The sequence below is a fragment of the Nicotiana tabacum genome, chromosome 6, assembly GCF_000715075.1.
Source record: "Nicotiana tabacum cultivar K326 chromosome 6, ASM71507v2, whole genome shotgun sequence".
NCBI lineage: Eukaryota > Viridiplantae > Streptophyta > Magnoliopsida > Solanales > Solanaceae > Nicotiana > Nicotiana tabacum.
Window position 1 is genome coordinate 188,748,075 of NC_134085.1, and position 60,552 is coordinate 188,808,626.

Below are 60,552 nucleotides of genomic sequence, written 5' to 3' on the forward strand. Positions count from 1 at the left end.
AACTATTTGTTGCTTTACCATCATTCTCCAAAGTATTTTATTTTCGTCTCCTGATTATCAGTAACCCGAATTTCTTTTTAGCTTTGACCAAAGACTCAGATTTTTGGTTAAACAAATTGGTTCTGTTACCGGGAATCTGATAATCTTTTCTTTTAAGCTATATCTTGTCCATTGTCGTCACCATGTCAAACAACAACACCGACAATAATAGTAATAACACATTGGGAAACCATGAGAATCAAATACATCAAAATCAAAATGACGTGGTTCCCTCCCCTCCAGATTCACCACGTCAATCTCGTGAAGGCACTCATGTTACTGAATCCCGTGCTGATCAACAAGAACAATCTGAACACTTTGAAGGAGTTACAACTGAAGCTTTACAAAAGCTAATTGATGCACAGGTCGGCAAAGCTCTTCAGGCACTTGTTAGTCGATTGCTTGTTGCACCACCCACACAAACTCCTAATAATAATACATTGGAGAATTCCCGTTCTGGTCTTGATAATTCTGGAAACGGAGCAACCCCCAGTGAACCACAGGAAGGGGGACCAGGTAATTCAAATAATTCATATTTGCAAAATTTAGTACTAACCTTGCAGAAACAGATTAAGGAACAAAATGAGCGTATTGAGCAAATCCCTGGAGTTCCGCCTGTAATAAAAGGAGTAGACATGGACAAATACTCACAACAACCATGGAAGCCAAGTGTTGCTCCCCTTCCGATTCCGAAAAAGTTCAAAATGCCTGACATCCCAAAATATGATGGTACTACAGACCCACGTGACCACGTGACTGCATTTACAACAGGCGTGAAAGGTAACGACTTGACCAAACAAGAAATTGAATCAGTACTGGTCAAGAAATTTGGAGAAACACTCACCAAGGGTGCATTAACCTAGTATTCTCTTTTATCTGAAAATTCTATTAATTCTTTTGCTGAGCTTGCAGATTCTTTTATTAAAGCACATTCGGGAGCACAAAAGGTTGAGAAAAGAATGGAAGATATTTTTAAAATCAAACAAGGGGATTCGGAGTTGCTTAGAAATTTTGTTGATAGATTCCAGCATGAAAGAATGACTCTACCTCGTGTGCCTGGCAATTGGGATGCAATAGCCTTTGCAAGTAATTTAAATGGCAAAAGTTCTGAAGCCACGAGACAACTCAAAGAAAGTCTTTGAGAATTTCCTGCAACCACTTGGAATGATGTTTACAATAGGTATAGTACGAAGCTGCGAATTGAAGAAGATACCGTACCTAAGTTTCATCATGAAGAAAGGGGTGGTCCCCGAAGATCAGAAACCGAAAAAAGATCAGGTAAAAACAGGTACGATCCATATATGGGACCTGCAAGAAAAGACCCACGGTCGAAACAAGATAGCCAGCAATATGATCAAAAATCAAGGAACAGGGACTCTGGTTCTTCTTCAAAGTTCAGGAATGATCGGAACAGACAAGAATCACGAAATGATGACAGAAGTTTAAAGGCACGATTCGGCGAATATAATTTTAATGTCTCTACCTCCGAGCTCGTAACTGTTTTAAGAAGCATGAGAGATAAGGTACGATGGCTAAAAGAGATGCGGTCAAATCCAAATAGACGCAATCCGGATCATTGGTGCGAATTCCACAATGATCACGAGCACAAAACTTCAGAATGTAGATTCTTGCAGAGTGAAGTGGATCATCTATTGAAGCAAGGGTACCTCACTGAGTTATTTAGCGAAAAAGGAAAACAAGCTTATATGAAAAACAAGCAAGAGCCACCACAACCTCCTTCACCCAAGAGGACAGTGAATGTCATAAGCGAGGGAGAAGATATTCACGGCATAACCTACATAGCCTCCAACAAGGTTTCTAAGGTACCAATTACACATGGGAAACGGGTGCGGCTGGTCCTAAAAAATGAAAGTATTTCGTTCAATGACGCAGATACCGAAGGAGTGACAACTCCACATAATGACGCACTGGTAATATCTTTACTTGTACATGATACTAATGTAAAACGAGTTTTGATTGATCTAGGGAGTTCTGTAAATATTATATTACTAAGGGTACTACGGGAAATGCAAGCTGAAGACAAAATGATACCCAAGGCGCACACCTTGTCAGGCTTCGACAATTCAAGTGTAGTAACAAAAGGAGAGGTAATTCTAACAACTTTTGTGACGGGTGTTGTTAAAGAAACTAAATTTCAGGTAGTTGATATTGAAATGGCCTACAATATGATCATGGGAAGACCATGAATACACGATATGGATGCTATCCCATCAACTCTACATCAGGTTATTAAATTCCCATCACCATGGGGAATTTGCCAAATTCGTGGGGATCAGCAGATGGCTAGAAGTGTCAACGCTGTAACAAGTACGAGCACCGTAAATAAAGAAAAATAGCAATTACAGGAAACAGTTGAAGGTAAAAAAGATCAAACTTCAGCTGAACAAGAAAAGACAGATTTGGACTCAAGGCCTGACACAATTCAGGAACCTGAAGAAAATGAAAGCATCAAAACGACAATTGAAGAGCTTGAGGCAGTGATGTTATTTGAGCAATGGCCTGAACGGAAGGTTTATGTCGGGGCCAATTTAAGCTTAAACATGCGAGGTATGATAATCGAATTTTTAAAAGCTAACTTAGACTGCTTTGCTTGGTCCCACGCTGATATGACAGGGATACCACCGGATGTGATGACTCACAAACTCAATGAGGACCCTTCTTTCACACCAATAAAGCAAAAGAAAAGAAAGCAAGGTGCTTTCAAGAACCAGGTGATTCAGGATGAGGTCCAAAAATTATTAAAAATCGGATCGATCCATGAGGTAAAGTATCCTAATTGGTTAGCTAACACGGTGGTCGTACCCAAGAAAAATGGTAAGTGGCGTGTTTGTGTGGATTATACCGATTTAAATAAAGCATGTCCAAAAGATTCCTTTCCCTTACCGCATATAGACCAACTAATTGATGCAACCGCAGGTCATGAACTTTTAAGTTTTTTAGATGCATACTCGGGATATAATCAAATTAAAATGGATCCTGGTGATGAAGAGAAAACTTCTTTCATCACAGACAAGGGGACTTACTGTTGTGAAGTAATGCCCTTTGGTCTCAAAAATGTTGGGGCAACCTATCAAAGGTTGGTCACCAAAATGTTCCAAGAACATTTAGGGAAAACAATGGAGGTATATATAGACGATATGCTCGTCAAAACCCAGCGATCTCATGATCATATTTGTCATCTATCTGTTATATTTGAAATTTTGCGGAAATTTAATATGAAACTCAACCCTGAAAAATGTGCATTTGGAGTTGCATCAGGTAAGTTTTTGGGTTTTCTTGTTTCTAACCGTGGTATTGAAGTGAATCCTTCTCAGATCAAAGCAATAGAATAAATCCCTGATATCCTTACTAATAAAAAGGAAGTACAAAGATTAACGGGAAGAATTGCAGCTTTGGGGAGATTTATTTCCAAATCCTCAGAAAGGTGTTTTAAGTTTTTCTCTGCACTCAAAAAGGAAGATCATTTTGAATGGAATGAAGATTGTCAACAAACCCTTAGAAATTTGAAAGCTTATATGTCAAAACCACCGTTGTTGGCAAAACCAAAGGTGGGGGAAAAACTTCTCATCTATCTGGCCGTATCTGAAGTCGCGGTGAGTGCTGTTTTAGTTCGCGAGGACCAAGGTAAACAATCTCCTATTTATTATGTAAGTAGGTCCTTATTGGAAGCTGAGACACGATACCCACAGCTAGAAAAATTAGCATTAGCTTTGATCATGGCATCTAGAAAATTAAGACCTTATTTTCAATGTCATCCCATTAATGTAGTTACTGCTTTTCCGCTTCGAAATATTTTGCATAAACACGAACTTTCAGGAAGATTAGCAAAATGGGCTATAAAACTAAGTGAATATGAAGTTGCTTATCAACCCAGGACCGCTATAAAATCTCAAGTACTAGCTGATTTCGTGGCTGATTTTAGTCAGGGGATGCATTTAGAAGCAGAAAAAGATTTACTAGTTTTTAATGGTGCAAACCTGGGGACTTGGGTTTTATTCACTGATGGTTCATCTAATGTAAAAGGGGCATGCCTAGGAATAGTCCTTGTACCACCTGCGGGTGAGACTATAAGACAGGCTATAAAATGTCATTCTATAACTAACAATGAAGCAGAGTATGAGGCTGTAATTGCAGGTTTTTAGAATTAGCGCGAGAACTCGGCATAACACAGATTATAATCAAGAGTGATTCTCAACTCGTGGTCAATCAAATGCTGGGGACTTATACAGCCAGAGAGACGCGAATGCAAGAGTACCTCACAAAGGTACGAGAGTTAATAAACCAATTCCAAACGTGGAAAGTAGTGCAGATCCCAAGAGATGAGAATGTAGAGGCGGATGCTTTAGCAAATCTCGCATCTGCAGCGGACGTAGCAAACGATACAAATGCTTCAGTCATACATTTATTTCATTCCGTTCTCGAATCTGATAAAAACGAGGTAAATTTAAATCATTTAACATGGGATTGGAGAAATGAAATTGTTGCCTTTTTACAGCACGGTACCGTGCCTAATGACAAAGGAAAGGCTCTCGCGCTTCGCAAAAAAGCTGCTCGATATTGTTTATATCAAAGGAAATCTTTATCGAAAGATGTTCGGTGGACCACTAGCAAGGTGTCTCGGACCCTCTCAAATAGAATATGTGATGAGAGAAGTGCACGAAGGACATTGTGGGATTCACGCAGGGGGACGGTCACTGGTAAGAACATTAATTTGCACATGATATTATTGGCCTAAGATGGAAGAAGAAACAACCAGTTTCGTGTCCAAATGTGATAAATGTCAAAGGTACAACAACAATATGCACAGACCAGCTGAGTTACTACATCCTGTTATAGCCTCGTGGCCCTTTATGAAATGGGGAATGGATATTGTAGGTCCACTTCCACAAGCAAAAGGTCAGGTAAAGTTTCTACTTGTACTTACAGATTATTTCACTAAATGGGTAGAAGCAGGGGCATTTAAACAGGTACGAGAGAAGGAAGTTAAAGACTTCATATGGCGAAATATAATATGCCGCTTTGGAGCACCAAAGGAGATCGTGTGTGACAATGGACCACAATTCATTGGAGCTCAAATCACAGAATTTCTTCGAAGTTGGCAGATCAAAAGGATAACGTCTACGCCATACCATCCAGTAGGTAATGGACAAGCAGAATCTACTAACAAAGTCATTATCAACAACTTGAAGAAGAGGTTACAGGATTCAAAAGGTAATTGGCCTGAGGTGTTACCTGGAGTATTATGGGCTTATCGTACAACGACCAAAACAAGCATTGGAGAAACACCATTTTCAATGGTTTATGGTGCGGAAGCCTTAATTCCAGTTGAAATAGGTGAGCCAAGCACACGATACGATCAGACAACGGAGGAATCTAATGATGAAGAGATGCGGGTCAACTTTGATTTACTTGAAGGAAGAAGAGAAGCTGCAGATGGCAGCACAAAAGCAAGTAATTGAACGATATTACAATAGGAAAGCACGCCTCAGATTTTTCAAAATTGGGGACTTCGTGCTTAAAAAGGTGTTCCAATCTGCAAAGGCTGCTAACTCAGGAAAGCTAAGTCCAACATGGGAAGGACCGTACAAAGTCCGTGACATTGCGGGAAAAGGAGCATACTAGTTGGAGACAATGGACGGCAAAGTTTTACCCTCACATTGGAATGTCGTCCACTTAAAAAGATATTACTTTTGAGAAAGTACCTACGGTCATGTATCACCATGTTAAAATTTCTCTTTTGGATTATTAATATTTTACTAACGATTTTAGATGCTAGGCAAAATACCATAACTCGTGCCAAATGATGAGTCACAACCTGCAAGGCAAAATGGAGTATTCTTAAATTCCTAGACCAGTGTTACAATTAATCTGATGGAAATACACACGAGTTAGGCAGTCTTCATCTATAATCGCACCTTCGAGTCCCGTATATCTTTCTGTTTCAGGAAAAAGGCCAAAGTAAAAGAAATAAACAGGTGCTCGAGGCTTCATATTTCACCGCTCAAACACTTGAGGGACTACAATATTGTACACAGATACGTGTAGAAATGCAGATACGAATATCAAATAAAAGTCGGCCACAAAGAGACAAGTGTTGAGTAAAAAGTTACGAAGTCTTCAGCATTCATGAGAATAACAGAGTCATCTCTCAAACCCTTCTTAATATATAAAGATATGGTCATGACTATGTACTGAAACAGGTTATGAAGAAAAACCTTGTTTATTCTATGTTATGTACAAATCTGTTACAAGAAAAACAGTTACGAGAAAGTTGTTGATGTATTGTAATACATGTAATAGTCAAACACTTGTTAAAGTTTATGAATAAAAACCTGCCAAAGTTGTTTCATACAAAACGTGTGTATTCCTATTTCTTTCATCGTATTATAACACCATTATGAAGTTGAGACGTCTTCTTCATTAAGTGTCGATAAAATAAAGGGCCATCTTTTATAAGCCTCATGTTGATAATCCATGAGAAGAATCATAAAGCATTTTAAAAGGATAAAAATGCTAAGCTATTCTATAAGTCCTAGATAAATGGGCAAGAATAAAATATACAGAAGTACCAACAAAAACTTCTTAATATAAAGGACCAAGTATGAACTTAGTCAGCAAAATATTTGTTTTTTAAAAATGCCCCATTATGATAATTGGGGACTTCATCAAAAGATCCCTTACAACAATTTCATTTTCAGCTAGTCACTGAAGGGTTTGGAACATCAGAAGTTTCACCCTCGGGAGCAGGAATTGCAACCCCAATTGCTGCAGTAGCCACTTCTTCATTTAAAAGCTCTTCCGTTCCAGGAGCTTCAAGTACAGGAGAAGGAGTATCAGTAGATTGTTGACTTTTCTCGATGGTATCTACGACTTTGTCCAGTTCAGACTACAAGTCAAAGCCTTCTTGAGCAGCTTCCGTCAAAGCATCACGGCGAGATTTTAGGAAAGCCCAACTCACCTCTATGTTGAAGTTCTCCTCCAGAAGTCCATATTCCTTTTCCCATATAGCAAGATCGTTTTTCAAGATTTGGTGCTCAGCTAAATGGGAATCAAGGGAAGCTTCAAGAGAGGCGTGAGAACTCTTCAAAGCATGAATCTCGTCAGAGGAGGACTGTAAGTCAGCTTGAGTTTGAGTCAAGCTTTGCATTAACTCTCATGCATACTCTTCTTTCTTAGCCAAAAGTGCCTTAAGCTCCCTAACTTCTTCACTAGCCTTTGATAATTGTTGTGACAAAGAGCATTCCAAAAGCTCTTTGTCTCTTTTAAATTGGCTTGAAGAAGCCTTGGCAGTTGCCAGTTCAGAAGTCAAACCACGGTTTTGCTGCTCCAGGAGGTTTTTATTTTCTTGCATCTATGGTCCCTTGAGCATTCTCAAACTGTTCTTTCCAATTGACTGCTTCAAGCTGGGCTCCCCTGGTTATTTCTTCGGCCTCGTGGACAGTTTTTTCAGACTCACGGGCTTTTCTTTTCATGAGGGAAATTCTTCCCATTAATTCCGTACCAATGAGGTTAGCCTACAGAGACAACTCATAGAAATGAGGGATTGAAGATAAAAAAAAACTTGTTGGTAAGAAGAGGAAAAATACCTTCAAAGTAGAATGAACTATGTCATTCATCAAAGTCAAGCAGCTATGGCTCTCCATCTTCTTCTTCTCAATATCTCCAATTAGGGGCTCGAGCCAAACATCGACTCTACCAGTCTTTCTCAAGAGGCTATGGTTGGCAGGAACTTCAAGAGTAACACTTCTCATAGTCATACTTCCACTGCTAGAATCCGTCTCTGTACGATGAACAGAGGGAAGAAGAGCAATGGAAGGAATGGAAGGAGAAGATGCAGAAACAGGAATGGAAGGAGAAGATGTAGAAATCAACGCAAGAATAGAAGCAGGTGCAGTAGAAACTACCAAGGGAACAGACATAGGAGCGGTAGAAACTGGCAAAAGAACGGAAGTCGTCAAAACTGGTAAAGAAATACTTACGGTTGACAGTGGAATGGAGGAAATAGGAACGAATAAGGAAAGAGGAGCTTCATCAAAAACAGGGCCAAGCTCGCCACTCTCGAAACCACTATAAAAAAGATGCTGAATTGACTCATTATTATCTCTTGGTTCGGTGTCCTCGTCAGAATGAATCAAAACAGGTTCGGTGGTTGAGGTTCGAGCAGGAGTGTCTTCAATTTCATCATCAATGATTATTCGCCTCCTGACCCTTGGCCTGGTAATTAGGGAGATACCCTCCTTTTCTTCAGAACTTTCTTTTATAGCTTTCCTTTTTGGCAGCAAGGCTCGAGCCTTATCCAAATCAAGAGCAACATTAACAGACATGCGAATGGCCATAGCTACTTCAGCCGTCATTCCTCTAACGCCAAATCCTGATTAAAGGAAGGATATACATGATCAAAATTAAGGAAAAAATGCTTAACATGTAAAAAAAACATATAAAAAAGGGGCATACCATGTGTTTTCACCTTCCAGCCATGTAAGGAAGAAATCGATTTTCAAGTTCTTTGCTCCCTAGAAGCAATCTTCAAAAGTGAGTCTACCCAACCACGAAAGTTGGGAATAGGTTCCACATCTCCCATGGTTGCTACAAAAAACCAAGAAGAGACGAGGTTAAAAACAAATTTCTTTTGAAATTCTCAAGAGTAGGTACGGTAAGTAAAAAGAAACCTACGTGCAAAATTTCACTTCTCAGGGAAGAGAATATTTGTTTCGCCAATCAAGCCCACCGTACGAACATCAACGTAACGGATGTACCATCCACGATCTTTGTCATCTTCAGGATTTACCAGAACTTTTTTGCTCCTTGCTGTTAAGGTAAAAACCCCATGGCGTATTAAGTTAGGGTGGTATAAATGAATGAGGTGAGAGAAGGTGAAATTGACATTGGCTTTGGAAGATAAGTATCTCAAACAAGCCACTGTTCTCCACACTAGGGGACCGATTTGGGCCAAAAAAATTGTAAAGAAACGGCAAAAATCAAGAATAATTGGGTCAATCAGAGGATTAAAACCTAAAGTGAAGGGGTAAGTATAAACAAAAGAATACCCACTTCTAAAGGAGGAAATTCTCTGATTTGGGGAAGGAATTGGCATTCGAAGACTATCTTTCTAGTTACAATCTCTTCTTATGGTGGGGATTGTAAGCTCGGTTACTTTGCTTTTGAAGAGACGTTTTGTCACTTTCAAAAGACAAATCGCTGGGAACTATCTCATCAACTAAGGGTTCTTGAGAAGAATCAAGAATTTCTCTACTTCTAGAAGAGGGGGCCTTTGGGATAGAACTCCTTGAAGAAGAACCAGAGGAGCCGTCTCGAGTAGATTCTAACTCTGTTTGAAGCCTACCTCCTCCGCCTCTTCTGTGTCTAACAGGGGCGTTGGGGAATTGGTCTAGAATCAGAACTTTTTTACGGTTAGGGTTTGAAGATGACATTGTTAGGAAAGATAAGTCGAAAGAAAGTAGAAATAAAGAAGAAAATGTTTGCTGAAGATTTGTGAAGAAGACAAAGGAAGAAAAAGTTATGTATATAATGGGAACCGTCAAACTTAGAAGTGTAATGATGGAAAGCCTATAATAAAGGCAACTATCACTTCGTGAATAGTGAGAATGAAGAAGTCTTGAAAAGGGGTGTAAATAGCAGAATCAATCAGAAAATGACACATGGGCAGAACATTAAATGGAAAAGACTACTGAGGCGTTAATACTGTCATAAGCATTAATTGTGGCGAAAATTCCTTTTTTTATGAAGATCTGCTTCCCAATTATTTAATTGATAAATAAATGAAAAGTGGGGGGACTATCTGTATTGGGAAAAAACTGAGTTTATATTAAAGATGACGTGGCATGACACATGGTTTGGTTAAATGGTCAAAGCGCAACAATTGACTAAGAGGCACGGATGGAGACAGCCACGGGAAGAGGAATTTAAATAGGCACGAGACGAAGTGCAGATACGAGTCTCGTACCAATTCAAGTCATTTACAGCCAACGAATTAGAAGGCATTAAAGACAAAGATCTGATGACAGAAAGGAGTCCAAATTCATTATTAAATACCTGATACGTTAGAAAATTGGTATTTAATAGGAATGATTGTATAACGGCTTATTCAATATCATTTATTACTCATAATTATATCATTAAAGCTGAGGCTTCATTCCTTTACCTAGAATTACCTATAAAAGGAAGAAGTATCATCATTTGTAAGGACACAGAGTACTATTGGGAACTTACTGAAATACAAAACTATTTGCTGCTTTACCATCATTCTCCAAAGTATTTTATTTTCGTCTCCTGATTATCAGTAACCCGAATTTCTTTTTAGCTTTGACCAAAGACTCAGATTTTTGGTTAAACAGTACCCAATTGCCGGATCAGGAATCTATAATCATTTAGCAAAGATGAGTGTTATATTATTTGTGTTTGTAATATAGTGATTACATGTTGGGCGTCCATCTGAATTTGCAATGGAGCTAGTTGATGTGCCACTGCTATTTGCAAACCACGTAGTAGTGCCAAGTTTGATTTCTATGACATTGGTCTGATGGTGACCCGCATAACCCATTACCCAATCACCTTTGTGGTTTCTGAAAACCCCCAAAGCCAGCTTGTGGTTGTGGGGGCTAAAAGCCCCATCTCTATTTAGGATGATAATTCCCGTCCAGGGGATTCCATTTTACATACATAGCTATTTCAAGACTTTTATGGTTGCAAATGTTAGTTAGGAAAAGATGTTCGTCGGTTAACTGGATAGTTGCGTTGGTTGAAGGCTGTAGAGTTGCATTTTCAAAACAATTTTTGTTACGCACATTCCATAGGTGCCATAATCTAAAAGGAATTAGCTGTTTCAATTGTATAAAATACCCTTTTGAAGAATGAGTTGTTTGAATGGCTGCCTAAGGAATTTAGTCATTCCATTAATATTAAAAGCAAAATCGACCTTTAATTATTGAATATAGTATTAAAGAAAATATTGAGATATAATAATCATAGCACTTCTCCCATTAGTTATCTACTAAATATTCAAAATTTCAAATCAACTTTTTTCCCGTTATATAGTTAGTTTTTGAGGAGAAGTTGATAGGTTTATGCATATGTTATATAGAAATTAATTTCGAGAATTATCACACGACGAGTTTTTGAAATAAAATATAAAAAATATTAATGGAAGAAGCTGACTTCTTTTATTATGTAGTTGCATTACAAAAAGAAAAAAGGTAAAAATATCCCGATTGTTACAAATTAAATAAAAATAAAAATTTCAGACATCTTCATATAAATTTAAATTCGTAACTCTTACATAATACTTTATTTTTGTAATCATACAACAACAATAATATACCCAATATTATCCTACATTGTGAGGTCTAAGAAGAATAGTGCGTACGTATATCTTACCCCTACTTTATTTTTGTAATCATCCGATATCTAAATGGTCAAATATGCTTACCTGTGTAATCGGATTCACACCGCGTAAGTCCAAGGGTAAAATCCTCCCTGCCGAGAGAAATACTTGATAAAGATAATAAATAGATTAGATTTTATTCCTAAAAAAAAAATAAGAAATCAATTCCTATAAAAGATGACAAATTTTCTCCCTTTGAGCTACTATCATTGTTTCTGGTCTAATATCATTTTGTTTCGGCGGGACGGGGCTCGAGTGTAACGGATTTAAAATCACTTCCTAAACCATTCTCCCGGAGGCGGAGAGAGGCACCTTTCCACCGGCGTCCGACGCTGCCGCTGTTCAATTTCCCTATCTTCTCAAGGTATAAAATCCTATCTCAGCACTATTTCATTCCTTTTGATTTTGACAGTTTTCTTAGTCGAGTTATCTCCTCTATTAACCCAAAAAAATAAGAATGTGGAATCTAGGGTTGTTTTTATATTTTAATTTTTCTACATGCTGTTGAAAAAAAGAAAATATTTTTTATTATCCTATTGTCCCCACCAGCTTGCACACACCTCAACTAATTTTACACTTATTGCGTAACTCTATCCGTCAAGGCTTAGACAAATAGAAAAAATCACGATCACAGTGAGAATTACCTAGTGTTTTTGCGTCCGCTGAGATTTGAACTTGATACCTCATGGTTCTCAATCCAATTGATTGACCATTAGGCTACATCCTTGGCTGAGAAAGAAAAGGAGTAATTTTGATCTTGATGTTTGTTTCTTTGGTTTGCTGTATGAAGTCGGAAAATCCATTGCATGTGTAACAGAAGAGCATAGCTCAAAACAAAATTGCAGCAAAAGAAAATTGTTAAGAAGCAAGACTGAATTCGTCTTATATCTTCCATCTGTTTAAGAAAGCTAAGGGTGCTTGTTATGAATTAGCTAACAACTAAGCGGCCAACGGTTAGTCTGTAGTTGTTACTTTTCTTGTGCACTATCTGAAACTGCCAATTTTAATAAAATTTTATGAGAAATTGTGCTTTTGCAACACTAATTGGTTATCGTATGTTGATCAGCATCAAGAAGTATACATATGATGGTTAATTTTCCAATTCAGCTATAGATTGAGATTGTTAGCCTGAGGGAAATGACAGGTTCACCTTAATTTTTCTGGATTTCTCAAGTCCACTCCGTATTAGCTTCCATTATTTCATGGCCTTGGTTTTTTTGTTTTACTTTTGAATAAGATAAGTTTTTTTAAAGTGTTTGTCTGCCCAGCTGGTGATGTAATACTGTATACTTAACTTATGTATTTTCTCAATGGGCTCGTCTTTTAATTAGTTTCTTCGAAAGTTGATGCATTAGTTGCCCCATAAATATATTCTTGGAAGACCATTATATAGTGATCGACTTGCTCTTATTACCTTCTTGTCTTTCTATAGAATTCAGTTTCCTGGACTTTCCTCCCCCTCCTTCCAATAGGAACTTGAACTATAAGTCAATGGCAGATCCTCCTTTTTTTTTTTGTGGCTTCTCTTTTCACCATCAAGAATTATGCGATTTACTGGGTTCGTTAAGCTTCCTTGGTTCCGAAGGGCCAGCCATAACATTGATAACTCTATTATTATTGATAATGGCATAACCACTGCAACTTTGTTGTGCGAACTTATTCCCCCACAGAACATTCTGAAGATTATTATAGGACATTTGTTGAAAACTTAATTGAACTGCTGTATCATTCATCTACTATTGAGCTGAATTTTTCTGATTGTGTGGTCTAATTCTTTTGTTGCAATTACACTTTTACAGCACACGTGAGATGGCAGGATTTCATAATCATCAGGGTTACCCTGCACAACATATTCCCATGGGTCCTATGCCTCCACCCATGCGTCATCCTGCCTTGTTAGAAAAAGAACTTGAAATGCAACATGTTGAAAATCGGAGACTGGCTGAAGATCGAATTGCTTTGCAACGTGAATTAGGTGCTGCTAGGGAGGAACTTCATCGCATGAATCTTATGATATCTGATATTCGAGTTCAGCATGAAATCCACTGTAGGGAACTTACTGAAAGGCGTTTGAAGCTGGAAGCAGATCTCCGAGCTCTAGAACCACTGAAAATTGAGGTTAAAAACCTCCGTTCGCAAGTTACAAAGCTTTGTACCATTAAGCAGGATCTCTCTAGTCAGGTAGAGACACTCACGAAGGACCTCGTCAGGATGCAAGGTGAAAACAAACAGATTCCTTCTTTAAGGGTTGAGATTGATGGACTGCGTCAGGAGCTTTTGTGTGCTAGGTATATGCTATTATTGTGTCCTGCTGCCTCTGGAAGTATGATTAACATACAATGTGGCTATCAGGAGGTAATATTAAGTTTGTCTTATGACTTTTAGGTTTGCTGCTGAGTATGAAAATAAGGCTAAAGTTGAACTGATGGATCAGATTCAGACAAATAAAGAAGGTATATTTTCAAAAAAATTCAATCGAAATCCTTTTTGTTTGTCTCATTGTTTAGGTTCTGTTTGGATTATCTATTTGTATAAGTGTTAAGTCTTTTAACAATTTTGGATTTTCTATTCCTCAAAATGATACTAAAACTCTTAAGTTCTTCACGGACTTCACCTCTTGACAATTTCCGCTTCGCGCCTCCTAATCCATTTTGCTGAGTGCAATCTTTGATGCTTCTATTGAAGGTCTTGAGAAACCATCCACAATCCAGCAAAGTGGTATAGTTCCATCTTGCGGGGGACTTGATGTAATTCAGCAGGTTCTATCTGCCTCAGCGAAGATAGCTGCATTTTGTTCTGAAATTTTACAACAGCTTGACTGTGGCTTAGTTCAATGCCAAGCCTTGTTTTTGGCACCTACTCGTGAACGTGCACAACAGATTGAGAATGTCATGCGAGCACTTGGCGACCCCCTTGGGGTAAAGGTCCATGCTTGTGTAGGTGGTAATAGCATCCAGGAGGATAAGCATATCCTATCAGCTGGAGTTCATCTCGTTGTTGGTACACCTGGGTGTGTATTTGACATGTTGCGGAGGAAAAACCAATCTCTGCTTCTTGATCACATTAGAATGTTTGTGCTAGATGAAGCTGATGAAATGCTTTCAAGGGGATTTAAAGACCAGGTAGTTCATCTTCTGCAATAGTATTTTACACTTTGATGACATATGCTTTCTGTTTAGGTCCGAGGGTGGCTGGGTATTTCCCAATTTCGGAGTATCTCTTTTGTTAATTCTCTTGAAATAACCAGTGTAGAAGATGTGAAATTAAACGATGTCAGCATGTGCTTTTCCTCCTTCCTTAATCATTCTTGGGATTAGAAATAGAGATTTCAATGGTATGCATAATGTTAGTGGCACAGGGTTTGGTTATCCTTTCTATTCAATTAGTTGCTAAAACTTTGCAGAAACGAGTTTAGTGCATTTTCTTGCTACTTCTCATGGAGTGGTATATACTATATACTGACTCAATCTTTCCCCTCCATTTCATTTTACCAGCACTTTGCAGATTCATAGTTTTGATTTTGTCTTCCATGTATCTTTATTGGCAGATTTATGACATTTTGCAGCTTTTACCTGCCAAAGTTCACGTAGTAGCATTTTATGCAACTATGCCAGCTGACGCCCTTGAAATCACGAGGAAGTTCATGAATAAGCCAGTGAAAGTGTTAGTCAAATTTGATGAACTGACTCTTGAGGGTATCAAACAATTTTATGTCAATGTTGTAAGGGAAGAACGAAAGCTTGATGCAATATATGATCTTTACGAGAGACTAAACATCACCAAAAGTGTTATTTTTGTTAACACCCGCCTAAAGGTCAATTGGCTAACAGATAAAATGCGAAGCCGTGGTCACACAGTCTCAGCCACTCATGGAAAAATGGACCAGAAAACTCGAGACATAATCATGCGTGAATTTTGCTCTGGTTCCTCTAGTATACTTATCACAACTGATTTGTCAGCTCGTGTTATTGATGTGCAACAGGTGTGTATTGTGATAAATTATGATCTTCCAACTCAACTAGAGAATTATCTCCGTCGTATTGGAAGAAGTGGAGAATTTGAAAGCAAAGGATATGCTATCAACTTTGTAACAGCAGATGAGGAAAAAATGTTATCTGATATTCAAAGGTTCTACAATGTGGTCATCGACGAACTTCCATCAAATGTTGCTGATTTCTAAAAAGCTTTTTAGGTTGTGATATAGGTAAGAATATAGCTCCTAGTATCCTTTTCCTTCCTTAAAGATAGCTCCTAGTATATTTTTCTGAGCGAACACGAACGAGGTGTTTGCATTTTTTTATGATGCAATTTTCTGGGAAGTCAGTGGTGACTACAAGTTTGCACATAGGAATCTCTCTCACCATTGTCACAACTTATTTGATATTGGCATTTTTGTTTTCCTTGTTGGGTACTAATGAAGCAATCATTAAAGGAAAGTACTATCTGCACTGTGTATATACCAAAAGAGTAGAATAAGTTATACTCCCTCCCGTTCATAATATGTGACCGATTTGCTTTTAGCACGCCCATTAACAAAATACTAAATTCTATGCAAAAATACCTACTATGACTAAACTACCCCTAATTAAACATTTAATGTGAGAAGAAAACTTTTTAGGGATATGTACATAGGGGTTATTTTGTAAAAATAAATTGAATTTTTTCTTGATTATATAACTGGACACTTATTTTAAACCAAAATAAAAAAGCAAATTGGTCACTTATTGTAAACCGAAGGGAGTAACACTTTTGAGACATCACAACCGAAATACGCTAAAAAGCTAAAGGCTTTAACGATGACCGAGTTGGTGGTACATGGGTCTTGGAGAATTGGTTGGGTGGGCGGCTATTGGGTTAATTCTTTAAGAAATTTCCGGATTGTTTGCGCTGTATGATCTTCTTTAAGGCATTCTTTAAATTTTGTGACCGTTAATCAACTTGGTTAAATATCGTCTTTAAACATAATTGAATGATTTTTTTCTGTTGGCAGACAAATTTTGACCGCTCCGAAGGAAAGAATTTACATAGTGACACGAAGAGGCCATTTGTGCAAATGCCTCCAAATCTAGTAAGGCAAGTTACATGCAACTTGCTCGTATAATTCTCCATTTTCTCGCATCCTTTAACATACCTTTCATGAAGTTTGATTAGTAACAAATACATTTTTTATAATTTCAAATATCACACAAATATCAATACTTTCATGTTATTGGAAGAAAATTATGTTAGTATTTACATATAAACAAATTTACATGTTGACTTCTCTTTCTCAAGAAATTACAATCAATAACCTTGAAAATGAACTGCATGAACCTATGGGATAAAAGTTAGGAATTTTTACCTAATATAGCAAATGTTAATACCTTATTTATTTTAAATAAATACCATTTTAAAAAATTATATTCTATAGATACCTTTTAATGTTTATAGCAAAATATCTAATTTTGGTTACCTCTTACCCCTAAGCCACTAAATACGCTATTCAGTTATGCTATTTTCTTTCTCTCTCTACTTTGATACATATCATTCTCTTTCCCCATTCCCTGAAAATTTGCCTGGTATACCTATACCGAAGATTTCTCCGATTCTATAAAATACAACATCACCTCTGAATTCTGACCATGACGGCATAATTGCGGGCAACATCGACCACTTCAGGAAGACCCATGCCTAGAATAATTTAGGTGTCTGCTGCCGCAAGAAGCTTAAAGAAGCAGAGTTTTATTATGGCAATAATTTGGTGAATCCAAACATGGTTGTCGGGAAGCTAAGGGCTGATCACGACAGTTGGATTGCTGTTCACCACTTTCGAGGCAAGCGAAACTATCAATTTTTTACTGTACAGGATGCGTGGGACAGTGAGATTCAGGGTTTATGCTTGACGGCGGACTCGCCGAAAATTAGGGTTTGTTCTTGAACAAAGATGACGGAATTTGGGGCTGAGCAACTTGATTTTCTGTTAATATATTTCAACGTATTTTCATCATATCACGCAGTATTTTCATGTATTTCATTGTATTCATTGTCTTTTTTTTCATTGTAATTCAATGTTTCTCGCTGTATTCCATGTATTTCATTGTAGGTATTTCATTGTAGTCACTGTCTTTTTTTTCATTGTATTTCAATGCATCCCGCTGTATTCTATGTATTTCATTGTATTCACTGTCTCGCTATATGCCATGAATGTACTCATATATATATTTTAATTAATATAATTTATGAATTCAGATGTATTATATAATTCTCTGAAGATTGCTATGTTTTTGGGGTATTTTCGGTTGAGAATCTTTTTTATACAAGGAAATACAAAACTTGTGTGTTATAATTGAGTTTGTTGAGTTATATTAGGAGTCTATTATGTTAATTGATTCACTTTCCGTTTAAAAATAGTGTAATCCCATGTTTCACGTCGTGAATACAGTCTAATGCAATAATCTGTCCAGCTGTAATCCCAAATTTCACGTCATAAATACAGTCGAATACAACAACTGATTAGCTGGACTTTCCTGATTCACGTCTATTTTTGTTATTGTATTCATGAATACAATAACTTAAATACATCTAATACATCTTATAAAAACAGAAAACGTATCTACAATCCGTAATATAACAAATGATATCTTTAAATAGCTAATTACCACTAAATGCTTTATGAAAATTTACCTAAAAGTTATTAAACATGAGGTTTTTGTCAAATGTTCAAGACGATGGTCATTCTTAAATCACACTCTCCTTTCCGTCAATAGGCCCAATAATTAAAATTATTTAATTTAACTTTCTCATAAATAAATTGTTCTTTCCTTATTTTTGCGGGATAGGACAAGGTAATTTACTTTTTTATTTCCCTTCAACTTTAGTTCTTAGGCATCGCCAAAAAGGCCCTAAAACTATTTTCTGCGACTTTGCAAGGCTGCGCATACAATTCTCGAGCGGCGGAGACAGAGACACCTCTATACCGGTTTGGACGAAAACATCTTTTTTATTTTTGTAAGCTCTAAAATTGAACCCCAGCTGTAATTATTCCATTTGATTTGGAAATCTTTTAAATTTTGGCACTGTTCACTTCAGGAATCTATTCAGATTATTATGAATGCAAATTTTAGGGTTTTCATGTTATACTTTTGTCCTTTTTATAACGTTGATTTGGACTATCAACGAGGAGTCTTGATCTTTATTTATTTATTTATTTTGAATTTTTTGTTGTTATATATACTGAGAATTAACGGATGAATCGTGATTGATGTAGTATTATGGGATTCGTGAGTAGTTTTTTGTTTTTTTTTCTCTTTTATTCAGTGTAAAGTTTATTTTTTGTGAATGTTCATGCTAGATTATATGTATTACCAGTGTATATGCACTTTATATAGTTTAAAGCACGTTGTTTACAGGCTAATTGACAGTATGTTATCTAACTAATTCTGTTATTTCGAGGCATTTTTATTCTGCAATTAATTAATGTTATTTTTATATGCTTTCCAAAATTAAATGCCTGACTTGTTTGTTTCTTGTGCAAACTGATTCCCTTATTAATGGAAAGGAATATTTGGGATCTTTTATCTATACGAGCATAGTTGCTAACTGCAGCTAGACAGCTTACTGCTGCATTTCAGTTTGCTAGTTGCTTTTAGCTCCCCATTTATTACTACTTACATTAGCCGACTATTTATTAACCCTCCTACACATGAATGCCGCCTTTTTTTGTCTTCCTGTATTGTCTAGATCTGTAACGTTCCTGATGACACACCTCTAAAGAAAAGAATCACAATAAGATTTGAGTGATTTTGTCTTAGATCTTTAATTTCTGTTGGATAACTAAGGATGCTTGTTAAGAATTTGCTCACATAGAAGCAGCCAACGATTTGTTGTCTAGTGTTAGTTGTGTTGTGCACTATCTGACTCTGCCAACTAAATAAACTATTATTTGTGTGTTACTGATGAGAATATTGTGCCTTGCGGCCGTAGCTTGTTTTCACCCCACATTGCTTAAGACTTGGTTGAATTGCCATATCATTACTTGTTTTTGAGCTGTTTGTTTCTTATTGTTGTGGTCTAATTCTTTTTGCTGTACTCACTCTTTTACAGCACTCTGTGAGATGGCAGGAAGGAATCGCATTCCTCGGGAAGCATTTGATAACCGCCGGGGCTATCCCGCAGAAGGACATATTACTCGGGGTCCTATGCCTCGGCCCATGCCTCATCCTGCTTTGTTAGAGGAAGAACTTGAAATACAACATGTTGAAATACGCAGACTTTTGGGTGAAAACCGGAGACTGGTTGAAGATCGAATTGCTCTTCAACGTGAATTGGGTGCTGCAAAAGAGGAACTTCATCGCATGAATCTTGCAATAGGAGATATTCAGGCGGAGCATGAAATGCGCTCTAGGGAACTGATCGAAAGGGGTTTGAAGCTGGAAGGTGATCTTAGAGCTACTGAACCTCTGAAAAATGAGGCTAAACAACTCCATACTGAAGTTCAGAGGCTTAATACTATTAAGCAGGATCTCTCTGGCCAGGTGCAGACCCTCACCAAAGACCTCGCCAAGCTACAAGCTGATAGCCAACAGATTCCCCTTTTAAGGGCTGAGATTGATGGTCTGCATCAGGAACTTTTACGCGCAAGGTATCTGCTCTTACTTTGTTTCTTTCTGTGTCTGGAGATATGATTAACACGGAATGCTGTTACTTCAAACACCTGCTTGGTGGCCATCAGGTGTTGAAACCCTTTTATTAATTTGATCGTGACTTATAGGTCTGCTACTGACTATGAAAAGAAGGCTAAAATTGAACTCATGGATCAGAGACAGGCAATGGAGACAAATTTAGTTTCAATGGCACGCGAAGTTGAGAAGCTACGTGCTGAACTTTTTAATTCTGATGGTAGAGCATGGGCTGCAGGTACGCTCTTAGTAGTTTACACTTTATTTTATAAAGCATGTGGGGGGCAGTTTACATGTTTTCTATTCTAGTGGTGGAGCTACTGTTTTAATTGCTTCTCCAATGCTTTCCCGAGCAGATTTGACTCATTCCAACTGTAGAAATGGCTTTTTCCTTTTACTCCCCTTTTTCCTGTATTGGTATGTAGTAGAAGAGAAGTTCAGAAATGGTTGATGCTCGAGTCTTGGGATTTTAACTAATGGTAAAATGGCAGAGTCTGACAAGATTCATTTTTACCAGTGTCCCTAAAGAAGGTGTTAAAAACCTTGATAAGTGCTAAACGTTTTGGTCTTCTGGGTAATTGGGGACCAAGCTAACTCTTATATTTGAGCAGTCTTATTATTCACTTACCGGATAAAAGCTAGTTATCTTTCTCCTACACGTACTTTTAAAATTTATTAGATGAGATTGCCTACCTTGAGCCCCAACTTCTGTGCAGTCTGGCTCTACAGCGAGGCACAGCCGCACAGCCTAGTTTCTCTTGAACAACTACCTTCTTACAGCTGGATTAGATTTCTTCGAACCAATGTGGCATCTGTTTGACTTTACATACTGCTTTAAAACAGTGTGTCTATAGGCCCACCTGCCTGCATGCATCATTCTACGTATGATATAGGAAACTATGTTTTATTATGTAGCTGTATATACAACTACAACAAACTGAGCTTATCCCAAAGAGAGAAAATAAAAGCTGAGATTAGATGAAGCAAACTATCAAGGACCATTATCATCCAAAATATTTCAAGCAATTCACTGAGGGCCTTGTGTTTCGAATTAGCAGCAAATGTACGTAGCATTATACAGTTGTCATTATGCGAATATGTTCTTGCACTTTTCTTTGTAATGGCTCTTATTATGTTTCTAGTAGTTTCTTAGATAGCTCTGTTAGAAATCTTATCTATGCTTGATTGGTATTAGTTAAATTTCTCCGTTTTTTCCTCTACCCAATCTGCTGTCCCAGGTTAGCCTCCATATTTATTTAGTTAGTTGCCCAATGTGGCAATCTTAGGATCTGGGGGCCCTTTATTTGCTGTTTATAGATGAGCCTCTTTAGTCTTCTTTTTTTTTTGGTTTTCCTTGAGCTTGAAAGCAAGTAGGGTTCTGTTATAACCCAGTTATAATGGTAGGATGGCAAGGCTTGGAGTAGTGAATAGTGATTCCAAGTAAAAGCATTCTTTTCTGGATTATTATTTTCTCAAGTAGTTTGCAGGTTTTGCCCTTTGAGGCTAAATGACCTTTAGATTTGGGAGTTTATGATGAATACATTTCTTTGGTAGTGCTTGTAGCTCATGATATAGGGACTCATTCTGGAGTTGCAGTGAAGGGTCTCTTTTGGTTCCACTTGTTGCAGTGTTAGAGGCAGACCTACCTACCAACCGGCTGGCATCCCTCACCACCACAAGAAAAGCGCCCACTTCTAGAGATAGAAAGACTTATATAGAGATGGTCAATTTCATTTTTTACTGCTATTGTCCTCGGAAATGCAACTAGGTAATGACCAAATAGTGCACGAAACACAACAGTATAGTCGAACAATATGTGCCTGCACGATACTTAGAAAAAAAGTAATGTGCCTGCCATGATGGAAACATGCATTCCTTATATAGGTTCTTTAAGGAAAAGTAGTTTAAAATCCATCCTCAAACTTCTTTAGCTAAAGGGTAGTGAGAAGAATGATTACAAGTTATATCTTTTTATAAGCCTCCACTGTTTGATCAGTAGAATTAGAACTTAGTTTACTCTTGATAATTGTTAGAGCATATATTGGCCTTCTAGTGTGGTTGATGGAGTTCAAGAAATGTGACGGTTCTTTGTTCTTTTGGTTACTTATGTTAACGATTTATTATCTGTTTGCTAAAGGTGGATCATATGGGATGAAATATGGCAGACATGATGCAACTTTTCCTGCTCCTCATGGCGAGGGATATGGGGTTCATATGGTATGAATATTTCCAGTCACATGATTGGAAATTTTATTTTAGTGGTCATAGCAAACAGCATAGGTAGTGTCGACTTGGTGGATTGACATTCATCCATTATTCTCAGGGTGCTGCGGACAAGGGTCCTTTGTACGGTGCTACTTCAGCTTCATGGGGAGGACTTGAGAAACCTCAGATGAATCGTCGTTGAGGTGTTCTCTCCTGTTCGCTTGCTATCCAGTAGGAAGAAGGGCCTCTTTTTTATTCTTCTGTTTGTGCTTATAATTTTCTAGTCTCTGATGTGGATGTTATCATATTCGGATACTAAAGTACTGTGTGCTGCTTGTTATCTTGAACTGTATAGGGTAATTAAGGCTCTCCCATAGCTGATGGAGATGGATATTTTTAATTAATGTCTAATGTTATAACTTTACAGTTTAAAAGTAGCAGCATTCCAGTTCTTTGTGTACATATTCCTTGTCCATTTTGCTCTTTGTGAGCATTTGATTCTCTTAATAATTCTGGTGAAACTTTTAAGATTGTATCACTTGAGAAAGCATTTTGCAAGGGACTAGCTGATGAATTTGGGAGTATGGTTGACCACGTTGTTATCATAATAGATGGTGTACTGTATGAGAATATGAAGTTGCCAATGTTTTGGCTTACTAGAAAAAAGTATTTTGGGATTTGAAGCTTAACCGTGAGGTAGCTGCTTTGAGGACATTACAAACCCATGTTCTCTTGATTGTATTAGTTGGACCTCCCTTTGAGATATATATTCAGTACTTAATTCTGACAGAAGAAATTGATGCAGTGCAATAACCCTCATCACAATAGGAACCACTATTATGGTAGACTTCCCTGAAGGATTTTTGCACTGTGTTTCTATTCCCTGGGTGTATTATTCAAGCAAGTATATAGGATATTGGCCAGGATAACTGTAGTAAAGAGTGGAAAATGAATGATGATGTAGAGTGGAAATGAATGATAGTGAAGAGTAAATATGAATGATGTCCACCAGTACTTATGGGAGAATGCTGTATGGGCATTATATTTATGAATGCTTTTGTTGAGCGGATTTTCTTGTTTAGTTGTTTATGAAGAAAATCAGCAGCAGTGAGTATGCCTATCATAAGTATTGCACTTGATGAATGACAGTCTGCTCTGCAGTGGCATGCTGTAAACATAGTGATGATCTGAAGAGTCTGTAACTATCCTATCCCTGTTTTATTTGAGTACAAACATGAAGTTGGTGGTTAATGATGAACTCAAATCATTATGGGGTACTGGAGAGAAAGGATTGTGCCTTAGGGAATAAGAAGTATAGTGTCACTCAGTGAAACACTGTGCGTTGGTCCAGCAAGTTATCAGTTCCATTGGAGGCAGCTACTACAGCCCAAAATAGATTGGCATGGTCTTGTAGATTCTTTGGAATGAGACCATGGTTACAAGATGGGGAGACAAAAGGCAGAGCGGTGAAGCTGGGATGGTCTTGGAGTTTAGAGAGCTTGAAATACCTCCCTGATCTGATTTTACTCATTCAAATTCGAAAATGCAGCAACTTTTGGGTAATCCTTCTTGAACCGTTCACTTAACATGTAGCTGTTCTATACTGTTCAAGAGGTAAGTCATCCTGGCTGCAGCAATTGGAATACGAGTTGCTTATGTATGTTCAGATCTGGAGTGAAGACAGTGGAAGCTACATTGGCAATCGATGACTGCCAAACAAAAGGCCATAGGCAAGTATTCTGTTTCGATGGCCCCTGAATTATACAATATTTCTACCAGAGGTTTTACTTGGATGTGCTTCTATATCTTCTTTCTGTCTCTTTGCGTTTCTGTTCAGGAATATTTAGATGTAGATCGCTCCCTCTCTTTCTTCTTTATGCTTGTAAAATGCCTTCTTTTTGGGGGACTAATTCTTGCGGACACCGGCTTAATATTTAGGTTCAGTTTTCCTTATAGTCTAGGATTTGATGTCAGTTTCACTAACATATAGTCTAGGATTATTATCATCATCATCATTCTTTTTATATCGACTTTCTTTTCCATTTTTTACCTGTTATATGTTGATATTGTGGTGGGTGGGTTTAGTTCTTCATAGAGACTTATTTTATCAGTGAATTGAAACAAAGAAGGAATTTTTGCTTCCATTTACTTGATGTTGAATGCATTGTTGGGAGGAGTTTGCTTTGAGGTTCTGTTTTGCAGTCGTTTCTTTTATTAAAATAATGGTGGTGTTTGGGCCTAGCTTGCATGCTTCTTGACTATTTCACCATTCCTGCTAGCATTGGCAGAGGTGTTAGGTAACTATGCCTACCAAAGTGTAGCCAGATGAGAAGAAATCACCTAGTATTTTGTCTAACCTTGATCTCCAAGGTTTGCACCTGTTTCATTGGCCACTAGGAGACACTCTTGGGTGCTCATTCTATCGTTTGTTAGCAGTGTTTGGGTCACAAATGGGAAACCAATGTTAGTTATAGTATGGTATTTCACTTTGCAGTTCAGACATAAAAGGAGATACAAATTGAATTTTTGGGTTGAAGAAGCAAGTAGGTTACTACCTTGCTGACAGTGTGTGCACCTTATTAATGGATAACGCAGTGTTGTTCTACGCCGGTTTCATGTTGCATTCTTTACTTAGTAGTTGAAGCATATCTCATCTCTATGAAATGGGGTCAATGGTCTGCAGTTCAACTACAGCTATTTTCAGCACAGCAATCTTGTATTTAGGTGGACTGCTAAATTATTTACTACTTGGTTTTGTGTGCTTGAGTGGGTTTACCTATTAGTTAGTTAGTGCCAGTTATTTAAAGGGAATCACTCTGTAATTGAAGAAGGTGAGTAAATTTGATAAGATGCTGAGATTTCATTGTCCAATCACTGAAGGCGGTTGGATTTTAGTTCCGGCGTAAAGCTTTATGAAAATTAAGATCAAGGAAGAAGCTTTTGGCATTTGAGATAAATGACCCAGGTGCTGGCGGTGCTAGAATATTTTGGGTTTGCCATGGAGCAAGGAGTACATTTTTTTTCTGGTCAGCAACTGCTCAACACTTGGATTGCTCATTGATTCCGTTTTTCTTTTCAATCCTTATGAACTATAATTATTCCACAAAGCTTATAGGTCCCATAGACTTGCCCTAAAAGAAAAATTAATAGGAAGAAGGAATCAACATACTATATGGATCTATCACGTGACTGGTAAATTTACTCATTTACCTTTTCATATTCTTTTATGTCATGGTATTAGAACTCAGAATGCTGCTTGAATTTGCACAATTGTCTCCTTGAGAGTCTTGTTTATCAAAAGCATTTATGACTAAAGTTATTTTCTTCTTTTCTTTTTCCTTGCAAATAGTGCTCACATCATAGTTTGTTCTTTTCTTTTTGCAGATGAGAAAGCTGGGCAGCTTGGTTCAATGATCTGCTTTTTCCTTATCTTGTTGCCTTTATGCTATTGGAGGTTTTTTGGGGTACAAAGTTGGGCCATGACCTCTGGGCTGTGGGAGCTGGACACAGTATAGTTGGATGTTTTCTGACTTAGTCGTTCAGTTTGCTTGGCTCCTAATTTGGGGATCCTTGACTGGGCTGTCGGATAATGGTAAGAGGTATCTAGGGGAACTCATGATGATCTGTTCCAAGTCAGTTTGAATTGGGATATTTCTGAGTGGTATTGAATGGGAAGTTTGAAAGGAATCCAATTAACATCCACTTTGGGCACAAATTCAAGGGTGTTATAATGGGAGGAGCTTGACCGTGAATCAGCCCACACACGTGTGATCCAGGAAGTTGACTTCCGACATTCACCATTGGGGTATGGGGAGGGGGACATATTTCTGCCCATGCCTGTTTCAAGTTCCGTATCACCCATGTGCATGTTTTTCAAGTTCCTTATCACCCAGGGCTTGATTCCATTCAATCATCAAGAAAGTCAACAACCCGTAAGTCGCATAACAAAGTTCAAATGGATAGTAGTTGCCGTGCTGTTATTTAGCAGGATGGGAACCCGGTTTTAACATCTTATGCTCCCAGAGGTTTTATCTATGAGCAGCAGCATAAAGAAACACACGCAAAAGTGGGATTCACAAAAAGAGAGAGAGAGAGAGAGACCCAAAAAGCAGCTTGATCGATTTGACAATAGTCAGTACACACTTTTTAGTCTTCAAGTGTGTTTTCTAAGGGATAGGACAGGGTAGCAAAATCACAGAATACTAAGGCTAATATGGTTGGCCTTTTACAGTACGCATCTGGACTGGATGGGCTAGTAAAAAAAAAGGACCTACATGGGACGTACTTGATATTGAAATATGAGGTTAGTATGTAAGGGTCAACATCCTTGAGGTAGTTGCATGACCTGATTGTCACTGATTAACATGCATTATACATTGTTGCTCGCAGCGACTAGTTTCTGCGTATTTTTGTTGTCTTCTACCTGCTTGCTTGTTGCCTTATCATCATTATTTTTTCATCTTTTTTCCTTAGTTGGGAAATGGATCGAGTTTGCCATTCTAATATTAGAGAAGCTTGTATGAATTTTTTGATGTCATAAGAGGGTCGTTCCCTCTGTCAAGTCATAGCAGCACAAAATCAAAACTAGACATATAAGACTGGGATACATTTTGTGTTCAAGGCAAAAAATAGAAGTCGCATCTTTTGTTATAGGTAGGAGAGACCGACTTATTCTCTACCTCTTATTAATGGTTAAAGCACAATAGTTCATTCTATGGCCAAATCAAGTATTTAAAAGTTACTTTGAAATATTCTCAGTTATCTTTTCAATTGCAAGTATAACCAGTAAAGTCAGTCTCTTTCGAGCAGTTCTTGGGGATCTAGCACTTTAACACATTGCTCCTCTCCGTTGATATCTAAGTGCATCCCAAAAATGAAAAATGAACAAATAGGCTATAAAACATAACTTCCACTATTCCGATGTAATTTGAGTTCTCTGCATATTTTGCCACCAAATTATGCGCCTTTGTGTTTATTCAACATTCTTTTGATGCTCAACGAAAGGTAGAATACTCATCTTTTGGGACAATAACAAATATTTACCGTGAAGTCTCAAGTTCCCATCTCAATGGAAGCAAAAAAACATAAGATGATTTCTTTCTTTTGTTTAAGCCTTAATACGAGCATCCCGGTACTTGTGTTGGTGGGAGACAGTAAGATGATCCGAACATTAGTAGCATATATTAATAGAACAATTGAGTTGCGCATAAATTGGTCCAAAGTTATGATAAAGGAAAAAAGTACTTTTGTATATAATCTTGTAGTCAAAGTATTTATTACCAAACGTTAAGGACACTTCTATTGGACTCTCTCCTCCTAAGCAATAATAAAAATAGATTAAAAATTGAAACCAAGTATTTATTTACACAAATAACGGATCACATTTATGGTTTACTTTTCTAATCATATATACATAAATTATACATAATAATTATGTATTTATAATACATAAATTATGCATATTTATATTTTCGCCAGTAAATTTTAATTTAACCAGTTAGGTGGCTGCCCTTCCTGCAATCGAGTTGGTGGAGCAAAAGCAGTTGGGCAAATTAGTGGCGATTGTTGGGTGAACAAGCTCCCCGGGATGAAAGCAACAAGGATAACGAGGGTCGCATAAATCCAAATTTCAACTACTTTTGCTGCCTCTTTCAATTCCAGTTCTAATTCTGTAGTATATGTTGTTTTACTTGTGATGTAAATAAAGAGACGGAGTATGCAAGGCTACTCTCTATTTTCACTTAAAGTTTGTCCCTTTCCCCTCTTTTCTCTTCCTTCAAATTCACTGCCCTTTAAATTGAACTCATGGAAAACAAGGGTTCACTCTTCCCATGTTGGAATTCCTTCTGATTATGCCCCCAACAAACGTTTGCTTCTTTTCAAGGTAATTTCTGGATGTCTTTCTTTCATATAGTAATTTTCTCGGTAATTTATGTGAAAATTGGCAAAATTTCAACAAATATTAGATTTTGAACCCATGATTTAGAAGTATAATGAGTTTATTGTTCAGAATTTTAAAGATTGAAGCCATCAAGTTTAAATTTTCGATCCGCCTATGCCCACAGTTAATTAACTTCGAATTACCTAGACTATTGAAACGACGATGCTACAGACTGAGTTATAATACAGATAAACTTTAGCTTATTCGTTTAAAGAGAGACAAAGTTTTGAACTTTACTAAAGACTGGTTTCCAATTTTAGTTCATACCAATTTAGACCAGGTCTGTCTATCTGTTCCCTTAACTACCCTTTTTCCTTATATGAATGATTGCTGATTTCTACTTGCAATGTCAAGTAACATTGTTCTTTTTCTGGACATCAGGTACGTGCAACTGCTGCTGAAACTGATCAACCAAAATGGTGGGAAAAGAATGCCTCAAATATGGTTGACATCCATTCAACTCAAGAATTTTTAGATGCCTTAAGTCAAGCTGGAGATAGATTAGTCATTGTTGACTTTTATGGCACATGGTGTGCTTCTTGTCGCGCATTGTTCCCCAAGGTGAGTATTTCAGATTTCCCTGAGTAATGAACCATTGCTTTTTACGCAAACAGAAATTCAGTTAGATTGAATTTCATGCAAAAGAGGCGTTACACTTCATTGACATTCTCAAATCTTATAGTTCCATCCAATTTGGAGGCCTTTTTAATCCCTAGGAGTTTCTTTTTTAAAATTTATATTATGTGCACAAGTACCTTATATTTCTTGTGCTGTTTTGTATTGTTTGGAGCATATGGAATAAAATAAGTAGGAGAATGTTCCCAAATTAGTGAGACCAATGTAGAAAACATTAGATCTTTTTCTGTTTCAGATGTATTTTCAGTGTTTTAAGAGAATACCATGTTGTATAGATGTTGACAGTGGCTAAGGCAGAAAATTCTCAAAAGATGTTCAGACTTGAAAGAAGTAAAAAAATTCCTGTCAAAGGATGTTCAATATATGCTATGTACATTTAAAATCTAATATTTTGCTTATATACATAGTGTAATTTTTTGTAATATTTTGACGAAGGGTGATTGACTATCCTTAGCAAAAGGTGGCTTCGCCCCTGATGTTGAACAAACTTGATATATGACTCATATATACGTTTATTAAAATTAGTGTTTATTAAAATTGGATTGTTTTTTGCTTTTCAATGGCCAGGTCTGCATGATTGCCGAAAAACACCCAGAAATCCTTTTCCTTAAGGTGAACTTTGATGAGAACAAGTCCTTGTGCAAAAGCTTAAATGTAAAAGTCCTCCCATATTTCCACTTCTATAGAGGAGTTGACGGCCTGTTGGATTCCTTTTCTTGCTCTCTCGCAAAGGTAGGAACATCAAGTGCATATCGGTGTGATTTTATTTTTATTTTCCATCAGTGTCTAATTGCATTAAGATACTTCTTACACTCCATTCTCTCCTGTAGCCTCAAAGAAAAAGAGAGTAAGTGACTAAAGGGATATAACTTGGACACCATGATTGACTTCCTTAGTTCTTTACACATGCTGTAATGTTCTTATTCTTCTGGATGTACATTTCACCGGCATTACCTTTTTGTTGGTTTACATCAATAAATTACTTACAATACCTATCAAATTTGGAAACAAAATCTTTGTACAAGGCAGGGGAAAAGAATGTACCGAAAGGACACAACAAATATTTATTCGGTGGCGAAGACTCAAATTGACTATCTCCTCCTCAGGAGATGCGACAGAAGGTTGTGCGAGGATTGCAAAGTTATCCCAGGTGAGACCCTTGCAACGCAACATAGGCTTTTGGTGATGGACATTAGTATTATGATAAGAAGGAAGCAGAGGTCAGTACGAGGCCGCCCGAGGATTAGGTGGGCGCCTTGACTAAGGTTAAAGCCCAGGAGTTGGAAGGAAGGTTGTCGGCAATGGGAGCTTGGAGAAGTAGTGGGGACGCAAACACTATGTGGTCGACGACGGCGGACTATATAAGGAAGGCGGCGAGAGAGGTGTTAGGGGTATCTTCAGGCCGCACCGGTGGCCACAAAGGAGACTGGTGGTGGAATGCAGTTGTACAAGGTAAAGTGGAAGCGAAGAAGGTGGCTTACCTGCGGTTAGTGGGGAGCATTGGCGAGGAGGAGAAGAGAGCGAACATTGCGAGATATAAGGTAGCCAAGAAGGAGGCAAAGATGGCAGTGACGGAGGCTAAGACCGCAGCTTTTGCTCGTTTGTATGAGGAACTAGGGAACAAAGGCGGGGAGAAGAAGTTACTCCGACTCACTAAGGTGAGAGAGAGGACGACTCGGGATCTGGACCAAGTGAGGTGCATAAAAGATGATGACGGCAAAGTTTTGTTGGGGGATGACCAGATTAAGAGGAGATGACAGACCTACTTTCATAAACTTCTAAATGAGGAAGGGGATCAGGATATTGTACTAGGTGAATTGAGGAATGCCGACAACCCCCATGAACTAAGTGGTTGTAGGAACATTGAGGTCGATGAGGTCATGGAGGCAATGCGTAAGATGAGAAGGGGCAGAGCTACCAGACCAGATGAAATTCCGGTTGAGCTTTGGAGGTGTGTGGGTAGAGCAGGCTTGGAATGACTTACTAAGTTGCTTAATGTTATATTCAAGACTAATAGGATGCCCGAAGAGTGGAGGTGGAGTACAATGGTCCCGTTGTATAAGAACAAAGGTGATATCCAGATCTGTAACAATTATAGGGGTATTAAATTACTAAGTCATACCATGAAAGTCTGGGAGAGAGTGGTAGAAATGAGAGTGCGAAGGACGGTGTCTATTTCAGACAACCAGTTCGGGTTCATGCCGGGGCGATCTACCACAGAAGCTATCCACCTTATTAGGAGGATGGTGGAACAATACAGGGATAAGAAGAAGGATCTCCACATGGTGTTTATCGATCTAGAGAAAGCGTACGACAGGGTTCCTAGGGAGGTCTTATGGAGATGCTTAGAGGCTAAAGGGGTCCCGGTTGCCTACATTAGGGCGATTAAGGACATGTATGATGGAGCTAAGACTCGGGTTAGGATAGTAGGAGGCGATTCCGATTATTTTCCGGTTATTACGGGGTTGCACCAAGGGTCTGCGTTCAGCCCTTTCCTATTTGCCCTGGTGATGGATGCTATAACGCATCATATTCAAGGGGAGGTGCCATGGTGCATGCTATTTGCTGATGACATAGTCCTAATCGACGAGACACGACGCGGCGTCAGCGAGAGGTTAGAGGTTTGGAGACATGCCCTTGAGTCCAAAGGTTTCAGGTTGAGCAGGACGAAGACGGAATACCTTGAGTGCAAATTTGGGGCAGAGCCGACGGAAGCGGGAGTGGAAGTGAGGCTTGATTCTCAAGTCATCCCTAAGAGGGGTAGTTTCAAGTACCTGGGGTCGTTTATTCAGGGGACCGGGGAGATCGACGAGGATGTCACACATCGTATAGGGGTGGGGTGGATGAAATGGAGGTTAGCGACGGGAGTCTTGTGTGACAAGAAAGTGCCACCGTTACTGAAAGGTAAATTTTATAGGGCAGTAGTTAGGCCTGCTATGTTGTATGGGACCGAGTGTTGGCCGGTGAAGATCTCACACATCCCGAGGATGAAAGTTGCAGAGATGAGGATGTTGAGGTGGATGTGTGGGCATACAAGGAAGGATAAGATTAGAAATGAAGATATTCGAGAGAAGGTGGGTGTGGCCCCCATGGAGGACAAGATGCGGGAAACAAGACTCAGATGGTTCGGGCACATTCAGAGGAGGAACACTGATGCGCCGGTGAGAAGGTGTGAGCGACTGGCTGTGGTGAGTACGAGGAGAGGTAGAGGGAGACCTAAGAAGTATTGGGGAGAAGTGATCAGGCAGGATATGACGCGACTTAGGGTTACTGAGGACATGACCCTAAACAGGGAATTATGGAGATCGAGCATTAAGGTTGTAGGTTAGGGGAAATTGTGATTTCTTTTTACAGCACACTAGAGTGAGACTAGCCAGTTAGGAATTAGTCTTAGGATGCTATTGATCAGCTACTGATGATGGGCTTTATCTGCTGTTTATTAGTATACCTTACATCTTTCACATATTTCCTATATCTCTTATATTGCTGTTATTTTGTTATTTTATGGTATTTATGTTATGTTATGGATTTTATGGTATTGTATGTTATTTTATTATGAGTCTATTGATAGTACTAATATAGTGTCTCTTGTTGCCTTCTTGAGCCGAGGGTCTCCTGGAAACAGCCTCTCTGCCCCTCGGGGTAGAGGTAAGGTCTGCGTACATATTACCCTCCCCAGACCCCACTTGTGGGATTACACTGGGTTGTTGTTGTTGTATTTTGGGCTACCTTTTACTCATCAACTCTTGGAATCATGCTCAGTTGAGATGGTAACATGGTGGAAAAGAAGTGAATGTTTTATATTTCTGAAGCATTGAGAAGAAATTGTTGATATGTCTTTCTATGTAAACCAGGAAAAGAATTACTGAAACCACCAATATATCTTTGGGTCACTTGAAGGGCTACTAATATTTAAATCTTTTAGGGACCCACAATTATGATATTGGTTGGATAACTACTCTTGACAAAAAGCAAACCCCCACATCTCTCCATAAGCAACTACTTCCTGTATCTTTCCATCTAACTTTAGGCCTTTTAGTACCAAGGCTATTAAGATTTGTAGATTTTGGGTATTCAATGATAATGGTTGTGTTTCCTGTTCGGTATACTTGGGGAATAGTTTGTTTCTGATGAACCTACACATGAATGTACTGACTCGACACTGTCCAAATGTTTGCACTGCCCAATTGTTTATCTCATCGCTGTAGTTGAAACTCCATTACATGGATATCTTTGGTAAATGAAATTTCATTACTGATAATGTGTTGTCCTAAACTTTTATTTGCTTATTTCTGGGTGAGAAGATTGCCTAACAGTCTAAGCATATCCTCTTCTACTACTCATGTTTTCACTTTTCAATCAGTTTTCCTTTGAAACAACTTACTCATGGAAAATTCATGCAGCTCCAGAAATTAAAGGATGCTATTGCAAATTATAATCCAGCTCATGCAAAAGAGAGTTCCCTGAAAGGAACTGATGATGGGAAGTCTGTGCTTCCTTGAAATTTCTGCATCCTAAAAGGCAAGGCAGTTTAAATCAACTGCAAGGTATAAATAAACAAATTTGCTTGTACTATATTTAATTCTAGAACCTTACTGCAGACTGCTATTGGCTGTGTCACAACCTTCCTTCTACAATGTGTTAGAAAGCTGTGCATAGTCCTTTGTACAAAGCATTGATTTTTTGCCATTGCTGTAATCTATTTCTTATGACGATATGGTAAAAAATGTTTTTACATATTAGTTTGTAATGGTTAATATTTGCTACTTTCATGGCAAAATCAAACGTACAGAATATAATAGGAAAATGGATAATTAGATTAAACTACAGATATGATCGCGTTCCATGCAGATGGTTGAGATCAATATCAATGAAGATGAATTAACAAATTTTTAACTTATGTGTTTTACAAGAAAGAAGTTTTTATTCAATTTGAAGTCTAGAGAAACGGCAAGAACCTTTGAGGCTATAGCGTTCAAGATGTGTTTTTGACTACTCACAAGTCACAACTGCTAATGCTGCAAGGCATTTGGGTTTTGTAACTATCTTTGGCACACATGTACACACACACCCCACCCAAAAAAAAAGGGTTTCAATAGATAAATGATTGAAGTGAAAAGCAAATGGATGGAAACAGGGAGATTTTCAAATGAAGCAAGTGAATGAGTCCAAGACTATTGCTGTTGTTTTTCTTCTCTTTTATGACACTGATATTGTCTGTAGTCACAAGAAACTGATTGTTTCTTCTCTTTGTAATTTTATGATCAAATTAACATATAATGAAATCCGCTACAACTATTCAGCATGTACAAATCATTAGCCAAAGGGTCCAAGCTTCCAACTCATGTTATATTCCGACTATGTAGTAATTGTAGGTGCTAAAACTTTCGATCTCCTCCCTTTTATTAGTGCTTCTGTATCAGGGAAGTGACCATTTCTCTCCATAATATCCACAACATGACCTTCTGCAGTCACATTCACAGGGTATGTGACCAAATGAACACCCTTCATATCTTCTACTTCATCTTGATCGTAAATCTTCCACAATTGGTCTCCGATAGAACGGATTTTTTGCACGCATTCTAAGCTTTGAGGCTCTTGAAACACTTGTTCTGCTTTTGCTGTATGCTCATACCACAATGACATACGATATGCATGAACGTCCCTTTGATCTATGTCGCCTTCTTCACTTTTCGACTGATAGCATCCTATTGCAATCTCTGTGTCTCGTTGCCCATCCATGGATCTTTGATTTATGTTAGCAGAACCAATTAATAAGTAGGTGTCATCCACTGAAAATTTAGAGAAAGAGTTGTAAACATCTAAGCTTTATTAGTCTAGACGATAAGCAACACGAGCAGATGAGAGTTAACATCACGTATAGTTACTGAATTTTAACTCACCAAAAACAATAATGTCACACAACTTCACCAAATGTAACAGTAAAGTTACCTTGATCTTGATGTATAGGATTTGTCGTTATACTTGGTAAAATTCAGTTACTTTAATGTGACAAAGTAACTTTGCGATTTTACTATTATAGCATGTAATTTTAATGACTTTAATATTATAGTGAGTAAAGTTAAGTTACTTTAATATGGCAAAAAATAGTTGTGTAACTTTACTGTTATAGTAGATAAAGTACAGTGACTATAAACCAGATGTGAAATTAACTCGAGCGGAGGGAGATTTTCATACCTATCATGAGCTTAGAGTGGACATAAACCATGAATCTTCTTTTCTTTTGAGCTTTCCAATATTGTGATTCAGGATGTGGAGAATAAGGAGGAACAAACTCTCCCTTGAACTCTTCTTCTCTGTTTGCAAGGCAGAAGAAATTCAAGTAATCTCTAGGATGTCCTGGCTCACCACTTTCTTTAATAGCTTCACCTATAAATTTATACATCATCTTCATTGTTTCTCTAGTCCAATGCAATATATCTTGAACTGAATCACTTTCTGGCAATCCTTCAGGCCACATTGGTATCACAATGTACACAGCGAATCGCTCTTTAGCTTTGATTTTGTTTGCAACTTTTAGTGCAATCTCTATTGGAATTAAATTTCTACAGCCACAATGTTGATCTTGCTCCCAAAGGTGACATGCACCGATGAAATACTGATTTTCTATGTAAATAAATCTGTCAGCTCGTCTAATCGCTTCTACATAAGCTTCATGTATGCTTCTTTCAATTGGCATGTTCATAGGCAAAGGGCATGCTGAGACATGATCAATTGAACGAAAGACTTGAACGTTCCAATCGCGATCAGTAGAAGCCATGTTTGGCTGATTGCTTAGTTCTGGAATGGATCTTATAGGAATGAGCAAAGAAGGGCCAATTTGCTTATTCCATCTTTGTTCAAAATTGTTGAGTATATCCATAGCTGCTTGTCCTGTGACACGAGCGTGAGCATCGTGCCATGGTTCTCTCGGCCCTCCTTTGTGTAGGCTTGCACCAGATAGACTCGTTTGATAGAAATCGTAGCAATGTGATTCTGTGTTGAGAGTTTTAAACAAGGAGTGTTCTTCTGTATCGTAGCGACCATCACAAAGGTCTAAACCACCGATAAAGCTAGTGATTTCTCGACTAGTTGAAGATAGATGACTTCTTGAATCTACTGTTATTACTTTTTGATGATGTGCAAAGAATGAAGGCAGTTTATGGTGTAATCTGGGAACTAATTTGCATACTACTTTTGTGTCTCTGAAATAGGCTAAAGAATCTTCGTCGTGTGTTCTCATTACTCCTTTGTTCTTGATTATTGGTAAGGATGTTTCGTCGTCCCAAAGCATGATCCTCACAGCCACACCTTCCTCTGCTTTGCGCTTCAGTAATTCGCCTAGCTTTACTCCTTTTGCATGCATAATTTCTGTACTGGGATCACGGACCTGAAAAGGGAAGCCATCATTTTGCTAAGCGTATGCATAAAAAATTGTACAACACAAACGAAAAAAAGATAATTAAGTAAATAAAAGTATATTCTTCTAATAATTTATACTTTAAATGAGACGATCACATAATTCAACATGGTATCAGAGCAAGCAGAGGTCTTGATTCGGTCTCACTTCCACCATTATCAAAAATAATTTCCATCTGCTTTGTTCATGAAAAAGAATCAGACACGTATGTGAAGGGTGTGTTGAAAACATAATTAAGTTAATAAAGTACGTTATCTGTCTTTTACATAGCTTTTTGGTGCTGTGCCTCCTTGTCTATCTTTTCATTAATGTGCTGCTTATGCTTTCCTGAGCCGAAGATCTATTAAAAACAATCTCTCTATCTTCACAAGGTAGAGGTAAGGTCTGCATACACACTACCCTGCCCAGACCCCATGGTGTGGGATAACACTGGGTAAGTTATTGTAAAGTATGTTATCTGTAATAGCTTAAGTTTTTGGATCAGATGGTCATACAATTCAGCAACGTACACATAAAATTGTGCAACAAAAATAGAAATGATGGTAGTTTTTCCCCCTTACCAGGGCCAAATTAGGATTGAAAGACCAGCCTGCAATATAAATCAAATGCTTTGCACCCTCAATGGCTCTGTATATATCCTCCCACAAGTTTTTGGGTCTCTTGGAATGTTGAAATGGTGGTTGAAATGTATGTTGGTGATGTGCATCTTGATAAAGAGTCACACTACAGTTTGATCTTTGAGGAAATGTTGAATTTTTGAATCCTGTGAATGTACCATTCTCTAATATTCTTCCCCAACTTGGTTCATATTCTGCTGGTTTAAACCACAAAATGAATTGCAATTTCAGTTTCTTCTTTGGCTTCTTGTTTTCAGTTGAAAGTGGGAAGAATCCCTCAACTAAACTTGCTTCATTTAAGAGCTTATGAGAATGAACTGTGAATTTTCCTAAGGTGGTGCACTTTGTCTTTAGGGTAATGGTAATGGTTGTATTGGGAGAATGAGCACAGAGGATTTGAAAGGTTTGGTTCCAAACACGATCACGTTCTTGTGTTGTTTTTGCTACTGTTTTGTTATCAATCTTGATTGTCACATATGCAGGTTTTCCATTTGCTGAAATACACTGCAAAAAAAAAAAGGATTTTAGGCCTTAAAAACTGATTGTTATTGTAGCCCCAAGGGCTTTGATCTAACGGTAAGAGCATAGCGCTTGATGCATGATTAGGCACACCAAAGGTGGATGTAGCATATTGTTGTCGGGGTTCATCTGAGCCCAGTATTTTCATCACAAAGTATAAATTTATGTGTAAAAATTCACTAAAATTATAACAAATAATCAATATGAACCCAAAACTTTAAAAACACTATGGGTTCAATTAGAGGCTGGATTCAGGATTTCAAGAGGATGGGTGCACTATTGTGAAGAGGCGGATCTAGAATTTATATTTGACTGGTTTAACTTTAGTCTCTTTATTATGACCCACTACACTTTTAAAATTAAAGGTTCAAAGTAATATTCTTTTTGAAAGTTTAGTAATTTTCTCTCTCTCTCACACACACACATATATGCCGAAAACAAGACCGTTCAGAGTGTGATTTGAACTGTCAATTTTGAAGAAATATAACATTGTTATACATGATTTAGGGAGAGTAGTATGGATTCATGTGAACCCATATCCCTCAACTTGGATATGCCTATGAGTTCAATACTAATAACCTTAAAAGTTGAACCCATGGAGCTTAAATTTTGGATTCGCTTCTGAGGCGCACATCATGCGTTCGAATCATATCACAGATAAAAGCCTAGTATTTAAGTGAAAAGGATACAAGGACGAGCTCTTTATCCACTAAATTTCGTAGTGTACACTAACTGACTCTCGGAAATTTCTCAGTTATCAAAAAAGAACATGTGCTTGCAATGAATCACTTACCTTGAGAGGAATAGATGACTTATGAGATGTGGCACGGAAAATAGAGACTTCAAGTGTTCCATGAAAACACTTATATTTGCCCTCCATTTTTGCAGTTCTTCACAGGATTGATGATATTTGGTTGATTATATTTTGAGAGGGAAAGATCAGAGAACACACAGAATTTTCTTTGGTTTGTGAAAGAGTACACACATTAGTATGCTGATATATAAAGTTAGGTAAGTTTGTTATTTTAATCCAAAGACAGCTAGCTATGTATGTTTTGTAAATGAAGATATGTGAGGAAACTTGGAATGCAAAATGAGCAGTTGGAAGTGGACAAAACTTAAAAACATGTAAATTTTAAGCCTTAAAGGCAACCTTCAATTTCACTTCTAGTTTCTACTTTAAGCTCAAGTTTTCCCTATCCCACATTTGCTAGTTTTGGTGTTATGTGGCACTAGCTTAGGTTGCTCAAAGTAAATATTGGAAAATTTTATTGAATTGTGTGACCGTTTCATATGAAAACTTAAACTCTTAATCGAAACATACTTTTATTTACTCGGTAATTATATCTTCAATATGTCGAGCATTAGAGTTGTAGGTTAGGGTTAGGAGGTAGTTGAACAATTTTCTATTTCGTACCAGATGTGAGGCTAGTGATTAATATTGTGTTCACACTATACTTCCGTTTTCCATAGTATACGGCCTTATTTACTTGTTATTGTTATTGATTTTCATCTATTTTCTGGTTCTTATGTCGCTGTTTTTTATGTTTTCTGTTGATGGTACTGATGTATTTGTTCTTTTCGTCTTTTTGAGTCGGTGGTCTTTTGGAAACAGCCTCTCTACTCCATCGGGGGTAGGGGTAAGGTCTGCATACTGATCACTACCCTTCTCAGATCTCACTTGTAGGATTTCACTGAGTTATTGTTGTTGTTGTTGTAATTATATCTTCAATACGTTCCCTCACACGGAGACTTGGTCTTTTTGGTAATAGGTGGCATTGATACTTGAACTCAAAAACTCTATTTGCTCCATACTATAACAAGTTGGTGACCATCTCATTTATAAGCATAAAATATTAAAGAGGGTACAATTAATTATATCTTCAATAAACTTGGATAAATGTAGTCAGAGAAAATGGTAAGTATTATGGTTGAAGTACACCACCTTGTCTCAACAGATTGGCATATATTTGGTAGACGAATTCTTTCTTTCTTTTCGTTAATTATTTTTTAAAATTCATTGAATAAGATACTAATTTTTTGCGCGTCTAATGTTTGGCACGTTGGATTAATGCACTCCATATTGTCTATTTTGCTTACTTTTTTCGAACAAACAACATATTCTTAGTTTAAAGGTATCTATCATTCTGTTTTAAAGGATCTAAACGAATTATTAGCCCGTTTGGTCATAGATTTTGTCAAATTTTTTCCAAATGTTTTGACAAATACCTATTTGTTTATAGATTTTATTTATATTTTGACAAATTTTCAGATCCCAAAATCAGCTCAAGAGTTCTTTTTGGCCCAAAATATTACCATATGGTTTTTAAAAAAATTTCAAAAATTACCCCAAACCACTTTCTGTTATTATAACCCAACTAATCCATATTCACTGGCCACTTGTCCCTCATTAAACTCATGTGGCTTTGCCCTTCTCTATAAATAGAAGAAAACCTTAGCCAAAGTTGTTGTGCCAATCTGTGGCAATCCACCGCAAAGACAAAATTTGAAGGCAATTTGCTAGAATCTGCTGATGTTTGTATAAATTTTCTTCAGATTTATTTCGCTTATTTTGTATTAGTTTTCTTCGGATTTATTTTGCTTGTTTTGTATGAATTTTCTTTAGAGTTGTTGGGTATTTTTAATAGTTTTAAAACTTGTGAGTATAAATCTCATTTTATGTTTTGTTTTTCAAAAAAAAAAAGTGAAATATGTTTTGAAAAATTATGTCTAAACAGATTTTCATCTTCAAATCGAACTTCACCCAAATCAAAATTTTAAAATAAATTTAAAAATCTATGACCAAACGCTAGCTTAGTATTCCTTCATTTCTAGAGAAAGAGGAAAAAAAAGTTAGGTACTGCTAAATGTCATAATAATTAAGTAATTAACTAGAGGCTGATCCCTTAACACCAACGGATCTTTGCCTAACTTTCTTTATTCTATTGTTGGAAACTTGGAGGCAACCAAAGTACCTAACTCTTGAATCTAGAGAATTTTTTTTTCCACCTCAGACACATATTTTGCAGAAAAAATAGTAGTGGTAATAATTAAAATCTGTAACTGCCAATTATTTAGTTTTCCATTTTCCCCCAGGCAGGCTATGGGTTGGCGCCTTTTGGTACTTAGACAAAGTTATGCCGGATTATAATTCAACGATTGTCTTTTTTTGGTTTCTCATTCGGTGTTTGGTATCCGCATTGGAACCCGACTATATTCGGATTCACGCCGGATAGGATTCCATTCGGAGGTGTAGCGCTCTCTACCAAGGATTTTTCCATACTCAGATTCGAACCCAAGACTTCTGGTAAAGGGAGGAGCATCCACTGCACCACATCCTTTGGTGGTATAACTCAACAATTGTCATACCAGGATTAAGATCTTAGATTTTTTTTGGTAATGACGGTGAAAAATTACCATTAACAAAAACAAAACAATACACAAGCACATAAGAAACCAATTTGGCTTCTCAGGCCCCTGACGAGCTAATTACATAATCTTCTAATAAGTAAACTGCATCTATGGGCTTTCTTTGATTCTCATAGCATATCTATTCTCTCTGCGATCTCTCTTTGTATTTGTGCAATTACACAATAAGAAATCTTATATTATTAAGTGCATTTTTTTCGAATTTTTGGTTCATTGCATCGAAAATGGGATATATGATGTATAACAAAAGCATGTGTTTGGTTTTAAGTAATTGGATAAAATTATGTTTACAATTTTACCCTTATTTTAAAGTAACTAAGAAAGATGAAAAGGCAAACATAGATTGTTTATCCCGCTATTAGAATCCACTATAAAATAACACCAGACGAGTTGTATTTTAAGAAAATTTTGGTATTAATTTTATCGAAGAGTTCATCTAAACGAGATAAAATAATCTTGAACTTTATATCGAGATTATCTTTCTAATCCTCATAACTAAACGACCCTTAGGCAACATGGAAAATCAATCAGCAGCCTCCTCAGCAGAGGCAAATCCACCTTGTGACCTATGAGTTCACGTGAACTCAGTAGTTTTTGTCCAAATAGTGTAAATATGTTTGAAAAATTTACTAAATAGCTATAAATATTTGAATGTGAACTTAATTACTATTGAAAATTTACTCAAGATTATTACAAAAACCCATAAATATTAAATCTTGAATTCGCCTTTGTTGTTCTATGAATTCATGTTATATGCATTAATGAAGTAAAATTCTTTACGCAATCGAGATATAAACATAATCAATGGTTGCATATTCTTCTTCCAAAAACCTCTAACCCACGGAAAGTTCCTAGTATAGATACTCCATAAAATAAGGGACTAATACGTGGGCTTAGTCTTGCTTTTGCCAATTGTAGCTTAAAAGTATTAGAGAAAAAATTTTAAAAAGAAAGAAAAAATGAGAATGATACTGTGTGCTAACGGCAGAATTGTTATAAACTTTTGTTCAAAACATGCTGATCTGATTAATTTAGATTCACGTCATACTCATATGATTAATTTAGATTCACGTCACGCTCATATGACTAATCCTAATCCACCCCGCATATGATTTACCAGAGAAACATGCATGGTATATGATCTACTCAAGGGAAAACATGAGCTCAAACTAGAAATTTCTGATATAAGATGAAGGGATCATATGGTAAATAATTACATCAAGTATTTATATAAACATCAAATATGAATAAGTATTTATTGAGATTTTATCCATCCTAACAGGGGCGGACTTATAGGCTTATATATCGGGCACGTGAACACATGATCTTTCCGCCAAACTAGGTATTTTATATACATATTTTTTAGAATTGATTTAATATTATCTGCTGGCACCCATGCTCCAAAGAGGCTAAATGGTGTACTTATTTGAATGCTAAATTATTTACCTAAAGGAACAGGGATCAATTCTCACATAATACTTTTGTTTTTCTCCTTTATTTAGTGGTGCACCCATCTTATAAAAATCCTAGATCCGCCTCTGCTCCTTAGTCAGAGCTCGTCACATCTGACTTGCCTAGTGCAGTTTACATCTCCTGTATGGTTTGCAAGCTATTGCACATTGAAAAATTACCCAGTGCGCACCCGAATGATAGCAACTATAGGTTTCCTTGGAAATTTCCAAAAAAACATGAAAAATCAACACATCCGATAATTATTTTGATTATATGGAATTCTTATAAGGCTGGACCTGATGTAATTGCTCCTTGATTACCAAAGCAAAGAGAGAAAACCGAAAACTAAAATTGATAATTGTATGGGTCAAAACTAGATCAGAGAAATTCGGCACACGGAGACATAAGGCCGAGGTCGGACAATCATCAATAAGGTCGAAGTTGGACAGGCCGAGGTCGGATAATCATCAATAAGGCCGAGGTTGGACAACGATGAAATAGCTAGTTTGCTTTGGAATCCTCAAAGGGAATATTCTACTGAATATTCCCTCTAATTGTACTTTTTAAGGATTTTCTATGGACATCCCTTATAAATAGGAAGAGAGGACTTCCCCAAAAGGGGGCCTCTCTCCCTCTCTCTAGAAAATATGTAAATACACCTCTCTGGAGGATCTGTGATACCATACCTTCATCAGATCCAAAAAGGGTCCTAAGGTTCTCATGTTAGTCTATCATTCGTCTTTATTAAATGAAAGAAGATCTGTCTCACTGAAGATTGGGTGAATCTTTTCCTTTATTTACATTTTATTGCAATTAATGTTACTTATGCATCTTTCTTTATGCTATTAAATCTGGTCATAATCACGGCCAATATTTATACTCAGTTATGTTTTTCTATTCATATTATTCATTTCGGATCTAGAGTTAATTATCTTTAACTAGGATTTACCCCTTCATCTTTGATTGATTTGTTCAAAAAGGTTTCAATATCTTTTGAGTCAAATAATTTGACGCCGTCTGTGAGGATTTTCTAGTTAAAATTTTAGTTTCCTCTAGATTTAGAATTCGATTCTAGCAAGTTCTAGTGTAGCTTCTACGGCACATACATTTACCAAAGCTTTTGATTGCTAAATATTACTTATTAATGTTACTCTCTGAAAGAACCTTTCCATGCAAATGTTACTTATTAATCCCCTAGGTAAGAAAATATCTGCCAAAAAATGACACGACTAGGGAATAGTTTATGCTTTTTGGTTCAACTGCAGGGTTCATGGGTATAACTGCACGTTTACTATTAAACTGAAGTAAAATTTCATCTAGTTATTGAAACACCCGCCGGAACATATCCATATGTAAAATCTATCCTGATATGCAAACTTGACTTACGTAGTAGTTTCTTAATGCCTGCCACAATTTGGATCTCAAGTTTGAGTCCTCCTGGAGTCGGGTTTTTATATTCTAAAAGGGAAGATTCCACCTATTTCAAGGACCAGTATGGGTTGCAGGCAGAAGTAGACCATGCTTAGCTGGATCGTGTAGTTCTCTGTGCTAGTCTCATAAGGGACCACACTAGCTCAAAGTTGTTCAGTACTTTGGACACAACTCAAGTCCAGGTGTATTAGATTGGATAATCTTAGTCCAATTACTGCTTGCTAGTTTATCATTTTGTTTATTATGTTGTCTGGTTACCTTACTGAGTTCTATTGGGAATTGTATCCGGTTGCGAAAGATTCAATATATAAGCTATGGTTCTTGAAGTTAATATATCTTCACCTCATATGAGGTCACGGATGCAAACTGCATTTTCAACTTCATCATCATTAAAAGGAAAACATTCAGGAGATGATGAATTTGGGAGTTGTTCGACTCTACTTCAGCGTCACCGCTTCCTGCTAATTGCGCTTGCCCTCCTAGTATTTCTTTGCACTAGATCAAATCGCAGTAATGAACGATTTTAATTGATTTAACTAACTATTTTTCTAAGTGGGATAGAAGCAAGAGCATTCTCCCAGATGCGCGAACAGGAAACGCACTCAATGCAAGTAAAATTAAGTAAACTGGGACTCACCCAGGAAACACACAAAAGCAAACTGGGACTCACCCAGAAAACGCAGAAGCTAAGCGAAACTGAGAATCCCCTAGAGGACACCCGAAACTCTCAAAAAAGAAGAAGAGGTCGACCCCGTACGACTAAGGGCCATCGCCAAAAAAGAAGAGGTCGACCCCTACGGCCAAGGGCCATCGCCAAAAAAGAAGAGGTCGACCCCTACGGCCAAGGGCCATCGCCAAAAAGAAACATTCGGCCTCGACCGAATCAACCTTCGACCTCGTTCGAACCACGACGGGTTAACATTTCGACCAACTCGAAATAACACCCCTATGGCCAAGTGTCATCGCCAAAAAGAAACATTTGGCCTCGTCTGAATCAACCTTCGGCCTCGTCCGAATCAACCTTCGGCCTCGTCTGAATCAACCTTCGGCCTCGTCCGAATCAACATTCGGCCTTGACCGAATCAACCTTCGACCTCGTTCGAACCACGACGGGTTAACATTTCGACCAGCTCGAAATAACATCGCTACGGCCAAGGGCCATCGCCAAAAAGAAACATTCGGCCTCGTCCGAATCAACCTTCGGCCTCGTCCGAATTCACATTCGACGACCTTGCCATTCGGCGACCTCGTCCAAATTCATATTCGGCCTACTCAACCGTCCAGATCTGAGGACGCGAATGACCTCCTCCGATGCCGCCATCCCGGCCTCGACGGCCTTCCCCAACTCTACCGTCTTCTCGATCGACTCATCACTCAAGTCATTAGCCCTGATCGAACTCTGCTAAAGTTCAGCCCGCGGGGATACCACTTTGACCTAAAGATTGGTACCCTCAGCCGCGATCTACACTAGTCGACCTCCCCATACGAATTTCTCGAACTACGATTACTGAAGTCCGCTCACCGAGCTCGACCAAGAGACGACCTCAATAAGCGGGGGGACTAATTGTTTGGGTCAAAATTAGATCACAGAAATTCGACACGCGGAGACATAAGGCCGAGGTCGAACCATCATCAATAAGGCCGAAGTCGAATAGGCCGAGGTCGGATAGTCATCAATAAGGCCGATGTCGGACAGGATGAAATAGCTAGTTTGCTTTGGAATCCTCAAAGGGAATATTCTACTGAATATTCCCTCTAATTGTACTTTTTTAGAATTTTCTATGAATACCCCTTATAAATAGGAAGAGAGGACTTCCCAAAAAGGGGGCTCTCCCCCCTCTCCCTCTCTCTAGAAAATATGTAAACACACCTCTCTGGAGGATCTGTGATCCCATACCTTCATCGGATCCAAAAAGGGTCCTAAGGTTCTCATGTTTGTCTATCATTCGTCTTTATTAAATGAAAGAAGATCCGTCTCACTAAAGATTGGGTGAATTTTTTCCTTTATTTACATTTTATTGCCACTTAATGTTAATGTATCTTTCTTTATGCTATTAAATCTGGCCATAATCACGGTCAATATTTATACTCGGTTATGTTTTTCTATTTATATTATTCATTTTGGATCTAGAGTTAATTATCTTTAACTAGGATTTACCCCTTCATCTTTGATTGATTTATTCAAAAAGGTTTCAATATCTTTTGACTCAAACAATAATTATTTTAATTATACGAAGGGGTAATGCGAATTGAGAAACGAATCTTGTCGAACTAGTACGTATAGAGATCCAAACCTTCCACATGTTGTGCGTTATATATCCCCACTTTTGTTGATATAGGATATTCTAGGAGCCAGTAACTAAATTATTAGATTCGGCCAAATCGGTAGTTAATATTTTCCCTCCGCTCCTGTATTTAATGAGTGCAGTAGAACAAATAGAATGTCTTCTACTCTTAATTAAAGATTTTCTATTATTTTTTTTGATACAAAAAGATTTTCTATTTGATACCTAGGATCGGAAAAAAAACCTCGTGATAGAGAACATTTTATTATCTTTGTATGTTTACTTGGTGCAAATTCGAATCTAACCAATAAATTTCCATACTGAATGCTTAAAAAACAAAAGAAAATTAAGTAGATGAAGCAAGGACTCATGGTGAAAAGGTAGAGAGTCACATGGGATTCCTGAATGTGCTCTTATGCACTTCAATTTTAGCTATTGATAGTATCAACTTGGCTAATGTAGGATCCCAACATGCTTTTACTCAATCTACCACCCACGTTTGCAGATATTTCTCGGAACTTCCTCTTAAACTAGTTTATTTAAACAACACCTATTTTCATAAATACATAATTTTCTTCTTTTTCCTTTCACCTCAGTACACAAAGTATCTCGCATTCATACATGATCTGAAAAAAGGATCGCAAGTTTAGGGGTGTTATGTAAATAACTTATCTTAATAAATATTAATGACTATTGTTTACCCTTAAAAATGGATAACAATTGAATTTATACGTGATTTTAAGAATATGTGGACTAATTCAATACAAGTGATTAATAGTGTTAGATGAGCAAATTAAAGATGGAATAAATGGCCAAACCAGTTGTAGGACCGAGTTCAAGCTCGGTTGTGATCCAAACAATTAGCCTGCCTTCGACTCGGAATCAAACACTTATGAAGGGCTATGAACAAACCTAAGAACTTAGAATAATCTTTAGAAGCAGAGGAAACAAATGTATACTGCCTTAATATGCATGTTACAGTGTCTCTAATGAATAATCAGCTTTCCCTTTATATAGTAAGAGAGTTTTACCCTAAGTACAATTCTAAGAAAGGTAAAATCTTCCTTTTCGCTAATCACTTATCCACCGTTGATACGAGCCGAGATTCACGCCGTGATATCCGGTTGGATACGGATATCACGGCCCATCGTTAATCGTGCGCGATAGTTTGGTAATGCTCTCCGAGGTCTTGGAACTCGAACCGGACCCGGGGGGTGTGGTCTCGATAGCTCTGAGGGCGGTGTTTTGGTCGGGCCTTGATACGAGAGGCTCCTGCTTTCGATTCTGATTCCTTGCAGTCATGTCTTCGCTTCGTTTGCCTTACCTGAAAATCGGATATCCATTAGCCTCGGTTTTACCCGTATACAACTACTTAGACAACTCGAATCCTTAACTTATAGATCATACTACAAAATTATAAAAAGGAAAAAAAGGACAAAGGAGAAAAGCAAATAAAAAAGAGCTTTTTCCCGTGTAGACCGAGACAAACCACGTGGTGCGAATGGCCAGCTTCGTTGTTGGCTTGCCGTCTCTACATCATCGCCGTCCCCACGACGTTTAATGTAGTCTTTATCTTATCTCCCTCACCTTCTCCCACTACTTCAATTTTTATCTTCTAATCAACCAATTCTTGGGGCGTTGCCAAGAGACCCTTTGCTATATATGGAGGTATGTTTTACGAGTGTCCCTCTCGGGACATACTCTGACCACTTCGTCACATGCATCTCTCACCTCTCTCTTTTTTACAGGTGGGATGGATTAAGAAGAGTTCACGTTTATTTATGTGAAAAAATAATCAAATAAAGGATTATAAGCCCACTCAATATATGATGAAACTCTTTTTTTTTTTTTTTGGCTTGTTTTGAATTTTAATGGGTCTTTACGTATATAGTCGACCAACAACAACAACAACCGAGTAAAAATTCTATAAGTGGGGTCTGAGGAGGGTAGAGTGTAGGCTGACTTTATTCCTATCCGAAAAATAAAGAAGCTGTTTCCGAAAGACCATTGGCTCAAGAAGAAGAAAAAAAAACAATAGACAATAAATCAGTGATAGCAATAGAAGCCAGAAAAATAAAATAATATCATTATCGTAAAACAAAAAATAAATATAAGAGCAATAACAGTAACCAATACTAATGACATAGGAAAAAATGTGGCAGCTCAGTAACATATTAGTTCCATTACAAATGAATGGATTGACCTTGCGCTTCTGCTGTCTCTCTTAAATCCTTTCATGAATTTCACTAATGAAAACCACTTATCCAATCATCATATTAGTTCAAACGGAGTTCTTACTTGGTCAAAGATTGAATTGTTTTTGCTCTTACGCCATCTATAAAGTTAATTTAAAAAGCACTCCCCTTTTTGTTGTGTTAAAATGTTAACCTTTTGATTAGACTAATTTCGATAAACAAAGAAAGTAGTTGGCGTAATCAACATAGGTGGTCGCCAAATATGTACTAATACTAGTTAAAAAAATCACAATTTAAACTAAAATGTTACTTGTTCATATTAGCAACCAGTTGAACCATGCGAAAAATAAAATTAAAGGTATGATTGGATGTGACATAGTTGAAATTTCAACTATATCCTGTTAAAAAGAGTTTGTCAAATGAAATTTGTGAAAGGAAAAAAAAAAGGATATTTACACAAATAGTCGTTCATGTTCATTATTTTTTTTTTTAGCTATATACATAATTTATATATTAATTATACATATTTAATACATAAACTATGCATATATTATATCTCCATCAGCTTTTTTTAGTTAAGCAATTGAGTGGGCTGTCATTTGGATTAATCTATATACTATATTAAAAGTACGAAGGCCCTTAACGAAATGTCGTTCGCTTTTTTTATCCTTAAAAAATAGAGTTCGCACTAGACAAAATAGTCATTTAATGATAACCCTAATATTTAGTACTTTAAAATCGACTAAAATTTTGATTATTAAATATTTACTTATTTGAACGAGGTAAGAAGTCCTAAAATTTAGGAATTAAATTAGAGTAAGATTATATTTATGTAAAAGTTTTCCTTAGTTGAATCATGTATAATAAATATAATTTTTTTCTTAATATACGGAATTAATATTTGAAATTTTTACTATAAAGTCGGACATAAGGCAAATTGATTTTTCCTTTGAAAGAGAAATAAGAAGAAATCAGAACAGATAAATGAAAGAAAAGACGAGATGGCAAGAAAACGAAAAGAAAAAAGAGATGTGTTAAACAAGTTAAGCCGTTAATAAATAATAAAAGGATGAAATTATATTTGTAAAAAATATTTTGAATTCTGATATTTATTTTTTGCTTCATATTTTGAATTCAAATAACCACTTCACATTTAAAACAAGAAAAACATTTAAAAAATACTTTAATGTCGCTCATTATACATTGTTTATCTTAATTTTTTCCATCACACATTATTGTCTTAATTTCTTTCAGTATTACAAGTATTTCATTTTCGATGTTTGGTTATAAGTAGTAGTTGGGTCAGATATTGCAATTATTTTAAAATTTTAATGAACTAAACATTTATTAAAAACAATTTTGAATTTAACTACAAAATTATTACTTTTATTGTTATGGAATTTTGACCATCTTAATTACTATTAAAAAATTATTTCCGTTTGACTCAAAATACATCAGAACCTTTTTGAATAAATCAATCAAAGAAAATGAAGGGGTAAATCTTAGCTGAGTATAATAATCTCTAGAGCAAAAGATATATCAGGAGGACACAGAGGATACGATCTTTTTATATTATCAAGAAAAACCCTTATACAATCATAACATCGATTGTTTCTTGTAAGCAAGAGTTGTAGCAAGTATTGTAAGTTAGGAAAAATGCCCAAGGGCTTACAAGGTTCTTTTCCGCCCCTTATATAGGGGAGAAATCCCTTTAAGCCCTAAAAGACAAATCACAGGGAGTCTTTGAAAGAATATTCCTAATGTCCCCTTATGGGCCTACACTGCTGCAAAGGTCGTACGGTCTCTTATTTGTCTGTAGGTCGTCCTCTGCAGGATGTCGAGCTACGAGGATCTTGTTGTTTGTCATACTTATCAACGGTCGTGGTTGTCCAAATTTGGACTCATACAGTTAGTCCCTCCGCTTGTCGAGGTTGCAACTTGGTGCGTCCTCGATAAACGGACACCACGCGTTCTTGTAGAGAAATTTGATCCTTCGAGACGCTACGGCTTGGCCAACAATGGGCGGTCAGCATGGCAAGACACCAGGTAGTGTATTTTACCGGGAAATGACGTCATTTCCACGTGCGTCATCATTATGCGTGTTTTCGAGACTGGGGCTGATGTCTTGTTGCTTCGATTTCGGTGCTCCGTTGCAGCCTTTCGCTTTGATTCTGGCGCCACCCAATCCTATAAATAAGTGGAGGGTTTGTTTTTTCAAAAACTCTTGGCCATTTCACTTCCGGTTGTCCTTTCTCACCTTCCCTTCCTTCGTTCTTACGATTTTCTGTTCCTTCTTCTTTCATTCTTCATCTACAACTTTCTCTGCTGCTCTAACATCTTTCCTGTCAAAACGATGCCTAGAACACATCGATCTCACGAAGGGGTTTCTAAGGCTAACCCGTTGTCCGTGGCGTTCCCCTCCGGCAGTGAGGACACAGTGGTGGAAGAGGGGGCAGCTTCCCCACCGTGGAGGAATTGTTGCCGAGACACCCCACATCTCGGAGTGACTTCCTCAAAGATCCTCCCGCTACTCCTACCCTAGTGTTCTTCGAAACGGACCAAGCTCATATAGATGCTCTTCGTACAAAGTATAGTATCCATGCCCATGTTGATATGATTCCGGTAGGAAGGGACTTCGTGGAAGTCCACAAATCTGGGTACTGCGCTTTTTATGAGTACCCTTTCATGATCAGTTATTCTTTCCCCCTCCCTTTGTTGGCGGAGGAATTCTACAGATTTTATCAGGTTTGCCCTGCGCAACTCTCACCATACACGCTTAAGGTACTTCTCCTGTTGACAAAGTATGCGGAGTTGGCGGAATGTGACGTTACTGTCCATCACCTCTTACACCTGTTCTCGCCTAGCTTTCACACTATGGTGCATTTGAGACATCATGGAACAAAGGGGCTGGTAGTTGGGACTGACGACCGAGCAAGTCGCAAGTTCTGGCATAAGTACTTCTTTGTCAGAACCGAACATGTTGTCTCCAATCCTGCTAGGTTCCCAGAGCGGTGGAATGAGAATCATAAGTGTCGCCACTTGTTTTATTCTTTCTTCTCCTCTTCACTCCTTATAGAATTTGTTTGTTTCTTGTTTACAGCTATGGGGCATCCATCCCGCCCTATTGCTGGCATAAGGGATTGGGTAGCTCGTCTATTGCCCCATGCAGCGGAGACTCGAGATTGGCCCGCCTTCGTGAAACGTTATGGCCCGAAAGTTTCATCTGGTAAGTATTTTCCCCCACATCACTTCGTTGGTTAAACACTGCTAACTATTGATACGACTCTTTGTGATGTCAGGTCGAGGAGTTTCTAGGCGGAGGGCCCCATTCCCTGCATTCTGACAGGTTGTCGCTGCTGCAGGAATGCAGTTTACTTTGAATGAGTCTGTTCGAGGGGGTTGTCCTCAATCGATTCAAATGGAAGGTCTCTCTCGGGACATAGTCGTGATGGAGGAGGCTTCTTCAGTACCGACCCCGCACCTCTTGGACGAATCCTCTAATGGGGATGAGTCCTTGTCGAGAAAAAGGAGGAGAACGGAGCTTGGAAGGATGTGGTCGTGGACGCTGGTAGAAGTAGGGCGTCGCAGACGGCACCTATACCCACATTTATGGCCGACGTCATTTTAGTGGGGAGATCTCCCCAAATGAAAGGAGTTTACCCAGGGGCCGTCTCCGCTGAGAGTGGCGCGTCATCCAACGTTGGAGGAGGCCGGCAAGTCGAGGGTGAAGGCTCAGGTTTGGATGTCGACCCGGAGGACGTTCGCGAGTTCATAGGTCTCCATACTCACGTGGAGATCATAGTGGAAGGATCTGATCGTCACATAGTTATCACGGGGGACTACAACTTGTTGTCAAGCTGTGATCAAGTGGAGTCTGTTTTAGACCCTCTATGTGCTACCCTTGAGAGCGAGGTGCTTAGGGCGATGAGCGACATGGAGTTATCTCGGAACGTCACCGGCACGGCCTTGCGGGTAGGTGCCTTCCTTTTCTTTTTCGTTGTTGGGCTTACGTTATGATTGTCGACCTGTGTTTTTGTTTTTAACTTCTTTCTTTTTTGTGCTAGACCCTTATCATAGAGATCGAGTGCGAGCACCGAGAAAGAAAGAGTATGGCCATCTACGGGAAGATGTCTTCCAAATATCAACAGTATCGCGTTAAGCATCGTGCGATGGACGACATTTATAATCAGGCCCTGATTTTCAATTGTTCCGCGAAGGACTCAAACAGAGGGAGGACTAACTGGTGTGCAAGGTCGAGGATCTGAGGGAGCGAGATGAGGAGCTTATGAAGGTTGTCGCCCGTAATAGTGAACTTGAGGCCTCCCTTAAGGTGAATGAGGATGAGCTTGATTTAAGTAGTGGTTGATGGCCGAGAATGCCGACTTACAAGCAAAGGTGGCCAATTTAACCACTGAATGGTGTACGAAGGCAGTGGATATTGAGGGGCTTAAGGGCGAACTGAGCATCGGTGCTGATAAGTTGGCGGCAACTATTTTTGGAACGGTGGCCTTAGAGAATACCCTCCATGTTTGTTGATCGGAGCTGACCGAGGAAAGGGAGGTTTCTAAGCTTGGGGTCCCAGGGCTTGAGGGGCGTGTTCAGAAGTTGGAGGCAAAGCTATCTATGTTGAATGGACAAATGGCCTCGCTGAGAGCGGAGGATGCAAGTCGACGCTCACAAGCTTCTACGTCTCGTGCCTCGTCGCTTATATGACTTATGGGTCCATGCTGAGGCCCGGCTTGACGTGTACAAGGCTCTTCATGCTGAAGGGAGGGCAACTAAAGCAAAACTCCAGGTCGTGCATGCCGAAGCTCGTACTGCTCGTGAGGCATGCGGGTACGGCCCTCTTACACCTGATGGGGATGATATCAACTCTGATGATGCAAACCGTCTTGCTTCCGACCTTTAGTACGAAGATGCGTACCCGACCTGGGATGACGTGTAACCTTTTATTTGTACTTACTTTTTGCTTTTGGACTTCTGTAAGGGGCATGCTTGAGCCCGTTGTAAAGATAGGTGTAAGTAACATTTTGATATAATGTAGAATTTGTTTTGTCGATTCGGTGATGCTTTTTGAAATATCTATGGTATCTAGGGTACCTGTCGAACTGTTAAGCCGATTTTTCTTTTGTGTGAGGTCGATCCCTTTTTCTTTTGACAGTGGCTTTAGCCTTTGGGATGCTACTTTTGGACGATCGTTGTAGTGGGATCCCATCGTAGTTTGAGTGAAGTCGGACTCATATTTTCGTCGATGGCCTTGGCCATTGGGATGTTGCTTCGAACTATCATCGAAGTAGGATCCTGTCATAGTTCGAACGAGGTCGAACTCATATTTTCGTCGATGGCTTTGGCCATTGGGATGTTGCTTCGAACTGTCGTCGAAGTAGGATCCCGCTGTAGTTCGAACGAGGTCGAACTCGTATTTTCGTTGATGGCCTTGGCCATTGGGATGTTGCTTCGAACTGTCGTCGTAGTTCGAACGAGGTCGAACTCGTATTTTCGTCGATGGCCTTGGCCATGGGATGTTCGCTCACATTGTAGGTTCGATCATATTCCCATAGGAAATACATGTCGACTTTATACATACAATGGAGATTTGATTATATTCTTGTAGGGAACACATGTCGACTTTGTACATATAATGGAGATTTGATTATATTCTCGTAGAAAATGCATGTCAACTTTGTATATAAAATGGAGATTTGATCTATATCCAGTCCCTTCATTACTCGGACTGGAGATCACATCGACGGGCGGGGTAATGAACAATACTTCGGACCTCGAGACGTCCCCCTTGTCGCCTCATTAAAACCCTCACCGAGAAAACCCGATTGGGACAAAACCCGGATGAGGGAAAAAGAGTATGATTTAGGTGGCCCCTCCTTTCAGAAGTGGAAGTATTTGAGATGGGCAACATTTTAATTATTTTGGAGTATTTCTCCTTCCATTGTCTCTAACTGGAATGCTCCTTTGTTTGTTGTTGTCGTGATTTTGTATGGTCCGTCCCAGTTTGTTCCCAGTTTTCCCTCATTAGGGTCTTTCGCTGCTTATGTTTTAGCTTTGAGGACGTAATCTCCGACCTTGAGCGGTTTTACTTTGGCTTTCTTGTTGTAGTACCTTTCTATTTGTTGCTTTTGGGCTACCATTCTTATGTGGGCCATATCTCTTCGTTCTTCGACTTCATCTAGATCTTGTATCCTACTTTCGTCATTGTTTGGTCCGCTTTCATTGGAGTATCTCAAGCTAGGCTCTCCGACCTCGACGGGTATAACCGCGTCAGTCCCGTAGACTAGTGAATATGGCGTCTCGCATATGCTAGTTTTTGGCCTAGTGCGGTATGACCATAGTACTTCTGGTAGTAGTTCAGGCCATAGCCCTTTGGCGTTCTTGAGCTTCTTTTTCAATATATTCAGTATTACTTTATTGGAGGATTCGGCTTTGCCATTACCAGCGGGATGGTATGGTGTGGAAAGTATTCGTTGATGTGCCATTTTTCGAAAAACTCGATCATTTTCTTTCCGACGAACTGAGGTCCGTTGTCATAGCTGATTTCTCTGGGTATAACGAAGTCGCATATTATATTTTTCCATATGAACGCGATGACCTCTTGCTCACGTATTTAAGTGTATGCGCCTGCTTCCACCCATTTAGAAAAATAGTCAGTTAAAACCAAAAGGAAGTGTACCTTACCTCGTCCAACCGGGAGGGGTCCGACAATATCCATCCCCCACTTTATGAATGGACATTGTAAAATGACGGAATGTAGGAGTTCCCCTGCTTGGTGTATCATAGGGGCATACTTTAGACATTGTTCACACTTCCAAACGTAATCTGCAGCTTCGTTTTTCATGGTAGGCCAGTAGTATCCGACGAGATGAGGCATCAGACGAAGGCATAATTTCCTGTGTGGGTGCCGCAGTGCCCCTCTTGTACTTCTTCTAAAACTCACCTTGTTTGATTTGGCCCAAGACACTTGGCCAGGGGGCCGCCGAACGTTCTCTTGTAAAGATCATAGTTTATGAGGCTATACTTGGCTGCCTATATTCGAAGCTTTTTGGATTCTTTCTTATCTTGTGGGAGTGTTCCATCCTGCAAATATGTTACGAGACGGTTGCACCAGTCCCAAGTTAGGTTTACAGAATGTACCTCGACTTGGTCTATTGCGGAATGGAGAAGAGTGACCATTTTTTCCTTATTGATGTTTTTGGTGGCTGTCGCTAGCTTGGCGAGACCATCTGCTTCGATATTTTGCACCCTAGGTATTTGGTCGAGGCGGCATTTATCGAATTTTTGCAGCAGTTTGTGGATTTATTATTGGTACTTTCGTAGTCAATGTTCTTTGATTTGGAAATTCCCAATGACTTGGTTCACCACAAGTTGAGAATCGTAATGGAGGACGAGTCGTCAAGCGCCATATTTGAGGTCTAATTTCAATCTTGCAATCACAGCTTCATACTCGGCCTCGTTGTTAGTCATCTTGGGGCATCGTATGGACTGGAAAATTACTTCGCCCGTAGAGACTTCGAGGATGAGTCCCAGTCCCGATCCCGATGTATTTGATGTGCCGTCGGTGTAAAGAACCCAAAGGTCGAAATGTGCGGAAGCGAGGAGCGCCTCCTGCTCTACTTCAGGCAATATTTCTGCGCTGAAGTCAGCGACGAAATCGGCGGGCACCTGTGACTTAATAGCAGTTCGCGGTTGGTATGTTATGTCGTGCTCGCTTAATTCTATGGCCAATTTGGCCAATCTACCCGATAGTTCGGGTTTGTGTAGGATGACCCTGAGGGAGAAGATTGTCACCACTTTTATGGGGTGACATTGAAAATATGGTCTCAGCTTTCGTGAAGCTATGACTAATGCCAAAGCTAGTTTCTCAAGGTGAGGGTACCTTGTTTCGGCATCAATTAAGGTTTTGCTGATATAGTAAATCAGAGATTGCGTACCTTTGTTTTCGCGGATCAAGACTACACTTACCGCGACTTCGGAGACTGCTAGGTACACCAGTAGGCATTCACCCGGGTCTACCTTGACGAGTAGTGGTGGCGAGGATAGGTACGCTTTTAGATTTCTCAAGGCATCGACGCATTCTGAATTCTACTATAATCAATGGTCTTTCCTGAGCACATTGAAGAATTTGTGGCATCTGTCCGACGATCATGATATAAACCTCAACAAGGCGGCTATTCATTTTGTTAATTTTTGCACCTACTTCTTGCTGGTTAATGTCTCCGATATTCCTTCGATGGCCCTGATCTGATCCGGGTTGACTTCAATACCCTTTTGTGACACCAGAAAACCAAGGAACTATCCTGAAGTTACGCCGAAGGCGCATTTTTTGGGATCCAGTTTCATCCTGTATTGCCTCAATATCTCGAAGGCTTCCTTCAAATGACCAATGTGATCTTCTCTCTTTTTTGACTTCACTAGCATGTCATCGATGTAAACCTCCATGGTCTTGCCGAGTTGTTCTTTGGACATCTTGGTGACTAACCTTTGATATGTCGCCCCTACATTCTTGAGTCTGAACGACATGACTTTGTAGCACTACGTTTCTCGGTGGGTGATGAAAGTGGTCTTTTCTTGGTCTTCTTCAGCCATTAGAATTTGGTTATAACCAGAATAAGCATCTAAGAAGCTCAGTAGTTCGTGTCCCGCCGTTGTATCGATGAGCTGGTTGATATGTGGTAACGGAAAAGAATCTTTCAGGCATGCTTTGTTTAGGTCGGTGAAGTCGACACAAATCCGCCATTTCCCATTTTTCTTTTTCACCATGACCACGTTGGCGACCATTGGGGATATTTTGATTCTCGGATGGAACCATTAGTGAGTAACTTATCAAATTTTTCGTTGACCGCCTCATTGATGGTGGCATTGAACTTTCTCCTCATTTGCCGTACTGGCAGGTAAAGAGGGTCGACATTCAGCTTGTGTGTGGCGATGTCCCTTGGGATTCCTGGCATATCTGAATGGGAGAAGGCGAACAAATCGGCATTATTAGTTAAGAACTCATAGTACTTACCTGGTTCTGAGAGGTTGTGTCTGATATAAGCTTTTTTGTGATATCGGTGTTGTCTAGTTGAATGGGGTCGAGATCTTCTATAGTTGCTTTGCAAGTTTCTATGACATCTGAATCTTTGATGGCCTCTATTTGTATGTCGGGTTTGGTTCCCGATATGGCTGATTGCTATGCTTCCGCACTTGCCCCTTTTAGTTGTTGGGTGTGTGTGCAATCTTGGGTGATTCGGTAGCATTCTTGGGTGGTGTGTTGCTCGCCTCGGATGCTGAATATCCCCCATGGGGTAGGAAATTTGATTACTTGATAGAAACTTGACGGGGCGGCTCGCATGGCGTGTATCCATGGACGCCCTATGATGGCGTTGTAGGCTATTTCCTGGTTTATGACGTGGAATGTCGTCACTAGGGTGACTCCTCCTGCCAGAACGGGTAGCACTATCTCTCCAGAGGTTCGTTCCACTATATTATTAAAACCCGTTTGTGTTATGCAACGCGGTACTATTTTATCCTCGAGCCTCATCTGTAGGAGGATTCGTGGGTGAATAATACACGCGTTGCTTCCGTCATCCACCATTATTCTCTTTACGTCAGTATCCGCGATGTGTAAAGTTATAACCAAAGCATCATAGTGAGGGAAAGACAAACCGTTGGTATCTGACTTATCGAAGATGATACTATCTTCGAGGTCGACATATCGTTCGTGGGCGACTGCCCGTTTGAATTTGTGTCTGGTGGTGAATTTCACATGGTTGATTACTATTTCGTTGCCGCCGCCAATGATCATTTGTATGGTACAAGCTGGTGATGGTGGTTTTGGAGGTCCCTGAGGTTGATCGCGTCCACGAGCGAAATTAACTCGTCCTCGATCGCTCAGCAGTTCTTTCAAGTGTCCCTGGTTTAGCATTCTTACCACTTCATGTCGTAGACCTATGCAGTCTTCAGTCTTGTGTCCCTTTCCTAGTAGAATTCACACAGAACATTCGATCTCTGGGTGCTCGGATCCGACTTCATCTTTTGCAGCCACTGCATCTTTATGCCGAGTTTTTCCAATGCGTACACTCTTTCTGAAGGAAAAACACAAAAGTTATGAGCAGATAACAGTGGAGGCATACCTCTTTCGTTTTGGGGTGGTGCGGTGTGTCGAGGCGCGGCATCTGCATGTCGTGGAGGAGGTGGGCTGGATGTTCGGATATAGGGCTGGTGCCTTTCTCGATTGAAATGGGTTAATTGGTCCCTTCGGTCGTCGTTGCGGCGATCTCTCTTTGTTTCGGTTTGGACCGATGTTAGTCGTTGGATTGGGTCATTCAGGTCATCCTCGTCTACCCTTACTTCGACGTAATAGGCATTATGGATCTCTTCCCACGTAGTGGGGGATACTTTATGAGTCTACTTAGCAGCTTTTTGGTTGCTTTTGACCCGTTTCTGTTTAACCCATTTTGGAAGGATGCTACTGCCATCCCTTCTGACACGTTCGGTAGGCTCATCCTTACCCTGTTGAATCGGGCTAGGAAATCCCGAAGTCCTTCGCCTGTCGTCTGCCTGACGACAAAGATGTCATTTACCCTGGCCTCTACCTTTTTGGCTCTCGCGTGAGCGGTGACGAACTTATCTGCCATTTCTTCGTACGTTGATATCGATCGTACTGGTAGTTGGGAATACCATGTCAACGCTCCTCCTGTCAGAGTTTCGCCGAACTTTTTCAGCAGCACTGATGGCACCTGTTCTTTCGATAGATCGTTACTTTTTACTGCAGTAACTTAATGGATTAAGTGATCCTTCGGGTTCGTGGTGCCATCATATATTTTCAAATATGGCGGCATTTTGAAGGTTTTGGAATAGAGTGGGGAGTTGCCCCTTCGCTGTATGGTTGTTCGACGAATCGGCCCACATCACGTTTTGGTAGCAACTTTGGAGCGCCTGGTATTTTATCAAGCCTTTCCTGATGCTCTTTCATCTGATCGCGAAGTGTTTGACTCATTTTCCATCTCTTCTATTTTCTTTAAGATGGTTGCAAGTGCATCGTTGCTTGCATCAATGACAATATGAGTATTACCTGTTCGTGGAGTTTCTGGCTCATCGGCGACAATTGCGATTTCTACGGGTATTGTGCCTTCGATATCCCTTTGAACGGGTTTCTCGAGTATATTGCTCAAGGTGTTTGTCAACCATTCTTCTAATAGCCTTTTCACGGTCGGTGGTGCTTCTCCTGTTGCGGATGTTGAGGTTTCGCTCTCGCGCGAGACAGACAGTCATGCCCTCGTGCGGGGAGGGGGGTGAGATCTCTCCCTCAGATGTAGCACTTGGCGTTGCATTTTTGTTGTCTTCCCTACCGGCTTCATTGAGGGAATTCAGGAGGTTGTTCGTGACACCTACTATTGCCTTTAATCTTGTTTCTCCCTTTCCTGCCATTGTCGGTCTTTGCAAGGCTAAGGAGAGGTGATTGTTTCTTTCAAGGATCTAGACGAAACTAAGATATGAGCTATAGAAATCCCCATAGACGACGCCAAATTATTTGACTCAAAAGATATCAGAACCTTTTTGAATAAATCAATCAAAGAAAATGAAGGGGTAAATCTTAGCTGAGTATAATAATCTCTAGAGCAAAAGATATACACACAGAGGGTAAGATCTTTTTATATTATCAAGAAAAACCCTTAAACAATCATGACATCGATTATTTCTTGTAAGCAAGAGTTGTAGCAAGTATTGTAAGTTAGGAAAAATGCCCAGGGGCTTACAAGGTTATTTTTCACCCCTTATATAGGGGACAAATCCCTTTAAGCCCTAAAAGACAAATCACAAGGAGTCTTTGAAAGAATATTCCTAATGTTCCCTTATGGGCCTATAATGTTACAAAGGTCGTACGATCTCTTGTTTGCATATAGGTCGTCCTCTGTAGGATATCGAGATATAAGAATCTCGTCATTTGTCATACTTATCAACGGTCGTGGTTGTCGAAATTTGGACCCATACAATTTCTTTATATGTGGAGACTATTTTTTTATATACTCCAGTCGAAAAACATGAATAAACTCATAGTAATAACAAATAATATAGTACTGAGGTTTGCATTGAAATAGAAGATCTTGAACTTTGAGTTATCCCAATTAAATTTAAACATATTAAGCCTTCATCGGAATATGTAAAATTAGGATAGATTTCAAGTTTATTACTTATTTTAGAATACATCAAAGTAAAAAAATTTACCAGTTAACAATTCTTAATTTTTTTAATAAAAGAAGTAGCATTAAGTTTGAGTAGAAATAAAAAAAAAATTTGAACTTTGAGG

General features: G+C 38.6%; 4 protein-coding genes across 9 annotated transcripts; 3 read left to right on the top strand and 1 right to left on the bottom strand.

The window, feature by feature from the left end:
* The first annotated feature begins 11,540 nt into the window (after nt 1-11,540).
* On the top strand, nt 11,541-15,897 carry LOC107792300 (eukaryotic initiation factor 4A-9-like). 2 transcript variants are annotated; one of them, XM_016614501.2, is made up of 5 exons: nt 11,541-11,825; nt 13,261-13,749; nt 13,847-13,914; nt 14,147-14,583; nt 15,027-15,897. In XM_016614501.2, the coding sequence occupies exons 2-5, from the start codon at nt 13,271-13,273 to the stop codon at nt 15,639-15,641; spliced, it is 1,599 nt and encodes a 532-aa protein (XP_016469987.2). In that variant the 5' UTR covers nt 11,541-11,825; nt 13,261-13,270; the 3' UTR covers nt 15,642-15,897. The 2 variants fall into 2 exon arrangements, with proteins under 2 accessions (XP_016469987.2, XP_016469986.2); XM_016614500.2 differs by having other exon boundaries at nt 11,545-11,825; nt 15,009-15,897.
* Nucleotides 15,898-18,262: 2,365 nt separating this feature from the next.
* LOC107792302 (protein FLX-like 3) lies at nt 18,263-26,743 on the top strand. Of its 3 annotated transcripts, none has more exons than XM_016614506.2 (5): nt 18,263-18,419; nt 19,544-20,081; nt 20,211-20,356; nt 22,256-22,335; nt 22,442-22,760. In XM_016614506.2, the coding sequence occupies exons 2-5, from the start codon at nt 19,555-19,557 to the stop codon at nt 22,523-22,525; spliced, it is 837 nt and encodes a 278-aa protein (XP_016469992.1). In that variant the 5' UTR covers nt 18,263-18,419; nt 19,544-19,554; the 3' UTR covers nt 22,526-22,760. The 3 variants fall into 3 exon arrangements, with proteins under 3 accessions (XP_016469992.1, XP_016469993.1, XP_016469991.1); XM_016614505.2 differs by having other exon boundaries at nt 18,278-18,448; XM_016614507.2 differs by lacking the exons at nt 22,256-22,335; nt 22,442-22,760 and adding an exon at nt 25,708-26,743 and having other exon boundaries at nt 18,274-18,448.
* Nucleotides 26,744-27,809: 1,066 nt separating this feature from the next.
* LOC107792303 (thioredoxin-like 2-1, chloroplastic) lies at nt 27,810-33,637 on the top strand. Of its 2 annotated transcripts, none has more exons than XM_016614509.2 (4): nt 27,810-28,207; nt 28,646-28,825; nt 29,468-29,632; nt 33,310-33,637. In XM_016614509.2, the coding sequence occupies exons 1-4, from the start codon at nt 28,040-28,042 to the stop codon at nt 33,400-33,402; spliced, it is 606 nt and encodes a 201-aa protein (XP_016469995.2). In that variant the 5' UTR covers nt 27,810-28,039; the 3' UTR covers nt 33,403-33,637. The 2 variants fall into 2 exon arrangements, with proteins under 2 accessions (XP_016469995.2, XP_016469994.2); XM_016614508.2 differs by having other exon boundaries at nt 27,815-28,207; nt 33,304-33,637.
* A 205-nt stretch (nt 33,638-33,842) lies between these two features.
* LOC107792301 (phospholipase D alpha 4-like) lies at nt 33,843-38,532 on the bottom strand. Of its 2 annotated transcripts, none has more exons than XM_016614502.2 (4): nt 38,250-38,525; nt 36,881-37,441; nt 35,099-36,290; nt 33,843-34,692 (listed from the first exon to the last, which is right to left on the bottom strand). In XM_016614502.2, exons 1-4 carry the CDS (start codon nt 38,334-38,336, stop codon nt 34,259-34,261), a joined length of 2,274 nt encoding a protein of 757 aa, XP_016469988.1. In that variant the 5' UTR covers nt 38,337-38,525; the 3' UTR covers nt 33,843-34,258. The 2 variants fall into 2 exon arrangements, with proteins under 2 accessions (XP_016469988.1, XP_016469989.1); XM_016614503.2 differs by having other exon boundaries at nt 34,473-34,646; nt 38,250-38,532.
* Between the last annotated feature and the right edge of the window lie 22,020 nt (nt 38,533-60,552).

Coding starts and splice junctions, on each gene's coding strand:
- LOC107792300 (XM_016614500.2), top strand. CDS start 13,271: ATGGCAGGATTTCATAATCATCAGGGTTACCCTGCACAACATATTCCC. Junction 13,750..13,846: donor CAGGAGCTTTTGTGTGCTAG/GTATATGCTATT, acceptor TATGACTTTTAG/GTTTGCTGCTGAGTATGAAA. Junction 14,584..15,008: donor CAAGGGGATTTAAAGACCAG/GTAGTTCATCTT, acceptor CTTTATTGGCAG/ATTTATGACATTTTGCAGCT.
- LOC107792302 (XM_016614506.2), top strand. CDS start 19,555: ATGGCAGGAAGGAATCGCATTCCTCGGGAAGCATTTGATAACCGCCGG. Junction 20,357..22,255: donor TGGTAGAGCATGGGCTGCAG/GTACGCTCTTAG, acceptor TGTTTGCTAAAG/GTGGATCATATGGGATGAAA. Junction 22,336..22,441: donor AGGGATATGGGGTTCATATG/GTATGAATATTT, acceptor CATTATTCTCAG/GGTGCTGCGGACAAGGGTCC.
- LOC107792303 (XM_016614508.2), top strand. CDS start 28,040: ATGCAAGGCTACTCTCTATTTTCACTTAAAGTTTGTCCCTTTCCCCTC. Junction 28,208..28,645: donor AACGTTTGCTTCTTTTCAAG/GTAATTTCTGGA, acceptor TCTGGACATCAG/GTACGTGCAACTGCTGCTGA. Junction 28,826..29,467: donor GTCGCGCATTGTTCCCCAAG/GTGAGTATTTCA, acceptor TTCAATGGCCAG/GTCTGCATGATTGCCGAAAA.
- LOC107792301 (XM_016614502.2), bottom strand. CDS start 38,336: ATGGAGGGCAAATATAAGTGTTTTCATGGAACACTTGAAGTCTCTATT. Junction 36,291..36,880: donor TCAATCCTAATTTGGCCCTG/GTAAGGGGGAAA, acceptor TTCCCTTTTCAG/GTCCGTGATCCCAGTACAGA. Junction 34,693..35,098: donor CCACTCTAAGCTCATGATAG/GTATGAAAATCT, acceptor CTAAATTTTCAG/TGGATGACACCTACTTATTA.